At 46.8% G+C, this 67,551-nt stretch overlaps 1 protein-coding gene and 1 pseudogene across 1 annotated transcript; one reads left to right on the top strand and one right to left on the bottom strand.

Annotated features, from left to right (window-relative positions):
• The first annotated feature begins 9,950 nt into the window (after positions 1-9,950).
• LOC128755998 (uncharacterized) lies at positions 9,951-19,835 on the top strand. Its single transcript, XM_053860121.1, has 3 exons — positions 9,951-11,568; positions 12,565-12,642; positions 17,726-19,835. The coding sequence occupies exons 1-3, from the start codon at positions 9,956-9,958 to the stop codon at positions 19,356-19,358; spliced, it is 3,324 nt and encodes a 1,107-aa protein (XP_053716096.1). The 5' UTR covers positions 9,951-9,955; the 3' UTR covers positions 19,359-19,835.
• Positions 19,836-26,361: 6,526 nt separating this feature from the next.
• On the bottom strand, positions 26,362-27,991 carry LOC128756350 (tripartite motif-containing protein 16-like; annotated as a pseudogene).
• Positions 27,992-67,551: the final 39,560 nt, after the last annotated feature.

The following is a 67,551-nucleotide window of genomic DNA, read 5'->3' as shown; positions in this document are numbered from 1 at the left end:
CTGCAATCTCAACTTCGGCATCTCCTGGACAAAGCCTTAATTCATTGCATTGTAACTCTGGAATTTTTTTACATTTGTGATCACAAAAATAAACAACAAAATATATAAGTAATTTAAAAAATTAATTAAAAAAAAAAAAAAAAAAACAGACTCCAGCGCGACGTAGACCATGAAAACATGCTAACTGGTAACGTTTCAAGAGACTTGTGTTTTGTTTCTTTTGTTTTTCTCATTGCAAACACCGAACATAAAACAACACAAAACAGACATAAAAAAATGAGAAATTGTGATTCAGAATTGAAGCGATGTGAACAAAAATACAGGCGTAGATGTAAAGCAGAAGACTAAAATAATCAACACCAGACAGATGAGGAACAATAGCGATAAATATTTTTGACAGAAATGCGTGGTGCCGTGACGTTATCTGACACACTGAAGCACCAAACATCGCTCCGTTGTGCGAACAGTGGGTCACATGACGGCCCTCAAGCTCGCTCCCAGTCAAGACTCTCGCGTGCAATAGACCCGTCGCTGTGACACGGGAGGCGCTCCTCGCCTGCTTTCACAGCCGCCACGTCGTGCGTGCGCGGTGATTGATCGACCATCTGCCGGGGAAATATTTGTTTCCTCGCCTTGTTTCAGCCACCATATGCAAAGAAGCGGGTGGATGCTAAACATACACCCTTCAGCTGTTGGCATATTATGAGTCATGAAACATTTTGGCAGGTAATTCTAAAGAGACCTAAGGTCCATACATTTTTCATATGATTCATTTCTCGCTGTAGCCGAGCGCCGTCTCAACCAAACAAATGGCTCTCCTTCGACAGGAACTTTTTTCACACACCTGAAATCAAAGTCCCGGGTGACTTCCTGCCGCTCCTGACTGGGAAGGGAAAATAATTGCGTCGGCGGAGGCTGGTGTGGAGGGGCAAAGTTCCTGCGACTAATTAAGAACACATCCTTCACTGCCGTCGATTTCCGATGGATGAAGGAGGCCGAGCTTAATCGCGGGGTCTGTCGAGTTAGCCGACAGAAGGGGACGGCGGGTCCTTCTTTGTTTCAGGTGGTTAATCGTTTCTTTCTCAATTCTGCACCTCAGACGGCTGCTGCCTTTTTATTCATGATCCAGATATTTATGCAAAAGCTTCAGGCCGGATTTACCCAGTCAATCCTTCACGCAAATAGAGCCTCTCCGTGCGGCTTATGGATTCCATACGCTCCCCGTCGTCAATATGCAGTTTCAGATTCATCAGTCACTTTTGCTGGGAGTGGATAACTGACTGGTCAGGACCGGTGTCGGTCGTCGTTCCAAGCGTTTCACTGTCAGACCTTCAGCGGCTTTCAGGCGGGACGACATCAGAACAAAGAGGCCAGGTTAGAGTTTGTCAATCTTCAGGTCTGTGTCTGGTTCCCTGTCGAAAACGCAGGTTTGAAGTCATCGTCTGTCGACAGTCAGCCTTTCTCGGGTTCCAGTGAAAACCACAATGTGTGAGAGGTTTCAACTCTTCACCAGAGGATCTGATCAATTCCAATCGATAGAGACACCACGAAACATCACACTGATACAATCGGAAAAAGTGAATTCATTCAGATCATTGGCAGGAACTCTAATATTCGACAAACAGAAATTTGCACAAATAATCGCCACCTAAAGCCCTCAGAACGAACTGGGAGGTTACAAAATGTAACCATTGTTCTCTGAAGTGTGGTCAGCCCTCAAGTGAGGCTCTGCTACTGGCTTTTCCTCTCGCTTCTGTAACACAGATGTAAAACTTAAAATGTGAAAATTTCCACTTACACTACGTGACTACTATGTGACCGTGACCATCCAATCACGCCCTTTGTAATAACATGTTTGGAAACCTCCCGGCAGTTACGTGTGGGATGCGCCAAGAGACGAACCGCTGCAGATCTGCTTCTGTTTGACGTTGTTTTCATCTGCCCTTTAACCAAAGCATTTACAACTGGAGCCGACCACAGCAGCGGCTGAGGCGGAGAGAAATGTGTAAGCCAGTGGAATCCGTGGGCTAAATTGAGAATTCTGAATTGGGAACTGTGGAATTTTATTATATTTCATTTTATTTTATTCCAAAACACTTTCCTAGTTGGTGGAATCCCAACTGACCATGGCAATACGTTTGATTCTGATTCTGATTCTAAAAGTATTGCCCCCCCCTGAGCGACCGGACCGCTTCACTGACACTTCCCTTTCTCACCCTTGGACACTGCCACATTAGCATTTATTTAAATGCTATAAACTGTCAAGTAATTAAATAGTCTATTAATTTTTGTTGGGTATAAACAGAATAAAAATGAATCAATAAATAGAAAGTTGGTCAGGAAAAAAAAAAACAAGACAAATAAAATAAATAAAAATGAAAAAAATGACATTAAGGTAATAAAGTTTTTATTTTTTTTACCCTTTTTTTGAAGGTCCATTGAAGGCTCCAGTTACAGACATTAAATGAATGCCTCTGTAATTGAAGGGTTCGATGGGTGAAAAACAATCTGAGCGGCCCTGAAGCCTGACGGAGAAGGCAGCAGGGCAGATGCGTGTTATCTCACGGCGCCTCCTCAGAATCGCCTCCTGCTGGGTCACTTATTAACCGAGAGGGCAAGGTCACTGAGGGAGGTGAAGAAAAGAGGGGGGTGGGATTTACCTTCACATATGACCTTTGACCTGTGTCTGAAGAACTCTCATCCTGATGCAGGTCCGGCTCGGAGGTTTTATTGTCAGAGCGAGGCAGCGGATCACCGGCTCAGATCTGAGCGCAGCTCGGGCATGAGCCGAGCAGATAGCAGAAAAGAATAAATATGGAGCAGCGGGGGAGAGTCGGGGCTCACTCTGGGGTGCCGCAGACTACGCTGGCCGGAGTGCACCTAATAGAATTTGCAGCAGAGCTTAAGGACATTCCAGGCAATCCAAAGACGAATCCGAGAGGGATCATCCGAGCAGAAAAGGTCTTTGAAGATGGACCAGGAGAGCGAGTGTATTCCGGAGCTCGTGTCACAGACCTTCTGGAGAGTGGAGTAGAGCAGAGACACGGCAGCGCAGTGAAAGAGTTTGATGGTTGTGTGGTCAGAATTGGAGGTTAATATTGGGTTCTCACTTGATTCCTTTGGGTTGACCCATGAGTCACAAATCCACTGACTCACAGTGTTTGAGTCGCAGAAAAGATGAATTGGATCCGTCAACTCAGACAACTGGACGTACAGACGTCCAACAGATCTGAGTGAGTCACTCTCATGCAACCACAAGTGAACCTGAGCTGCTCCAACTCACGACCAGATTTACCCTCCTCCTCCTCATAAATACAGTCGGCACACTCTGAATCACGGAACAGGAAGTGACGTCATCAGATATAGTGGCTTCCTGCTTGTGTCAGGTTGAATTAGAATCGCCACACGTGGTACTCAGTTTCCGCCATTTAACGGGAGGAGAACATTCCTTCTGGCAAATCCCAAAAAGCGTGGCCCACTTTCATCAGTAAGCATTTGTCACACGGCGCCACCTCTTTAGAGGGACGGCATCTGGTCCAGGAAGCGGACGAGACATAAATCTAACAGCCTAAATCGCCCCCAGGGAGGCGTCCATGCCGGGAGTTTTCTTTTCTTGGCTGCACTTGCCGGGCCGGCGGTTCAGTGTGCAGATGGATGTTTGTTGGGAGCGGGTTCACACGGACCGGTCGGCCGCCGTGTGCGGGGAGCATCGGTGCCACCTGCTCGGTGAGCTCTTCCATGTTGGAATTCCCATCTGCGTCTGCCACCTGGACTCACATGTTTCATAAATGAGGACGCCCCTCCTCCTCCCCCTCGCCTCTCTGACTCACACATGGAGTGAAAGGTAAACGTGAGCTTTCTTACCATATCATTATTTTAGTGGGACCTTTAGCTTCCTCCTGACAACTCACTTGACCCGGCTTCAGTCACCGATCTGCTGCAGCGTGAAGTCACAGAGTTCAGTCCAGCGATACACATTTGGAGCTCCATTAAAATTAACATTCAGAAGGAGAACCATGAAGTCGCCGAACTGGGGGACCAACGCAACCAGACAGAACCGGGAAAAATAACACACTCAAGAAAATAAAACCAGATGAACATGTGATCAGCACAGGCACGGAAAATACAGTGTACCATAAAACTGGACCGGAGAACATGGAGGTCTAAACACTGGCACCTCCAAACCCTCCACTGAAAGCAGCCAACCAAGGCGCAAGGAGCTGAATGCACATGTATTTAGTTATGATCAGGATTTTGGCCAGGAGGGCGCCTGGGCATCTGCAAAACATGAAAAAATGGACGCCCGATTCTCGACCGTACCTTGGTCGCCAGATTATGCTGGTATATGGCGGCATCTGGGGGCCAACCTACATTGCAAAACCTATGTTTTGCAGACGCCCAGACGCCCTCTGAGCTAAATGGCTGGTTATTATCTTTCTTTCAGGATTATTCCGCCAAAAAAAACCCACCATAACATGTCCACCTCTGTAATACGTTGTGTATTTCTATGCTTCCACTTTGTTTTCATAAGTTTCTCACATGGATTTTCATCTCTCAAAAACAGATGGCTCTCATTTTAGCCGTGGTGATGCGCTACATTCGTTCACATGTAGCAGAAACCCTGGCCAAGGTGTGTGTCAAGCTCTGGGCGACACAGAGGCGCAGGGGCAGGAAAGGTACACACAAAATAAAATCAAAAGTGTGTCATTACGAATGTCTAACAAAAACATTTAGAACAATAATAATAATAATAATAATAATAATAATAATAATAATAATAATAATAATTATGAATTCCAGATGACCTCTGAACTGGGAAATTCCCAGATCCGCCCCAGGTGAGGTGTCAGAGTTCGGAATTGGGCGAATTCTCAACACTCCAACAATGAGTAGAGCTCCTGTAATATCACCTATTGTCAACTAATAATTTTCTTACTCTAAAGACATGGTAGTGTTCAACACATATATACATATTGAAATTGTTCGATAGTGGAATCTTAAATGTTCACGCCGTATTTGTGAACTACAATGCGAACCATGCTAACCGTAGCTACCGCTAGCCATGTTGTGCCTACGACACTCTTTATGCTTTGGTGACTGGAAGGCGAACTGGAAGAAGGACTCGCCTGTGACCTGATTCCCTATTTTATTTTAATGACTGCACGTTATTCCAAAGTACTTTCCCAGATGGTGGGATCCCCACTGACCATGGCAATAAAGCTGATTCTGATTCTCATTCATTGGTCATAATAATGACTGTGACTCCCCTTGAATCGAAATGACCTGCTCAACGTGACATATAAACAACGTACTCATAATAATTACAACTATTATGCTTGTGGCATCAGCTTCAATGGAAGCGATGCACTGCAACGCCGATCGTACACTGGACACATCAGTGGACTCAACGGTCACAGTACAACATGAAAATAAAACTTCAGCTCATTGGCCGCATCAAGGGGATCAAGAATAAACCCTTGGGAATCCACACTGTCGGAAGACAAATAAGAAAAATAGCTTGCAAAAACAAACTCTTCTGCGAGAGCTCTTTTACAGGAATGTAAACAAAAAACACTAAACAATAGTTCTGCCATGACTGCAACCACTTGAGTCATGAACTCATCTATTCATGACATAACATTTATGAATATATTAATTTCTGTTTGATTTATTTTAGATTTATGTACAATTAACTGTAAAACCATTTCTTACTTTGTGCTGCAGTCACAATAACAATAACCAAAAAAATGGGTTTAAAAAAATGTGGGTTAGATTTACAAGAAAATAAACATCTCCATACTAAAAGCACTTGCAGTGATGTGTCGAGACAGCAGGCGATAGTTTCTAGTGAGAGCTTGGAACCCAACACCAGCCCCACGACACTGTATTCCGGGCCTCGCCACTGACCCTGCTCGCTGGGTTTGTTGTGCCTCCTTCTCGCTGACAGCTGAGAACAAGAGCTCTTTACAGAGCTTCAATACTTGATGACCATCTTCAGCCATCATCAAACTTGCAAAAGAGGTGCTCAGGAAGCGTCGTTTTCTGGCGTACGAAGGTGTTGATCTAAATCTTGCATCACAGGACTCTTGTTAAATAAATACATGAGCTGAGGGGAACCAGCGTTCACGAAGGTAATAAGAAGCTTTTATCAAGTTGAACTCCTCAGCAGGTTTGGAAAGAAGCCTTTCCATCCCATGCTTGACTCTCTGCAGGAACTGTCCTTTTGTCGCAGTGAAACATGTCTCAGTGTGGTGACGTCTTGATTTACATGTGAAACTAGACCCGCGCCTGATGTTGCTGGGACAGACAGACAGACAGACAGCCAGCCTTGGAGCATTGAAGGGTAGATGAGGCTTCATGACACAGTATTGAAGGGTGGATGAGGCTTCATGACACAGTATTGAAGGGTAGATGAGGCTTCATGACACAGTGTTGAAGGGTAGATGAGGTTTCATGACACAGTATTGAAGAGTAGATGAGGTTTCATGACACAGGATTGAAGGGTAGATGAGGTTTCATGACACAGGATTGAAGGGTAGATGAGGCTTCATGATACAGTATTGAAGGGTAGATGAGGCATCGTGACACAGTATTGAAGAGTAGATGAGATTTCATGACACAGTGTTGAAGGGTAGATGAGGTTTCATGACACAGTATTGAAGGGTAGATGAGGTTTCATGACACATTACTGAAGGGTAGATGAGGCTTCATGGCACAGTATTGAAGGGTAGATGAGGCTTCATGACACAGTATTGAAGGGTAGATGAGGTTTCATGACTCAGTATTGAAGGGTAGATGAGGCTTCATGACACAGTATTGAAGGGTAGATGAGGCTTCATGACAGAGTATTGAAGGGTAGATGAGGCTTCATGACACAGTATTGAAGGGTAGATGAGGTTTCATGACTCAGTATTGAAGGGTAGATGAGGTTTCATGACACAGTATTGAAGGGTAGATGAGGCTTCATGACACAGTATTGAAGGGTAGATGAGGCTTGTGGATCAGAGTCGAGGAAGGATCCAGCAGAGGATCCAGGAGAGAGAGGAAGAGCTGAAGCTGCTTCAGCAGGAGCAGAAGACCATCAGAGACTCTGCTGATAAAGCAGTGAAGGACAGTCAGGAGATCCTCCAACAGATGATCCAGAACCTCCAGAGAAGAATGTCTGATGTGGAGCAGCAGATCAGATCCCGGCAGGAGACTGAAGCCGCTGGAGTCCGAGGACTCCAGGAGCAGCTGGAGCAGGAGATCGCTGAGCTGAAGAAGAAAGATGCTGAGCTGCAGCAGCTGTCACTCACCGACAGTCACTTGGTCTTTCTCCAGAACTGGTCCTCACCCTCAGAGGCATGACCCTCCTCCACAGAGTCCACACCACCTTCACTCAGCCTCTACACGCTGGAGTCTGGCTCGGGAAGAAATCGTCTTGAGAGTTCCTGAAGCTGAACTAGACAACAGTGTGAGCTTGTGGATTTGTTTATTTCAGTCCAGTGATGATCTGTTTGTCATTTAAAATATGCAAATACCTGGTGATCTACACATAAAATGTCCTTGTGCATGATTTTCATGTTGTAATCATTGTGAGTTTTCCCCCTATCATCTTTGGCTGCATGTCTCTCTGGACAGTTCCATGAAATGCATCTGACTGAGGTCATCTCTCTGTGTTATTGTGTGTTGCTGTGTCTTCTCTCTTGTGTAGATACTGTCAGTTTTAGCTTCAGAAAATCTAGTTTTGATGGAGCAATGTTTCCCCTGGATCTGAGCAGCAGCTTTCACGCGTGTGGAGAAGAGTTGGAGGTTTGGATGGAGCCATGTGAGGGGACATGAGTGGCACTGGAATGATGACTCAGATACACATGTGCATGAAGAATCTAGTGTGAAAATGGTGAATGGCAGCAGGATCAGAATGTACATCACAATAAAAAGGTTTTTGGTTCGACCCTGTGCTTGTTCCAGTTTCGTGTGTTTCCCATCCATCTTCTCCTGCCTCCCTGAGGTCGGGTCGTGGGGGCAGCAGCTGCAGCACAGGAGCCCAGTGTTTCCAGGACCAGTGACTTCAGAGTCATTCTCCTCTCTGTGACTCTCGGATCTAAACCTACATTGATGTATTTAGTTCCATCTGTGGACGTCATGACTTTATTCTCCTCATGGTTCACTGACGTCAGCGGCCTGTTGACCTGGTCACCATGGCAACCATCATTTCCAAGAATCCCTCAGCTGGTTGAAGGAAGTGAGAAAACAGGTGGAACCAACAGGTGGGACCAGATTCCAGCAGCATCAGTCATCAGAGTCACGCCACTGTTGACTTCCTTGTTCAACAATGCAGTCGTGTTCAAGTGTCCCAGAGTCAGTGGAGGGTCAGAGGTGAGGAGGCCAAATCAGGGCTGTTGTTTGGGAAAGACAGTTGTGTCTCACACAGTGGTCCTCACTGTTTCAGGAGCCACATCCTCACGCTGCACGACAGCAGCTGGGAGTCACATGGCAACATGGAGAGGTGGGAGGGTTGAACACTGAAGGAAACCAGCTCTGCTCTGACACACACAGCTCCACCACATGACTCGTCTGGACAGAGACGCAGCAGACAAAGAAGTCACCCTCAAATCCCACTGTGAAAGGAGGCGGGACTCCAGCCAGTCACCTTCTGATCCACGGTGCTGCCAGCTCACCGCAGCTGGACAGATGGTTTCACAACAGGAAACTAGTGCTAGAAGACTAGTCGACACAGTCGACCGTAATCTACCCTGAAATTAGTCGACGAGTCGTGATGTCATCGTTCTTCATGAGAGGAGAAATGCCTGAGGCTCCGGAACCACAGCGACCTAAAAACCTTTTGGGATGGATAGGACACATCAAAGGACACATCATAGGACAGATGCCTTCCACACCACATTTTCAGCAAATTTCAGCAAAAAAATATTTACATACATTTGTTATGAGATAAGATCAGATTTGATTCAATGTCTTTTTGTATTTATTTAAACTCTATTTACAACACTAGAGTCATGTCATGTTGCCGTACACGTCGTACGCTGACTCATCAAAATAAGCCTTGGTTGCAGCCTCACAGGAAGTAATGGGGGAGTGAAGTGAGAAGGTTCCCAGATGAAACAGAGGCCACCAACTCGGCTCTGAAGCTCATGTCCAACCAACCCTGAAGCTTGATCCGTCAGTTCTGTCAATAACGTCTCTGTCATCTATGATGTTCTTCCCACTTTGAAAGATTCCTCTTGAGAAAGAAGGCAGATCTACTGCCCTCTGCTGGTCTGTCACTGTGTCTGAACTAGCAACACCATGCTAGTTTATCTCCAGAGAGTTACCGACACTGAACAGCAGCGCTAACGTTCACTCACCAGGTGCAAACAAGGCTCGACTCATCTGTATGAGTTGGATGGTCGAGTCATTTCCCTCAGTTTCAGTCTGTGGATTTGATTTGCAAACATCAACAGGTTCAGCTCTGATTCATGTTTCCATGTACGACAGTAAAACAAGTGCTGACTCATTGTACACACTGATGCACTTGAGATTATTGAAGCTCTCTCTCTCATGAGGCAGCAAACTGAACCAACGTGAGGCCCGTGGGCCAGAAGAGGCCCTCAAGTGCAGGAGTCCGACCCTGGGGAGGAGTCAACAGCATCAATGTCCACATCAACTTTCCTTCAGAGAGACTCACTCAGTCATCAGCAGAAGACTGAAGCAGAGAAAATAAATGTGGCTGATGTTTGAGATCCAGAGACAAATCAGCGTCGAGGAGAAGTGAGTTGAAGGATCCGATCACCATGGCAACGATCAAAGCTCCGCCCCACCATCATTTACAGGAATCCCAAAGTTGTTTCAAGGAAGTGTGAAAATGGGTGGAACCAACGGGTCGGAGCAGATTCCTGCAGGATCATGTGACTCAGCACTTTGAGTGTGTTATTTTTGTTGGAAATTAAAAGTTCATCAGTTGTGAACCGTCAGTGAAATGGAGAGGACCAACGTTGATCTGCAGAGAAAATCTTTCTCCTGTTCCATCTGTCTGGATCTACTGAAGGATCCAGTCACTCTTCCCTGTGGACACAGCTTCTGTCGGAGCTGTGTTCAAGGTTACTGGGGCAGAGGATTGATTGGGAGCAACTGCCAGTGTCCTCAGTGCAGACGGACCTTCACCCCGAGGCCTCTCCTGCAGAAGAACGTCATGTTAGCAGAGTTAGTGGAGGAGCTGAAGAAGACTGGACTCCAAGCTGCTGACCTCTGCTATGCTGGACCTGAAGATGTGGCCTGTGACTCCTGCACTGGGAGGAAGCTGAAAGCCCTCAAGTCCTGTCTGGTGTGTCTGACCTCTTACTGTGAGCTACACCTCCAGCCTCATCTAGAAGCTCCGGCCTTCAGGAGACACAAGCTGGTCCAGCCGTCCAAGCAGCTCCAGGAGATCCTCTGCCCTCAACACGACGAGGAGAAGAAGATGTTCTGTCGTACTGATCAGAAGGTCATCTGTCACCTCTGTGCTGTGGACCAACACAAAGACCACCACATTGTCTCGGCCGCAGCAGAGAGAAGAGAGCGAGAGAAAGAGGTGGATCAGAGTCGAGGAAGGATCCAGCAGAGGATCCAGGAGAGAGAGGAAGAGCTGAAGCTGCTTCAGCAGGAGCAGAAGACCATCAGAGACTCTGCTGATAAAGCAGTGAAGGACAGTCAGGAGAGCCTCCAGCAGATGATCCAGAACCTCCAGAGAAGAATGTCTGATGTGGAGCAGCAGATCAGATCCCGGCAGGAGACTGAAGCCGCCCGAGTCCGAGGGCTTCAGGAGCCGCTGGAGCAGGAAATCGCTGAGCTGAAGAAGAAAGATGCTGAGCTGCAGCAGCTGTCACTCACCGACAGTCACTTGGTCTTTCTCCAGAACTGGTCCTCACCCTCAGAGGTCAGTGAAGACACGCTCTCCTCCAGGACCCATGTCCGTCCTCACTGCTGCTTTGAGGAAGTGACAGCAGCCGTGTCAGCCAGCAGAGAGCGACTCCAGGACCTTCTGAGAGACACCTGCACCAACATCTCACTCATGCTCGCGCCACAGACCAGAGCTGAGTTCCTCAGGTTCTCACGGGACATCACTCTGGATCCAAACACTGCAGGCTCATGGTTGTTGTTGTCTGAAGGAAACAGGAAAGTGACAGACATGGGAGTAGGTCAATCTCCTCCTCATCCAGACAGATTCATTAAATATTTTCAGGTCCTGAGTAAAGAGCCTCTGACGGGACGTTGTTACTGGGAGGTGGAGAGAACAAAAGTCATTCATGTAGCAGTCTCATACAAGAACATCAGCAGATCAGGAGAAGAAAGTGGATTTGGATTTAATGACAAATCTTGGTCTTTATATTTTGATGACACTGATTGTTCATTCATACACAACAGCATCGTAACTGAAGTCTCCACAGCTCCACCCTCCAGAGTGGGAGTGTACCTGGATCACTCTGCAGGTCTTCTGTCCTTCTACAGCGTCTCTGGAACCATGACCCTCCTCCACAGAGTCCACACCACCTTCACTCAGCCTCTACACGCTGGAGTCTGGCTCGGGAAGAAATCGTCTTGTGAGTTCCTGAAGCTGAACTAGACAACAGTGTGAGCTTGTGGATTTGTTTATTTCAATGCAGTGATGATCTGTTTGTCACTTAAAATGTACAAAAACCTGAAGGTCGATATATAAAATGTCCTTGTGCATGATTTTCATGTTGTGATTATTGTGAGTTTTCCCCCTATTATCTTTGGCTGAATGTCTCTCTGGACAGTTCCATGAAATGCATCTGACTGAGGTCATCTCTCTGTGTTATTGTGTGTTGCTGTGTCTTCTCTCTTGTGTAGATACTGTCAGTTTTAGCTTCAGAAAATCTAGTTTTGATGGAGCAATGTTTCCCCTGGATCTGAGCAGCAGCTTTCACGCGTGTGGAGAAGAGTTGGAGGTTTGGATGGAGCCATGTGAGGGGACATGAGTGGCACTGGAAGGATGACTCAGATACACATGTGCATGAAGAATCTAGTGTGAAAATGGTGAATGGCAGCAGGATCAGAATGTACATCACAATAAAAAGGTTTTTGGTTCGACCATGTGCTTGTTTGACTTTTGTGTGTTTCCCATCCATCTTCTCCTGCCTCCCTGAGGTCGGGTCGTGGGGGCAGCAGCTGCAGCACAGAAGCCCAGTGTTTCCAGGACCAGTGACTTCAGAGTCATTCTCCTCTCTGTGACTCTCAGATCTAAACCTACATTGATGTATTTAGTTCCATCTGTGGACGTCATGACTTTATTCTCCTCATGGTTCACTGACGTCAGCGGCCTGTTGACCTGGTCACCATGGCAACCATCATTTCCAAGAATCCCTCAGCTGGTTGAAGGAAGTGAGAAAACAGGTGGAACCAACAGGTGGGACCAGATTCCAGCAGCATCAGTCATCAGAGTCACGTCACTGTTGACTTCCTTGTTCAACAATGCAGTCGTGTTCAAGTGTCCCAGAGTCAGTGGAGGGTCACAGGTGAGGAGGCCAAATCAGGGCTGTTGTTTGGGAAAGACAGTTGTGTCTCACACAGTGGTCCTCACTGTTTCAGGAGCCACATCCTCACGCTGCTGTTTGTGGATGAGGCCGGCGGCGACAGCAGCTGGGAGTCACATGGCAACATGGAGAGGTGGGAGGGTTGAACACTGAAGGAAACTGGAACCCAATACGACCCTAACCCTGGCTAAAGGTACAGTATAACTGTACAACTTCACACACACACACAGGTATCTCTATCCTTATGAGGACCTTCCAGTGCCATCACCCTTTCCCCAGCCTCTGCCTCTAAACCCTACCATTCAAAACACATGGCTCACCTGAACCAGGACTCTGAACCAGGACAACCTGCAACCCAGTTAGAATCGCCCAGTTATTTTGACCTTCAAATCTCGATGTCGACACAAAGCAAAATGTCATCATCATATCAGTGTCACGTCAAAGATTGCACACACACACACACACCGCTCTCGTCACCTTGATGAAAGTAGGTCCTCACAGCCTTTATTTTATTTTATTTGATCTGTCAGCACTTTATTGGGAAACACTTTCCTAGTTGGTGGGACCCCCCACTGACCATGACAATAAATTGGATTCTGATTCTGATTCTGGTTTCTAGTGATGTGCTGAGGAGACTTGAGGAAGCAGCTCAGTCGCCAGCGTAAACAGCATGACGGGGTTTCACACAGAAACCTGAGCAAGAGTGGGCGGGACCTGGCGTTTGAGCCGATGGGTGAGGAACCACCCTCCAGCACTCCCACCCTCCCTCCGCCAACGAGGCCGAGCGTCTGCCAAAACGTCCTCGCAACATGAGACAAACAAGTTGAAACACGACTCCATGCCCTCGTTCCTGTGATGCGTTTGTTCTCCACGCAGTCTGAAGATTGTTGAAACAATGGTGTTTGGCTGAAATCTACATTAAAGTTTGGTGCCGATGTGTGCGGCTCTTCGACCTCCGTGCTCATTCCAGCCGTTATAAATCTGGCCAGGAGGAGCGCCACGCTCTGAATCCGCCGCTCGCCGTGCAAATCAATCATTCCTGCAGCAGATAGGGACCAACACATTATCAGCGCCGGAGCAGAGGCTCCTGCGCCGCAGCAGCGTCGCCGCTTTTGGTCTGAAAAAACCCTCTTCACCTTTCTCTTATCCTGAGTTGATATCCGTCCATGTTACAGTGTAAATGATGCAGAGCCCCGAAGGCAGCCAGTTTGTGACTCCCAGGTTTCCATCGCCATGATTTGACTTCAACCTTCGATGGTGACGGGGGCACGAGCAGATTTTAAATCGACTTGGCTCATTGGTTTGATGGCAAATTCACAAGGCATGTTCCAGATGCTGTTCGAATCCAATCGACGGATGTTTTCCATTTTGTTTGGACACCTCCAGTTTATGAAAATGAAATAAATAAATGAATTGAATAATTTCCAAAAATGATACTATTATTAAAAAATGTAAATGTGATGGCTCTCTGAATTGGCATGAAAATAAAAATTATAAAAATAAAAATGATTCAAATTAAATTACAAAATAAGTTAAAGATAACGTCATTGAATTAATGACTACAATATGAATTAATAATTACTATAAACAAACTATTTGCTGTGACAGTTATGAAGGGCCATTAAGTTCAAAGAAAAAAAAATGTTGAGGGATGATGTTGATGTGATAGTGAGTGTGGATGTAATGTGTCACGATGAAATCACATCACTAAAATAAACACAGGAAATGTTGTTTGGCTGAGTCTCATTACGTTTGAAACATAATTCATTTAAGGATACATGGAAGTGTCTCACACACTTATTTGAGAATCGATTTTATCGATTTTTTAAAATCAATTTTCATGTATTTTGAGCGTCAAGAAACACTCCTGAAAATAAGGAAGTTATATTTTGGTTGCAAAGCAACAGCGAAATTGTCCAAAACAATGTGACTTGAGTAGTGTTATAGTTCTAATCTGACTCCAGGAGGGAAGCTGATATGCAGTTTAAGGGCCACATTTGGCCCCCGGGTCGTTTAAAAAGGAAGCCTTATGATTCATCACAGATCTTCTGCATCAGAGATCTTCTACACCGCCAATCTGAGGAGAGGGAGGGAGGGCTTTTGGAGAGCGGAGGAAGGTGCTTGTGCAGTCGGTCGTGTGTACTTGTACTTTGTAAGAAACTGTCAGGATCGATTTGGTTTGAAGAAAAACTGTCCTTTGTTCCTCCCACTTTGGAGAAGAACTTACAGTACTGTTCTTGTCATTTGCTCAAAAACTACTTCCACCTTAAGTGCACTGCCACCTGCTGGAATCAAGTGCTGCTGATAAAACTAAAGGTCAGCAAATACGATGAAAGTGCAACTCCCCTGGTCGTGAAGGTCTCTGCAGAGGCCTGCTGTCCTGAGTGTCTTCTGTTCACCGCGGCTGGTTGGAGGATGGACTGAAATATCCGAGTGAGTGTGGTTCAACACTTGTGCTGTGACAGCTGATTCATGCCACCCCAGTATTCAGTTTGCCAGCTCATCATGTGCAGGGAGAGCTCTCGTGTCCTTGTTCAGGTGCGCAGAAATAGCTGGGGTCGACTCGGACTGGGCGGCAGAACACTGGTCTGTCGCGTCACCGGTTGTTACCTTTAACTTAAACATGCTGTGGTACTGTTGAGCTGACGTCAGGACATGAGGAGAAGAATAAAGAGAGAGTTGGAGAGGTGCTCCTGCTCACACAAGCTCTGCAACATTAGCGCAATATTATTCATCTCACTTTAGTCATATGACAATTAAATGACTTTTTTTTGTCCACGCTCAATTATTGTCAGAGCATTTCTTTTTCCCAGTTACCATCATTTATACATAATATACTATAATATAATATAGGTTTGCAGCCAAGTGTGAAACGGCCGGGATAAGGATCGGCACCTCCAAGTCTGAGGCCATGGTTCTCGACCGGAACAAGGTGGTTTGCTCTCCCCGGGTCGGTGGAGAGTTCTTGCCCCAAGTGGTGGAGTTTAAGTATCTCGGGTCTTGTTCTCCAGTGAGGGAAAAGGGGAGCGTGAGATTGATAGTCGGGTTGGTGCAGCGGCAGCAGTGATGCGGTCGCTGTATCGGACCGTCGTGGTGAAGAGGGAGCTGAGTCACAAGACGAAGCTCTGGATTTACCGATCCATCTACGTTCCCCCCCTCAACTATAGTCACCAGCTTTGGGTCATGACCGAAAGGATGGGATACAAGCGGCAGAGATGAGTTTCCTCCGCAGGGTGGCTGGGCGCACCCTTAGAGATAGGGTGAGGAGTTGGGTCATCTGGGAGGAGCCGCTGCTCCTCCACATGGAGAGGAACCAGCTGAGGTGGCTCGGGCCTCTGATCCGGATGCCCCCTGGACGCCTCCCTGGGGAGGTGTTCCGGGCATGTCCTAGCGGGAGGAGACCCCGGGGAAGACCCAGGACTCGCTGGAGAGATTATGTCTCCGGTCTGGCCTGGGAACACCTCGGGATCCCCCGGGAGGAGCTGGAGGAGGTTTGTGCGGACCGGGAAGCTTGGGCCTCCTTGCTCCGAATGCTGCCTCCGCGACCCAAAGAAGGTATATAATATAATATAATATAATATAATATAATATAATATAATATAATGATTTTAATGTATTTTACATTTATTAATCCCTGACCTCTTTTTCTAGTCTTGTTGTTGAAGTCTTGTCTCGTGTAGTTAGTTGTTTGTGGAGTTCAATACTCGCACATTTATTTGTTTTATTTAATTTCGAAAATTACATTATGTGTTATATGAATTGTCTATGGCCAATCTGTTCAGGGTTCTTTTAATTTATCGTGCATCCACACATATTCTTATGATTACAGACACACGTTCACACGCACCTTATGTGTTGTTTTCTGGGGACATTAACTTGAACCAGGAGTCTGGTAGCTCTGCTCTGACACACACACAGCTCCACCACATGACTCGTCTGGACAGAGACGCAGCAGGCAAAGAAGGAGGCGGGACTCCAGCCAGTCACCCTCTGATCCACGGTGCTGCCAGCTCACCGCAGCTGGTCACATGGTTTCACAATAGGAAACTAGTGCTAGAAGACTAGTCGACACAGTCGACCGTAATCGACCCTGAAATTAGTCGACGAGTCGTGAGGCCATTGTTCTTCATGAGAGGAGAAATGCCTGAGGCTCCGGGACCATGGCGACCTAAAACCTTTTGGGATGGATAGAACACATCAAAGGACACATCATAGGACAGATGCCTTCCACACCACATTTTCAGCAAATAAAATGAAATAAAACATTTACTCACAGTTTTTCATGAGATACGATTAGATTTGAGTCAATGACCTTTCGTATTTATTTAAACTCTATTTACAACACTAGAGTCATGTCATGTTGCCGTACACGTCGTACGCTGACTCATCAAAATAAGCCTTGGTTGCAGCCTCACAGGAAGTAATGGGGGAGTGAGAAGGTTCCCAGATGAAACAGAGGCCACCAACTCGGCTCTGAAGCTCATGTCCAACCAACCCTGAAGCTTGATCCGTCGGCTCTGTCAATAACGTCTCTGTCATCTATGATGTTCTTCCCACTTTGAAAGATACCTCTTGAGAAAGAAGATAGATCTACTGCCCTCTGCTGGTCTGTCACTGTGTCTGAACTAGCAACACCATGCTAGTTTATCTAGCATGGTGTTGCTAGTTTATCAGTTTCAGTCTGTGGATTTGATCTGCAAACATCAACAGGTTCAGCTCTGATTCAAGTTTCAATGTACGACAGTTAAACAAGTGCTGACTCATTGTACACACTCATGCACTTGAGATTATTGAAGATCTCTCTCACATGAGGCAGCAAACTGAACCAACGTGAGGCCCGTGGGCCAGAAGAGGCCCCTCAAGTGCAGGAGTCCGACCCTGGGCAGGAGTCAACAGCACCAATGTCCACATCAACTTTCCTTCAGAGAGAGCCACTCAGTCATCAGCAGAAGACTGAAGCAGAGAAAATCAATGTGGCTGATGTTTGAGCTCGAGAGACGAATCAGCGTCGAGGAGAAGTGAGTTGAACAATGCGATCACCATGGCAACGATCAAAGCTCCGCCCCGCCACCATTTACAGGAATCCCAAAGTTGTTTCAAGGAAGTGTGAAAATGGGTGGAACCAACGGGTCGGAGCAGATTCCTGCAGGATCATGTGACTCAGCACTTTGAGTGTGTTATTTTTGTTGGAAGGTTCATCAGTTGTGAACCGTCAGTGAAATGGAGAAGACCAACGTTGATCTGCAGAGAGAATCCTTCTCCTGTTCCATTTGTCTGGATCTACTGAAGGATCCAGTCACTCTCAACTGTGGACACAGCTTCTGTCAGGTCTGTGTTGAAGGTTACTGGGGCTCAGAAGGTGAGAGGAACATCTGCCAGTGTCCTCAGTGCAGACGGACCTTCACCCCGAGGCCTCTCCTGCAGAAGAACATCATGTTAGCAGAGTTAGTGGAGGAGCTGAAGAAGACTGGACTCCAAGCTGCTGACCTCTGCTATGCTGGACCTGAAGATGTGGCCTGTGACTCCTGCACTGGGAGGAAGCTGAAAGCCCTCAAGTCCTGTCTGGTGTGTCTGACCTCTTACTGTGAGCAACACCTCCAGCCTCATCTAGAAGCTCCGGCCTTCAGGAGACACAAGCTGGTCCAGCCGTCCAAGCAGCTCCAGGAGATCCTCTGCCCTCAACATGATAAGGTGAAGGAGATCTTCTGTCGTACTGATCAGCAGGTCATCTGTCACCTCTGTGCTGTGGACCAACACAAAGACCACCACATTGTCTCAGCCGCAGCAGAGAGAAGAGAGCGAGAGACTGAAGTGGATCAGAGTCGAGGAAGGATCCAGCAGAGCATCCAGGAGAGAGAGGAAGAGCTGAAGCTGCTTCAGCAGGAGCAGAAGACCATCAGAGACTCTGCTGATAAAGCAGTGAAGGACAGTCAGGAGATCCTCCAGCAGATGATCCAGGACCTCCAGAGAAGAATGTCTGATGTGGAGCAGCAGATCAGATCCCAGCAGGAGACTGAAGCCGCTGGAGTGCGAGAACTTCAAGAGCAGCTGGAGCAGGAGATCACTGAGCTGAAGAAGAAAGATGCTGAGCTGCAGCAGCTGTCACTCACCGACAGTCACTTGGTCTTTCTCCAGAACTGGTCCTCACCCTCAGAGATCAGTGAGGACACGCTCTCCTCCAGGACCCACGTCCGTCCTCACTGCTGCTTTGAGGAAGTGTCAGCAGCCGTGTCAGCCAGCAGAGAGCGACTCCAGGACCTTCTGAGAGACACCTGCACCAACATCTCACTCATGCTCGTGCCACAGCCCAAGACCAGAGCTGAGCTCCACAGGTTCTCACGGGACATCACTCTGGATCCAAACACTGCAGGCTCATGGTTGTTGTTGTCTGAAGGAAACAGGAACGTGAGGAACATGGGAGAAGATCAATCTCCTCATCATCCAGACAGATTCATTAAATATTTTCAGGTCCTGAGTAAAGAGCCTCTGACGGGACGTTGTTACTGGGAGGTGGTGAAGACAGGAATAGTTATAGTAGCAGTCTCATACAAGAACATCAGCAGATCAGGAGAAGAAAGTAGATTTGGATATAATGACAAATCTTGGTCTTTATGGTGTGACGACTCTGGTTGTTCATTCAGACACAACAGCATCTCAACTAAAGTCTCCACAGCTCGACCCTCCAGAGTGGGAGTGTACCTGGATCACTCTGCAGGTCTTCTGTCCTTCTACAGCGTCTCTGAAACCATGACCCTCCTCCACAGAGTCCACACCACCTTCACTCAGCCTCTACACGCTGGAGTCTGGCTCGGGAATAAATCGACTTGTGAGTTCCTGAAGCTGAACTAGACAACAGTGTGAGCTTGTGGATTTGTTTATTTCAATGCAGTGATGATCTGTTTGTCACTTAAAATATGCAAATACCTGGTGATCTACACATAAAATGTCCTTGTGCATGATTTTCATGTTGTAATTATTGTGAGTTTTCCTCCTATCATCTTTGGCTGCATGTCCCTCTGGACAGTTCCATGAAATGCATCTGACTGAGGTCATCTCTCTGTGTTATTGTGTGTTGCTGTGTCTTCTCTCTTGTGTAGATACTGTCAGTTTTAGCTTCAGAAAATCTAGTTTTGATGGAGCAATGTTTCCCCTGGATCTGAGCAGCAGCTTTCACGCGTGTGGAGAAGAGTTGGAGGTTTGGATGGAGCCATGTGAGGGGACATGAGTGGCACTGGAATGATGACTCAGATACACATGTGCATGAAGAATCTAGTGTAAAAATGGTGAATGGCAGCAGGATCAGAATGTACATCACAATAAAAAGGTTTTTGGTTCGACCCTGTGCTTGTTTCACTGTTGTGTGTTTCCCATCCATCTTCTCCTGCCTCCCTGAGGTCGGGTCGTGGGGGCAGCAGCTGCAGCACAGAAGCCCAGTGTTTCCAGGACCAGTGACTTCAGAGTCATTCTCCTCTCTGTGACTCTCAGATCTAAACCTACATTGATGGATTTAGTTCCATCTGTGGACGTCATGACTTTATTCTCCTCATGGTTCACTGACGTCAGCGGCCTGTTGACCTGGTCACCATGGCAACCATCATTTCCAAGAATCCCTCAGCTGGTTGAAGGAAGTGTGAAAACAGGTGGAACCAACAGGTGGGACCAGATTCCAGCAGCATCAGTCATCAGAGTCACGCCACTGTTGACTTCCTTGTTCAACAATGCAGACGTGTTCAAGTGTCCCAGAGTCAGTGGAGGGTCAGAGGTGAGGAGGCCAAATCAGGGCTGTTGTTTGGGAAAGACAGTTATGTCTCACACAGTGGAGCCACATCCTCACGCTGCTGTTTGTGGATGAGGCCGGCGACGACAGCAGCTGGGAGTCACATGGCAACATGGAGAGGTGGGAGGGTTGAACACTGAAGGAAACTGGAACCCAATACGACCCTAACCCTGGCAAAAGGTCCTGTATAACTGTACAACTTCACACACACACACACACACACACACACACTGGTATCTCTGTCCTTATGAGGACCTTTCAGTGCCATCACCCTTTCCCCAGCCTCTGCCCCTAAACCCTACCATCCAAAACACATGGCTCACCTGAACCAGGACTCTGAACCAGGACAACCTGCAACCCAGTTAGAATCGCCCAGTTATTTTGACCTTCAAATCTCGATGTCGACCCAAAGCAAAATGTCATCATAATATCAGTGTCACGTCAAAGATTGCACACACACACACCGCTCTCGTCACCTTGATGAAAGTAGGTCCTCACAGCCTTTATTTTATTTTATTTGATCTGTCAGCACTTTATTCGGAAACACTTTCCTAGTTGATGGGACCCCCACTGACCATGACAATAAATTGGATTCTGATTCTGATTCTGGTTTCTAGTGACGTGCTGAGGAGCCTTGAGGAAGCAGGTCAGTCGCCAGCGTAAACAGCATGACGGGGTTTCACACAGAAACCTGAGCAAGAGTGGGCGGGACCTGGCGTTTGAGCCGATGGGTGAGGAACCACCCTCCAGCACTCCCACCCTCCCTCCGCCAACGAGGCCGAGCGTCTGCCAAAACGTCCTCGCAACATGAGACAAACAAGTTGAAACACGACTCCATGCCCTCGTTCCTGTGATGCGTTTGTTCTCTTTCATCCATTGTTTTCTTTCCCGACACTTCCTTTTCACACGTATTGTTTCCTTTAATACAAATCTTGACAAATCTCTTCAAAGCGCTGCGGGAAAACGTTTGACCTAATTTGACTTGACTGATTCGACGTTGAGTCGCTTTGGCTGGAAATTGCTGTGAAACGGGACGATAAACAAACTGTGCTGGGAAACCAAGGCTGCTTTTCTTTTCCTTCCAACTGAGGAATTCAATAATCGTGAAGTTCAGGTGGGAATGTTGAAGACAGATTCCTAAACAATTCTCACCTGAACAAACAAGAACATGACAGACATTTCCTCATGACACTTTGTGCACCATCGTTTTGTCAAGTTAACCCTTGAGTCACCAGTCTGTGGCTCCACTGATTCACTGTGTCATGTAGTTTGTCTCGACGTGAGAGTGCAGTACTGCCTCCTGCAGAGTGTGACTGTGGGTGTGGACAGATGGACGCTGATTCGCTGGAGCCAGAGGGAGTGGAGAAACCTGCTGCAGCTGCCGACCCACTCTCTCTCTTCTCCAGCCACTCCCAAGTCTGCAGCAGGTGCTGTTCCTGTGAATATGCTTTTTTGTTGGTCCAGTTGTCCTACCTTTTGGCTTTGTCTCTTTCTGTTAAATCCCTCAGTTTAAGTTAAAACATTCAGAATTAAGTTGGATTTAAAAAACTTTTTTGTTTGCTCAGCGTCTGAAAATGTAAAACTGTCATCTTTGTCACCGTTAACTTTAGAGTTTTGTTTGAAAACAAGGAGCTGTTTGTTCCTCACAGAAGAGGATTAGGGCCAGTGAAGGGGAAAAAAAGTAGGATTGGAAGAATTCTGACTTTAAAGTGAGAATTCTGACTTGAATCTCCGAAGTCTTTAAAGTGATCATTCTGAGATTAAACTCAGAATTCTGACTTTTCTTTTCAGAATTATCACTTTAAACTCAGAATTCTGACTTTAATCTCAGAATTATTGCTTTAAAGACTTCTGGGATTAAAGTCAGAATTCTGCCATTTTTTCTTCTTCACTGGCCCTAATCCTCTTCCGTAGTTACTCCAGAGGGACTGGACAAATCTTTCATTTGTGGACTTTATTTATTCACTTCTTTTGTTCTTGTATTGTATTGAAGTGGTTGTGCTGCGTCAGCATGAAATAAATCTGTGTTAAATTCCCCTTCTATGCTGCTGGAGTCGTGAGAATGCTGGGTGAATTGAGACAGTCATGTTGTGTCCACCTTCCCCGAGACCGGGCTCATAAGAAAGACACACCTTCCATTCATAGTATTTATTTACAGGGCCAACTGACACCGACCAGACGTTGAGTTACGATCAGAGCCGGAGGTGGCGCCATCTCTGGAGTGAAACACTTTGAGGTGAACTTGTGATGTCTGTTTAATACAGATGGGTCGATGAGGTATAATAAGAAAGGACACACTCATTAATGCTGTGTTGTTGTGTCACTGACTTGTGACACGAGGAGAAAGTAAACAAACAAAAGAGTCATCCTGGTTCCTCAAGTGTCCCTGTTGGTTCCACACTCTAGTATCTGGGAATCCGTCCACACTTCTCTTCAAGTTCTCTCTCGGCTTGAGGGGATCACTTCAAGTGCCCTCGGTCTCAGGAGTCTTGGGACACATGACCCTTACAGGTGAACGTGAAAAACCGGGTGTTAGGGTGAGAATTGCGACAGGCCCTTCATCTGCCTGTTGCTAATAAGTCAGCGGGACCTGACGAACTCTGAAAGCTGATTTCCTCGTCTGAAAAGTGGCCTGCTGTGCTGAAGTGGAAGCAGCTTCCAGTCTTTTGTGTCAATGTCAGTCTGTTCTTGTCACGGTGTCATCACTGGCTGTCAATGCATGGAGAGAAGGTGCGAAAACATTCCCTAATGAGGTAAAACCGGCATCACATTGAATTAAAGAGTCAACTTTTAAATCACTATTTCAAAATGTTGACGTTTGAAAATGGAAAAGCAAGTGTAGTTTTTGTTTTTTTTTGTTGTTGACACTAGAAAAACTAGAAGCATAAATTGCCATATTCCTTCTTTTTAAGTTCCTTTTTAGTTTAGATTGTGCTTGGATTATTTCTGTCAAACCTTTTTTTCCCTCACAAACCGTTCAATGTTGTATATTGAACACTCTTGTCCTTAAATCGTCTATTTTACTGTCTTTACTGAAAGTGACACAGAGTAGTTGACGGATACTTGTTTTTGGCGGCGCCGCTGGTAAAAGAGTGTAATTGCAACGTGTCTTAAATCTGGGTCTGCGGCCCCCTGTGTTTATGTGCTTGTGAGGAAGGGCCACAGCAAAACAGTGAATAATCGGGTCCAAAGATGCACATTGCAGTCAAGCATATAGTTGCAAAAGGTTTTGTTTTGTTTTGTTTTTTTCAGAAATGTCCACCGAACTCTAATATTCCTGTGATGATGAAGGTTCTTTGATCTACATGAACCTTCAGGGAGAAGACAACAAAGACAATACAAGCCTTGTTGATGTTCCAGTTTGAGGTCAGCAGACTAATCAAAGTCATGGCCACTGTTAAAGGTCAGATCACCATCACGTGACCATGACACAGCACCGCAACTCTCTGATGAAGTCAAGACACTCCCAAGTTCTCTCCTGTTCCATCTGTCTGGATCTACTCTTGACTAACTCTTGCCTGTGGTCACAGCTTCTGTCAGATCTGTGTAGAAGGTTCCTGGGACTCAGGAGGTGAGAGGAGCATCTGCCAGTGTCCTCAGTGCAGACAGACCTTCACCCCGAGGCCTCTCCTGCAGAAGAACGTCATGTTAGCATGACGTTAGTGGAGGAGACAGTCACACAGTCTTTCTTGAGAAGATCGCGCTGAAGCTCAGGGCAGAGACCAAGAGCAGAACTGAGTTCCACAGACCCTCACGGGACATCACTCTGGATCACTGCACACCAAGTTGTTGTCTGAAGGAAACAGGAAAGTGACAAACATGGGGAAAGTCTCGTCCTCATCATCCTGACATATTTACTAAATATCATCTGGTCCTCTGACTGGATGTTGTTACTGGGAGGTGCCGAGGAAGAGTTGCAGTAGTTGTCTCACACTAGACCTTCAGCAGACCAGGGGGAGGAAGTCAATTTGGAGATGACAAGTCTTGGTCTTGATTGTGTCGAAACTCATTTCTTTGCACACCACATCACAACTGAAGTCTCCACAGCTCCACCCTCCAGAGTGGGAGTGCACCTGGATCACTCTGCAGGTCTTCTGTCCTTCTACCGACCCTCCTCCACAAAGCACAGTCCAACTTCACTCGGTCTCTTCATGATGGTCTCTGGACTGGTGAAACATGTGAGCTCCTGAAGCACAGAGCAGAGTTATCACCTCTTGTTGGTCAGGAAGAAGTGTCAGCTTGAGAAACTATATAGAAAGTGCTGAGTTGTTCAAGTGATGGGTCGATGAGGGCTCATGAAACAGTGTCGCCGGGTGGATGAAACAGCGCCCTTCACTTGCTCTGAAGATGCTGACAGAGAAGGTCAGAAGAAGCTGCACTGTGTCAGTGTGGATCTGGAGAAAGCCTCTGACAGAGTCCCAAGAGAGGAAGTGTGGTCCTGTACGAAGAAGTTGGGAGCATCTGAGAAGCATGTGAGGGTTGTGCAGCGCATGTATGAGGACAGCGAGGACGTGGTGAGGTGCCACCGTGAGAGCAGGAGTCCATCAGGGATCAGCTCTCAGATCAGTTCACTAATGTTGTGGACAAACTGACAGACATGGTCAGCGAGGAGCTTCTGTGGACTATGATGTTTGTTGATGGTTTAGGAATGAATTGACGTTTATTTCAATCCTCTGTTACGTCGCAAATGTGTTACAATTAAATGAGATTTGTGAAACCATTGTGCCACATGGCTTCTTAGTTGATACATGATATGAACCTCAGTCAATCTTTCTACTCACATGATGCAGAGAATGTATCAGAGGGAAGAACACTTAACACCACTTTCCACATTTTCGGCTTAGTTTCTGTGTGTAAAGACGTGTCTGCCTCTATTATGATGCATGATGTGTGTGATCACATTCTGTTTTGTGTTCGTGTGTGTGATGTGACAGCCACGATTTGCTCTCTCTTGTCAACTTTCTGTTCCAGGTTTTCCAAACAACAACGTCTGCATTGTTGAGTTTGCTCTTCACACCTGAACAAGGAAATCAACAGTGACGTGACTCTGATGACTGATGCTGCTGGAATCTGGTCCCACCTGTTGGTTCCACCTGTTTTCACACTTCCTTCAACCAGCTGAGGGATTCTTGGAAATGATGGTTGCCATGGTGACCAGGTCAACAGGCTGCTGACGTCACTGAGAGTTGACTTTGGACCATGAGGAGAATAAAGTCATGACGTCCACAGATGGAACTAAATACATCAATGTAGGTTTAGACCCGAGAGTCACAGAGAGGAGAATGACTCTGAAGTCACTGGTCCTGGAAACACTGGGCTTCTGTGCTGCAGCTGCTGCCCCCACGACCCGACCTCAGGAGGCAGGAGAAGATGGATGGGAAACACACAAAAGTCAAACAAGCACAGGGTCGAACCAAAAACCTTTTTATTGTGATGTACATTCTGATCCTGCTGCCATTCACCATTTGTACAGTAGATTCTTCATGCACATGTGTATCTGAGTCATCCTTCCAGTGCCACTCATGTCCCCTCACATGGCTCCATCCAAACCTCCAACTCTTCTCCACACGCGTGAAAGCTGCTGCTCAGATCCAGGGGAAACATTGCTCCATCAAAACTAGATTTTCTGAAGCTAAAACTGAAGCGCTTCATGTGAACGTCCCTCAAATCCAAAATACTGCGCACAGCACAACATGGCCGACTGTTGAACACAACACCCTCCTCACCATCACCTGAACACAAGTCCTCCACTTCTGTGAGACTCACACTGATGTGTTCACAGTCCAGCTTCCTCTCACTTCACATGACAGTGACACAACATCCACTGACAGTATCTACACAAGAGAGAAGACACAGCAACACACAATAACACAGAGAGATGACCTCAGTCAGATGCATTTCATGGAACTGTCCAGAGAGACATGCAGCCAAAGATAATAGGGGGAAAACTCACAATAATCACAACATGAAAATCATGCACAAGGACATTTTATGTGTAGATCACCAGGTATTTGCATATTTTAAATGACAAACAGATCATCACTGGACTGAAATAAACAAATCCACAAGCTCACACTGTTGTTTAGTTCAGCTTCAGGAACTCACATGTTCCATTGAGCCAGACTCCAGCGTGTAGAGGCTGAGTGAAGGTGGTGTGGACTCTGTGGAGGAGGGTCATGGTTCCAGAGACGCTGTAGAAGGACAGAAGACCTGCAGAGTGATCCAGGTACACTCCCACTCTGGAGGGTGGAGCTGTGGAGACTTGAGTTGAGATGCTGTTGTGTCTGAATGAACAATCAGTGTCGTCACAATATAAAGACCAAGATTTGTCATTAAATCCAAATCCACTTTCTTCTCCTGATCTGCTGATGTTCTTGTATGAGACTGAAACATGAATGACTTTTGTCCTCTCCACCTCCCAGTAACAACGTCCAGTAAGAGGCTCTTTACTCAGGACCTGAAAATATTCAGTGAATCTGTCTGGATGATGAGGAGGAGACTGATCTTCATCCACGTCTCTCACTTTCCTGTTTCCTTCAGACAACAACAACCATGAGTGAGCAGTGTTTGGATCCAGAGTGATGTCCTGTGAAAACCTGAGGAGCTCAGCTCTGGTCTTGGGCTCTGCTCCGAGCATGAGTGAGATGTTGGTGCAGGTGTCTCTCAGAAGGTCCTGGAGTCGCTCTCTGCTGGCTGACACGGCTGCTGACACTTCCTCAAAGCAGCAGTGAGGACGGACGTGGGTCCTGGAGGAGAGCGTGTCTTCACTGACCTCTGAGGGTGAGGACCAGTTCTAGAGAAAGACCAAGTGACTGTCGGTGAGTGACAGCTGCTGCAGCTCAGCATCTTTCTTCTTCAGCTCAGCGATCTCCTGCTCCAGCTGCTCCTGGAGTCCTCGCACTCCAGCAGCTTCAGTCTCCTGCTGGGATCTGATCTGCTGCTCCTCATCAGACATTCTTCTCTGGAGGTCCTGGATCATCTGCTGGAGGGTCTCCTGACTGTCCTTCACTGCTTTATCAGCAGAGTCTCTGATGGTCTTCTGCTCCTGCTGAAGCAGCTTCAGCTCTTCCTCTATCTCCTGGATCCTCTGTTGGATCCATCCTCGACTCTGATCCACCTCTTTCTCTCGCTCTCTTCTCTCTGCTGCGGCTGAGACAATGTGGTGGTCTTTGTGTTGGTCCTCAGCACAAAGGTGACAGATGACCTGCTGATCAGTACGACAGAACATCTTCTTCTCCTCGTCGTGTTGAGTGCAGAGGATCTCCTGGAGCTGCTTGGACGGCTGGACCAGCCTGTGTCTCCTGAAGGCCGGAGCTTCTAGATGAGGCTGGAGGTGTTGCTCACAGTAAGAGGTCAGACACACCAGACAGGACTTGAGGGCTTTCAGCTTCCTCCCAGTGCAGGAGTCACAGGCCACATCTTCAGGTCCAGCATAGCAGAGGTCAGCAGCTTGGAGGACACTCTTCTTCAGCTCCTCCACTAACTCTGCTAACATGACGTTCTTCTGAAGCAGTGGCCTCGGTGTGAAGGTCCGTCTGCACTGAGGACACTGGCAGATGTTCCTCTCACCTTCTGAGTCCCAGTAACCTTCAACACAGACCTGACAGAAGCTGTGTCCACAGGGAAGAGCGACTGGATCCTTCAGTAGATCCAGACAGATGGAACAGGAGAAGGAGTCTCTCTGCAGATCAACTCTGGTCTCCATTTCTCTGATGACTGAATCACTGGTGCTCTATTGACTCCTTTATTTACTTGAACTCATGGTCATGTGACCTGCTGGTTCCACCCAAAGTCCTTGAAACAACTTAATGATTCTCATAAATGACCATGTGTTGCACCTTTGATCGTTGCCATGGTGATCAGATCGTTCAACTCACTTCTCCTCGCCGCTGATTCGTCTCTCGATCTCAAACATCAGCCACATTTATTTTCTCTGCTTCAGTCTTCTGCTGATGACTGAGTGAGTCTCTCTGAAGGAAAGTTGATGTGGACATTGATGCTGTTGACTCCTCACCAGGGTTGGACTCCTGCACTTGAGGGGCCTCTTCTCTCTTCTGTTGACCCAAATTTTCTTCTTTCCAGTCTTGTCTTTTCCAGCCCAAGGTCATGGCCACAGCGATCAATCAACCACTTCATCCAGAGTATTGTTTGGCTCAGCTCTTTATTCACTACGACTGAAGATGCACTGATCTTCACCCTACATCCTTTCCTCATGTGAGGAAAAAGACTCTGAGATACTTCAACTTCCGCTAGTGATGTTCGATTCTACTGATTTCCTTTCTGATCCGACACCGAGTAATATTCAGGGTGGTATTGCTGATACCAACACTGATACGGTACTTATATGTATGTGACTACACCTAATCGTAGCTTATAGATCGCATATTTACCGTCTCCCCTTTGAGTCTGTTCTGCTTTTGCTCAGAACCTCTGCTGCCTTTGAAAAGACTCTCTCTGCCGATACAGAAGTGACAGTAATTCCCAGCTATCTCAATCTCTAATACAATATTTTGGTAGTTAAACTTATGTTTCATTCATCTTTTCTCATACAGTTTTTGTCATTGCACTGTGTCGTTTCAAAAGATCTACTTCAAATGGTGAACTGCCTCGGCATCCTTACATGAAATAATCTAGTCTCCTAGTGAGGTTATTTCAGCGATACACATACTATTACTTTATTATAATTATTATAATCATTATTATTATTATTTATTACTATACCTGGATATTGCCTGCCTGCTGCACTGATCACGATCCAGCGTTCACTGTGACTGGCGCGGAGCAGCGTGCTTAGTTACTTTTCTTCGTGTTATACATTACCTCGAATTACTTAAGTATGGAAAGTATCGGTATTTTGGTTTGAAAATCGATTTCAGAGAATCAAGATCCGTATCGGAGGTATCCATATTTCAGGATTGATCCGCACGTCACTAACTTCCGCACCTGGGGAAGGATTTTGTCTCCAACCTGGTCACGACATTTCACCGTTTTCCCACAGAGAACCAGGTCACGCACTTTAAATGTTAACTGTTTGCCAACTCAGCCGACTCACACTTGGCCAGCCACCAGGAAGTTGTTGCTTTCGAGCAACAGAGATCAATCACATTCAACCCTCTGTCATAAACTCATCCAGAGCAAGTAGATAAGACTGACGTCAAAGTGCACCAGGTCAAAACATGCTTTTACAATAAGTCACTGACAAGAACAGTTGAAGCCCAGAAAGACAAGAATTGAAACAAGAACAGAAGATGAACTCTAAAGTTCAGTTCATTTCTCAACTGCCCATTCAGTCACAGTCGTCTCCCGAAAATCCCCCGTCAGAAGGATCATGTCCAAGAATTCCACGGAGGAACTAAAGGATCATTCTGGTGAAAGCAAAACAAAGGAGAAAAACTGTGATGAGTGTGAAAGATTTGCCTGTGCCTCGCTGTTTGCAGAGAACAGTTGCTGCCGCTGGCGTTGAACTTTGCGGAGTAATGAAGGGGATATTGTGCCTGTAAAAAACTCGCTCACTCACTCCACCTTGCCTGAATCCATATATCGTGTTGCTCTTGCTGAGCACCTAATTCTCCTGAAAACCATTCGCTGGCCGTTGCAACGACTGCTGTGGTTTTGTTGTTGCTGTCATACATAACAAATCTATACAATGGCCTCCGTTTCCCTCCCAGCGCAGACGAACTCTCTTTCTGAGGCCACACATTGAGTGTTTTCAGAAGAGTTCCTGATCAATTGAACCAGCCGTTGAACACACTCCTCATGGTAAACCACTGCATCTTGTGGTCTCCAGTGAGATGAAGAAACAATGCATGATCATGTTGAACACTGGAAGTCAGTCAATAACCAGCCGGTCCCTCCTGAACCTGTTTTTAATGACTGCTATGGCTGATTTAAAAAAAAATACAATGAAAGTTGTGATCATTTGTGGTTCTGGAACAGCATGAAGGAGCTTTGCAATTGAGCTTGTAAAAAATGGAGTCAGGTTTTTTCTTATAAAACAAAAAAAAAGTTGGCTACAATGATTTGAACCAAATATGCTTTATTTGCTTCCTAAATAAATAATTGTACAAGCAAAAAAAGAAGACGATACAATGAGTTTTCATGGTGATGTTCTGTGAATAGTTTCCGTGTCAGCGCAGAGAGTCAGAGTCAGTCAGCCATGTTTGTTCACGTCCGACCCATATAGTGACGCTGCACTAGTCAGTTCTGCTTTTCACTTCCCTCTATTCTGCATTTCAGTCTTGGAAATTTGGACATTTAATAATGGATTCAGGATCTTTCCACGTCCGAATCGCGACCCTTGGTGCCAATATTTGAGGGCAAATGTGAGCGTCGGGGAGGGAATATGATGCCGCACATGCCGCGTAGAGGAAGGAGACTGAAGTCATTGGTGAATCTGGTGGGAAAGTTATGCCGATTCAACAACATTGCAGAGCCTCACAGGGATTGGTTGGAATTGTGTCAATAGTTGCAATCGCAACATTGCCATCTGCTGGAGGGACTGGAAAGTATATTGAATCTAAATTCCAACGCAACAATATAAACGTGTTGCTGCCATGAATGAAACAGTAAAATCTTGATGTATATTGCACCTTTCAGATGTGTTTTATAGGCCATGGTGGAGCTGATGTTGCAGGGTATGTTTGGATATTATCGCAGAAGTCAGCAGCAAAACAGCAGACAATATTAAATAAAAAGCAGTCTGTGAGTCACAGTATATCGTTTTAAAAGTGATGTTTTTGACCTCCTGACGCTGACCCACCCACAAAGGATGAGGATCTGAGGGTCCTGGCTGGATGGAAGTGGGTCACAAATGAAAGAATAACATCTAACAGTGGACAGGAGCCAGTGGAGCCAACACTGGGGTCTGCCGGAGCCGCTGTTCTGAACCAGCAGGGGGGGTGTGGGAGAGAGATTTATGCTGATGCAGTGAGGAGGAGTCCGGACGGAGAAATATGAATGTGTAGTATTTGAGGTGGACTTGATTTTAACTGGATCATGAGAGAATCATTTGGAAGGGGGAGTGAAATGGGACGACGACATACAGCTACAGGAGTTGCTTTTGGGCCAGAGACCAAATGGTGACGTCATCAAAACACGTTAGAACAACAGCAACACCATGAGAATCCTTCATGTTGTTGTTGCAGTGGAAGCCATGTAGTGACACTGAATGATTGGGGGACCAAGAGGTCACATGCTGCCGGAAAATAGAAAGGGACCTAGAACGGACTCTTGCGGAGCAGCACTGGTGAAATGAGCTGTGGAGCAATAGAGGTTCCATGTATTTGACTCCTGCCCAGAGGTGTTTAGAAGAGGTGTTCTCAGCTGAACTGTTTTCAAAAACAGAAAAACAACAGCGAGGGAGATTTGCTAAAGGCATTTTACGATCAGTCGGTTGTCGACATTTCACCTTCTCACCAGACAAGGCTCAGGTAAGCAGATAAAAGGTATCAGCTGAGTCATTCACTTGAATGTCAGTCCAACAGGTCACTGGTTTATTGGCTACTATTCTTTTACAGCATGCGGGAAGTGGACTGCTGCACTGCATGATAACCACGACCTGATTACACTGCAAAAACTCAAATATTACTTTAAGTCAAAGTGTCTCATTAACCGACCTGAGTCCAAATAAATGCACTTTACTAGCGACATTTCATCAGCTGGATGGACTCTTAAGATGATACATTTAGAATATCTTGTTCTATCACTGGGAGATTTTTTTCAATCATTTCAAGCTGAAGATATATATATATATATATATATATAGAGAGAGAGAGAGAGAGAGAGAGAGAGAGAGAGAGAGAGAGAGAGAGAGAGAGAGAGAGAGAGAGAGAGAGAGAGAGAGAGAGAGAGAGAGAGAGAGAGAGAGAGAGAGAGAGACTTTTTCACCACTGCACCATGCACCAAAAGCAACAACCCACTTATAGTTTGTGAGCCACCACTTGAAAACCACTGTTCATGTGTGATGGCAACTTCGTCACGTTGGACTCTGAAAACTGAAAACTTCATGCTCCTAAAAAGCATTACCGTTTCTGAGGATGGAATCCTGTAAACCAGCGTGTTGGAAGCAACCATCTCAGGTGTGGAACCTAACCCTCTGACTGGACAGATCAGGGACTCTGTGGACTGGTTTTTATACTGAAACGAGTGTTGGCCTGGTGTAGCCTGAAGAACCAGGAGGTCAAGCAAAAGTGGAGATGACTGTGGACTTCCTGAGAGCACCAGCCATTGTCCGAGCACTGAGCACCTTCTTGTGAGATGAGGGGGACGACAGCTTGGCTGAGGAGCTTCCACCTCCCTCAGCAGATGTTTGTACAGTCCTTAACCTTCTCACTTGCTCCATCACTGTGTGGTATTCTGTGACTGCAGCAGAGAAGGTGGCTCTCACAGCTTTGACTTGACGTCCATCCAGGGACTGGAACATAGCCGATTATTTGCCAGTGAAGGCCTCTTGGAGACTGATCCAGGGTTGCTGAAGGTCCCGCAGCTGATCCACATTGTTTTTGAACCCAGAAGATCAGACAAGCAGACAGAGGTTCAGGTGCAGCTACAGAGGAATGGTGACTCAAGTTTCTCGGTACATGAGCTGGTATCAACGTGGCCCTGTTGGCGGCGCCTTATCCATCCTGCCGCTGGATTAATGGGGCAATTGATCAAGTGGACTGACTGGTGCGTCCCAGAGAACAGCTGATCGCTCACCTACAGCGCCGCCGACACCGCAGCACAAAGATCAAGCTGATTACAGCCTCGGCCAAAAGCATCACCAGAAGACCGCCGACCTCGCTGCTGACAGTCTGGCAGCGAGGCGGCGGCTGGAGGGACTGGCTCCATCACTGAGCAGCTGGCGCTCACACTGCGATCGCAGTAATGACAGGGTTCAGGTGAACCTCAACACTGACTCCACAATGCTCTTTTCAGCGAAGCACCCATGTTGGTCGGTGCCTGCCAGTCAAGGAAACCTGCCACCAACCCTTGTCTATTTCACCTGCCTGCCTGCTGTAACAGCTTTCCATGTCCAGATTGTTGGAAGCATAGACGGGAGACCCACATGCAGCAGACAGAGACTGAAGGTTGAGTCCAGCAGCTTCATAGAACTCACTTCAGGTACTAAATCTCAGTCCAGAAGGAGTTAAACAGGACGAGAAACTAAGAACAAAAGGACCTAACAAAAAAAAAAATCTACTCTACTTCAAATCACGAAGGAAGATTGAAGTAATACAGAAACACTCTATTACAAAGTAACGCAGAAGGCCTGAAAAACAAAGACAATTCAAAAACAACATGCGAGATGGCAACAGAGTCCAAACAAACAAAGGTAGATACAAGTCCAGGAAGACAAAGTAGTGAGTGGGGAAGATTGCATGATCAGACTCAGGTGTGTGTGTGTGTGTCTGTGGCGGGAAAAAGCCCACCAATCCTGGAAGAGAGGCGGAGAGAGAGGCGGGAGCAGGAAGCAGTCCAAACCAAGTTGAGCAGACGGAGGGGGGTTCGTGACACAGATCTCTCAATGGAGCTGAATCACCGTCCCGCCACACTACTGCCTGTTGTCAGTCGACAAATACATACTGTGTCCAGCTTCTATTGGCTTTGAAATAAAAGATCAGCTTCAGCAGGCTCCTGGATCTCAGAAGAGTTGTAGACATGGTTTGCATTTCATTCAATAGATTTGAAATCGGCTCATTGTTAAAAAAAAAACAAAAAACCCAAAACTCATAAAATGAAGTAAACATAAATGCAGCATAAAACCCAGCAATATCTTTTCTTGAATCAAAAAAAAAAACAAAACAAAACAAAAAAAACACATTGTGCAATTGCATGGATAAAACAACAGCCTGCCAACTCTTCAGGACCTGTATGTCTCCAGGACCCAGAGACGTGCAGGTGGGATCAGAGCCGACCCTTCTCACCCTGAACATGGACTGTTTGTTCCTCTTCCCTCTGGCAGGAGGCTACGGTCCATCCAGACCAGAACCTCCCGTCACAGGAACAGCTTCTTCCCCTCGGCCCTCAGACTGTTGAATTCCTGATCAGCCCTTCATATGGTCTACCCTTCAATACTGTGTCGTGAAACCTCATCTACCCTTCAATACTGTGTCATGAAGACTCATCCACCCTTCAATACTGTGTCATGAAGACTCATCTACCCTTCAATACTGTGTCATGAAACCTCATCTACCCTTCAATACTGTGTCATGAAGCCTCATCTACCCTTCAATACTGTGTCATGAAGACTCATCTACCCTTCAGTACTGTGTCATGAAGACTCATCTACCCTTCAATACTGTGTCATGAAGCCTCATCTACCCTTCAATACTGTGTCATGAAGACTCATCTACCCTTCAATATTGTGTCATGAAACCTCATCTACCCTTCACTACTGTGTCATGAAGCCTCATCTACCCTTCAATACTGTGTCATGAAGCCTCACCTACCCTTCAATACTGTGTCATGAAGCCTCATCTACCCTTCAATACTGTGTCATGAAGCCTCATCTACCCTTCAATACTGTGTCATGAAGCCTCACCTACCCTTCAATACTGTGTCATGAAGCCTCACCTACCCTTCAATACTGTGTCATGAAGCCTCATCTACCCTTCAATACTGTGTCATGAAGCCTGATCAACCCATCAATACCATGAGCAGAAACAGGAGACGTTGTTCAAGTGACTGTGTGGTCTCTGGGTGGCTGTGTAAATTTAAAGAGGCCATCAAGAAGTGCTCTGTTTACGTTCACTGAAACATCAACTATGATGCAGAGAGTACATGGAAAGGACCCGGTTTTCCTTGCCAACGATGAAGCAGGCCTTTTGCTATGAGTGATATTAACCTGTATGCAGACCTGTAAATGAAGACTAGATCAGTGGCAGCAGATTCAATGGTTTCCATCTCCGTAAATGGCCCCCTGTCACTCTCACATGTGGTCATCCGCTGTCAAGTAACTACGATGTTGAATGAACAGTAATAACATGTCGTGTCACCCGAGTCACTTGACACTCGATTTAGTCCAGAGATTCCGTTGAGTCACAACTCCAGAACCCGACAGCATCACATCTCTCCTAGCCATTTTATGAAAATTGCTTTGTCTATCACGGAGTTGTTCTGTTTACAAACAGACTTTTGAACAAAGCCCAACGCGTAATCTTCCATCACTGTGTGGACAAATGTCCAGAGGGTGAGCGAAGTCTCTCTGTGACTGAGGGTCTGGAGCTTGGCCATGTGCAAACCAACACACTGAGAAAAGCCCGCTCAGTCAGCAGGTGGTCCCTGCCCTGTTGTGGACACCTTCCATGGCGGATGACACCGGCTTTGTGGGGAAGTCTGCAGAGTAAAAGACCTGGAAATTGACCTCGAATTGGCGACAGACTGGACTCAAGTCTGTTAACTACATTCCTTCACTTGTTGTTAATGTTAGGCCCGAGCTCGAAGGAGAAAGCACCGCTCTGTTAGTTTCTTTTGAGCCTCGTCGCTCACTAGAATTTATCCTGCAGTCGATGGGCTGAAAGCCTTTTCCAAAGACCCGTCAGCTCAATAAAAACACTTCTTAACATATCAGCTACCTGCTGCTGTCATATCTGCTTTGAAAAATCGAGTTTTTCCATTGACTGAAAATGAAAAATGAACCGCGTTCTCTCCGCAAACATCTGTGTGGCTCGGCAGTGAGAGCCCCACCCGTCCGCCCGCAGTCCAGTGTTGGATTACACTGCATTATCATGAAGCTTTCCCCATGTGAAAGTGGGAATATACAGTGGTCTGAAATCCAGCGGCTGGAGTGATGATTTCCTGCATTGATCGAATGCAGCACAGCGCCGAGTGTGTGTGTGCGACACAGAGAGTTAAAGCCTTCTGTCTTCCACGCCGGAGTAATATTCGGCTCCAAAAGCACAATATTTCACGGGTGATGGACAGGTGATTGCAGAGAAGAGCCGTGCAAGGACACGAGTGAGGATGAAGGCAGAATAGGAATGGAGACGGCGGAGGTCGCGCTGGTGCCTCTGGTGTCGTCTTTTGATTGTCTGTCATATCTGGCGAATATGAGTGACCTATATTGTCTTTCAGAAGAGGGCGTTTCGTGTGGAACCTGGCCAAGAACATGAGGGGAGCAAAGCACCGACGAGACCTACCTTATCTGCTGCTCCATCCCTGACACAGGGTGAAAGGTTTTCCCAGCTACACAGGGCGAGAGGTACAGGTACAGCGCTAATGGAACTGGCAAGCTAGGAGGAGCCACATGCAAAACACTAGTGGGTCCCAAGTTTTGGGAGCTTGGATTTTGTGGAGGTGATGCTTTCTTTCAGGTGGATATTGGGGTACTGGACTTCCTGGGCACGGAGAGAACCAAAGGAACTGGAGTGGGCGGAAGAACCACATGCAACAGACGCCCAGGTTGTAGCTTGGATCATTTTGGGAGCGAGGATTTTTTTGAGGGTGATGGTACCTGCCAGGTGGATCTGGAGGTGCAGGACTTCCTGGGCACGTAGAGAGTCAATGGAACTGGATTGCGAAGAAGAACCACATTAATTTTGGAACTAGGATTTCACAATGTATAGCCAGGCTCTGGCCTGGACAAGGATTTCTATAAAGTATTGGGGTCTTGTGGTGCAGGACTTTGATTCGTCAGAATGAAGGTTCACATGAAACAGCCTGCAGCAGGACTCATGAAGCAGTGAGGACCTCCTGGTGCCGGCCATAGCAAGTGACCTGGAAACGTGCCGGGATGGTCCAAAAGTCTGGTCCCAGGTGGAATAGCTCGGTTCATAGATATATGGTGATGTGAGTAGAATCAAGTCGGCAACAAACTTTGTCTGGAAAGTGCGGTGCGATCTGCAGAGAAGAACCTCGTGTGCACCCGATAGGATACGTAGGTACATTGTGTAGCTTGTGGAGCAGCACATAACTCTTCCCCACACGATCCCATCCCAGGCTTGACAGATACCTTCTGCTCTGTTGACGGCCCCCACCCATCTCTTCAGTGGACCGTGCCATTTGATCCATGCAGAAGATGATTCACGCTCTGCGATGTGGGGAATAAGAGCGGCAGAGGAATTCTCTCTTCCGCACTTCCACATCCATAATTCAGAGTTAAGGCCGTTCCTCCTCTTTCTGTTGTCTTGTCAGCTCGCTTCTGTTTCCCGTCTGCTGTTATTTTAGAGGTGCCTGTCTCTGCCACGTGCACTCGAGCAGAGCATTAGGACCTGAAGCCGCAGTTGTCTGTGAAACAACAACATTGAACTCCGCGTCGCTGCGCAGGTGACGTGAGAGCAAAGTTTGCCATGTCGCAATTCAGAGTTAGTGAGGTGTGAAGTGTTTGTCAGCATTGTAGCCCGTGTTTTTTTGCAATTCAAATTGTTTTCAGAGCAAAAAATGTAGTTGTTGCTATAGCAACGCGAGTATAGAAGAATCAAACCTGCACACGAGGATGGTAGACATAGAGAGCGCGCACCTCCATCAAGCCGCTCAGTTGCACTTCCAGTGTGACTTTTTTACCCGGTGGATTCACCCGTCATGTAGTTTATCGATGTTGACAGCAGTGAGATGAATTGGGCGGCAGGTGGGAGTAGTGATACAGTGCTCCGACACGAAAAAGCAGGATCCACAAGACACAAATGTCAGTTTCATAGTTTTGCTCTGGCTCCAGGAGGGCCACATTAACACAGTCAAAGGGCCGCATTTGGCCCTTGGGCCGCACTTTTTCCAGGTCTGAGTTAAGGTTAAATTTCCAAACACTGTATTCAACTCTTAAACCAGTCGTGGTCCCCATTAATATCTGTTGGGCAACTGAGGAGTGGCACAAATGGCAAAAAAAATTTCATCGGGGAAACGTGACATGCTTGTATATAATAGTTTACGCTCCACTTGTGACCTGTTTTCTGCACGAGCATTTGATCAATTCAAGGAAACAAGCCCCCAGCCTGCATCAGACCCCACATCTCATTTAGGACCACTGACAGCATTCATACAAAAAACACATGAATAGCAAAGTCTGACTAAAACATCTCAGCCGATAATGTTGATTTTTTCCTGGTACATTTGCGGCTGGTCGTGATGGTGGACAGCTGAAAGCCTGAACGTGTCAACTTGCCTGTTAACTAAAACATCACGGTCGTAGCATTGCAGTAATTAAGAGTACTGCACATGGAAGGCTGTGTACATGTGCTGGGTCAATTATCTGGAAGCGGCAACTGAATTGCAAGAGATACAAAGCGGCGAGCCGGGGACGAGCGCGGCGATGAAAGTGCCACTGAGAAGAGTCCACAGATGAGAAGAGATGAGGATAAATCGAAGCTCTGCCGTCTGTCGGCAAATGTATTTCCACCTCCTCCTGCAAAGATAATGCAGGAGTGTATTTCTGTTCTGCTCCGTGTTCGCACCGCTGCGTCTTAAATGACATAATTTCATTGTAAACCACTCGATTCCGCATCAGGCGCTGAGAGCTCGGCAGGAATTCGGCCGGCTCGCTCTCCTCTTAAGAACATTGATATGATGCCCGAGCGCCGTGTGGCCAGAGTTCCACGTGCGGTCCGGGGGAAATGAATTGATTTGGTCTACTCTGGAATACCTGCCAATTGATTTTCTTCAGCGGCCTTTGGAGGCAGAGAGCAGAGCTGGAACAGACAGCGAGTTTGATGTTTCATTCAGACTCCATGAGGAGGCTTCATTTCCAGCAGGATAGAGAGGCATCCTGCTGAGAATCAGAGGAGGGAGGTGGGAGCCTGACGCGAAACGTTGGCTTTGTGCAGAGACAGTGTGCAACGTGGAGGCGAGTGACGGCTTCAACAGATGCCGTGTCATCACACACTCCAGTGGTTCAGTCATGTGAGCCGTTCATGAGCAGGAAGAGTGTCAAGACTCCAGGTCTGATCAACTGAGGTTTGATAAGACACGTCAGCCAATTCAGGGATCATCACAGTGCAGGGAAGGTGCGGCAGCTGATGCTGAAAACAGCTTCAGCAAGTGGAGTCCAACCACTTTTTTCTGGGCTCTACGCAGAAGCCAGAACCTGCACTTTATTGATTTTTACTGACTTCATCACTGCTCACTCTCAGGCAACAACATGTCTGACAGCAGAATGCAATTCATTTATCGACATAAGGGGTTCCTCAGGAATATAGTACAGGGTTCTCCCTGGGATGGTGTCTCAGAGGGGGAAATCATGAGGGGGCACATTCCAACGACGGGAGTTCAGGAGGGAGGACAAATGCAGAGACATTCACAAGTGCACTGAATTACATTGGATGCCAGTTGATTGTGAAGAGTGAATGAGGCTTCATGACACAGTATTGAAGGGTAGATGAGGCTTCATGACACAGTATTGAAGGGTAGATGAGGCTTCATGACACAGTATTGAAGGGTAGATGAGGCTTCATGACACAGTATTGATCGGTAGATGAGGTTTCATGACACAGTATTGAAGGGTAGATGAGGCTTCATGACACAGTATTGAAGGGTAGATGAGGTTTCATGACACAGTACTGAAGGGTAGATGAGGCTTCATGACGGAGTATTGAAGGGTAGATGAGGTTTCATGACACAGTATTGAAGGGTAGATGAGGCTTCATGACGGAGTATTGAAGGGTAGATGAGGTTTCATGACACAGTATTGAAGGGTAGATGAGGTTTCATGACACAGTATTGAAGGGTAGATGAGGCTTCATGACACAGTATTGAAGGGTAGATGAGGTTTCATGACACAGTATTGAAGGGTAGATGAGGTTTCATGACACAGTATTGAAGGGTGAATGAGGTTTCATGACACAGTATTGAAGGGTAGATGAAATACTGAAATACTGTTTCATGATCCCTCTTCTTCCCATCATCACATATCACACACATATATACATACATCACATATAAAACCTCTATGTAGCGCTCAAAAACACACAGCTGTTTGAGGAGCTCTAAGTAGGAATTCAAACCTGCTCGTGTCCAAGGCAAGTCGCGCCATCGCATGGCTTCCGTCACCCCAACCTCCCTCTTTGTTTCACGTGATGCGCTGCCCATGTACCGCCGAGGGTGGAACAGTCAACGCTGTCGGGTTGACAGTGTTTGGCTTCTCTCATTGAAGAGAACCCACGCGAGCACGTGGGGAACATACAAAGTATTACCCTCACTCCAACCTGTGAATTGCCCCAAACTGGAAAGGAACCCCTGACCTTCTTATAACACCACCGTTCTACCATCCACAGTTTTCCTAGCATGCATTTTTAAAGGCTTTTAATGGAGACTGTGATATCCATGGCTCAATAAAGAAAAACAGAAGTCCAGCAGCAGCTTCTGCGTCTTGCTGCTGTTGAGAAGCAGCTGGAGTTTCTACACATCAGATGGTGAATCCCTCCACTGGAGACCTCCAGAACGACTTTTGCTCTCTTTTGAACAACTTTAACGTCGACTAGCTTGAGCAGCGCTGCATGACTTGACATGCAGATCATTTTCTTCCTCCAGGGTTGAAAAAGGTCCTGTTGTTGTCCAGCTTGGGATTGGATTTACATGGAAATATATGATTTCCCCAACAAGTGGTAAACACAGCATTCTCACTTCCGCCTCTTTGAAATTGGTTGGTGCATAAAATGGGGTTTTTGTTGACAATTCAATCTGATTACCGATGAACTACCACGTTCATAAACACAGCCTCAGTGTGTAACTGAAGGCAAAACCCAAACAGGAGCTCAAATACAAGGAAACAAAAGGTCTCATTTTGCCTTTTGCCGTAACAATATCCAGGTCAAGGCGAGTGATAAGATGAAGTTGAGTTAATAAAGCATCCACCCACCCATCCTCATCCGCTTATCCGTTGCCGTGTCATGGGGGCAGCAGCTTTAGAAGGCCACGCTAAACGCCCTCCTCCCGGGCAACATCCACCAGCTTCAGCTGGGGGATCCCAAGATGCTCCCAGCCCAGTGTAGAGATCTGATCCTCCACCTGGTCCTGGGTCAACCCCTCTGTGTTGTGACTGTACTTTATTCCTTTCTGGTTTATTGTTGTATTCCTTCCGCGTCCTTTCCTGTGCTTTTATTTTGTTAGTTCCTGTTCTTTCCATTTCCAGTCTCCTCTCCAACTTCACAGGCAAATGCAGCTGCCTCCTATCGTCTCATCAATCCTCCCATGGATATATTCCCTCTGACACCAGCTACGTTTGCCAGATGGTAGCTTCTCTTTCCATTCAAGGTAAAACTCTCTCCGTCACTTGAGTTCCTCGTTCTTCCTCTCTCCACTTTTGTTTCTCTCCCAACTTCCATTCAGTCCGCGCGTGAGCTGTTATTTAAAGTCTCACTTCTTAGCTATATCTCCGTCAACTTTATTCCTCATGCGTGTGTGTGTGTGTATCCACCACCACCGAGCGATTTCTGTTGATCGCCACCTCGCGAGCTTATCTTCGAGTGTGTTTTCTGTTCTCCCAGTTTAGGCTGTGATTCTAATTCGCCTCTTATATTTTTCAAATTTCTTCCCCAGTCCCTGTGTGTTTTTGGTCCCGGTGCCCTTAGTTATTTGTTATTTGTCTGTCTGTTTATTTTGTATCTTCCGTCGATTACATTTTGTAATTTAATCACGTATCCCATGTCAACTCTGTCAACCAACTCTGACTGCACTTGGGTCCATTCATCCGGCGTCATGACACTCTGTCTCCTCCCAACGGAGGCATCCAGGGGGCGTCCTCATGAGATACTCGAACCACCTCAACTGACTCCTCTCAACGAGGAGAAGCAGCAGCTCTACTGCGAGTCCCTATCTCAGCGAGACGCGCCCTCCCCCAACTGGAGAACAAGATCCCAAGATACCTGTCCAGTTGAGGCAGGGACTCGGAGAGAGCAATCCACCCTTTTCCTGGAGTTAGTAGAACAGTGGAATGTAGAAAAAATCTCAAGTAACACAATTGTGTTGATCACTTTTGGTCCACTTAAACCCAGTCATTAGCTCAGGATGTCTTCATCTCAGGCTGTCAGTGAGCAGTTGGCTTTACAGTTTCAGCGCAGGACACGGAGGTGTGACTCATTAGTGATGAATTTAACAGCGCTTTTATTTGAAGGAGGGACCATTAGGAACAGAGGGCTGGCATCTGGGGCTCCTGACTTAACTGGGTTTGCTTGTTGCTCTTTCATGTGGGCCGTTGATTAAATGTGCCTGCAGCAGTGATTAGCCAGCTGCTACCTAATATCTGAAAGTCATAAACATAATGGAAGCGGCGCTGTCGGGTCAGATCGCTGCGGTTTGTGCTGCTCTCTCAACATCACCAATGATCATCAGCGGCAACAAAAACAACAAAAACAGCACCGTTTCAAAGTGGAGGGAACGGCGTTGTCATCGCCATTAAAGTGGAAAAATGATGGGAGAGGACAAAATGGGATTTGCCTTTGAGGGAAAAGGCAGCCCTGCACACGCACACCATGTTGCTCGACACTGGCGTCCAACAAGGCAGTTTTCGGAGGAAAACGAGGCTGGTTAGACTTGGGACTAGGGATACTGTGAGCCAAGGAATAAACACTTACCTGACAAGTCACATGACAAGAGTTTGCAACGTTTTTCGCTCAGCAATCAGACTCAACTTCACCAAGCCACTCTGAGGCATTCAAACAGCCCATTCTCCCTCCATGCCATAACATATAAAAATCAGAAAATAAAAATCAGATTCCTAAAATGAACAAACGTTTAATGTCTTTGGCAGGTGTCACTGTCTTTGTTGTCATTGGCTGCACGTTGACTCTCCTCATTGCTGGACTAATAAAGGCCATCTAACCTAATCTAATCTAATCTAATCTGAAAGGCAATGGATTTCACTGGCACTTTTCCAAAGGCACGAATGACTGGCAGGCTGTATTCTTGTCACAGGAGTGCACAATTGGACAAATATCTGCAGGGACCAATATGATGGCCAATAGCGATATGGACCGATAACTGAAAAATGGACCAAAAACAGCCGATATATCGGTCTGGCTGCTGTATCGCCCGGCCTCTATACTGGAGTGAATCCATTCAAGCACTGGGGCAACAAAACATCTCCACACAGACAGAAGACCAAGTCAGACTCCTTCACGCTGGTCAGACATCAACTTCTCCCCAGTGGGATGGTCGGTGATGTTTGTCAGCTGTGAACCACGGCCTCGTGATTCTGTTTGAGAAGAAGTTTCTGATCGTACTTTTTTCACTTGTTAATATTCAGGGTGAACTGCTTAAGCCAGACTAGTCGACCTTTGGTATTTACAGACTCGGGCCGGTTTGGGCCCATTTCATTGATCTCCATCGATTCATCCTCGCGTGTGTTTGCTTTGATAAATGGCTCCGGTGGGTAAATACAAATGCCTGCCATCTTCCTCTCTCCGTCCACTGCTTCCTGCTGATCTGCTTTTAATGTTTCCACGGTGATAAGGTATTGGGAAAACACAATGCCCGTCGCTGCGACTTTGAACATCAAAGGTGCATGTCGTGTCTGTGGAAGATGGGCTGACGCGTTCGCTGGCTCACAGGTGACTAATAAACCTGGACATCAGACTGTCCTCCTCTTAAGCCACCTATTCTGATGGGTCTTTCTGAAGCTTGCATTTGCTGTTTCTTAAAAACCTATAAAACCATCCTTGTCATGATTCTGCTTTTATTTCGGTCACGTGAGTCCTGTTTTGCTTTCTCCCTCCTGTCTTCCTGTTCCTGTGGCCCACGGCTGGAGCCAATCTACCTCTAATCTCCCAAGCTTAAGAACACCTGGACTCCAGCAACATGTGCCAGATCCGTTGCTTCATTTGCTCCTACTGGGAAACTGCTCCGTTTGTTCCTCTCTACCCTCTTGGTTTTCCTTCTGTCATCTCTGACTCATGCGTTCGTGTTGACGACCTCGATAGTTGACTTTGTTTTATTGCTCATTGTGTGTTTGCTCTCCTGTTACAGACTCTTCTTGCATTCTTTATCCTGGTTCGGAGGCGCTTTTCGTCTGGACTCATTCCGTTGTGGACTCTTCCCAGTTTTGGTGACACTCTGGATTTGTTTTGTTTTCTACACCCGGTGACGCCTTTTGTTGTACATTTTTGTATCTCGTCATTAAATTATTGTATTGACTCGCTCCTGCCTCCTGTGACTCTTTCAACACTGCACTTGGGTCCCGCCCCGCGTCTAGAACCTTAACAATCTTCATGTTGCTGTCAGTGGGATGTGGGGGTAAGGAGGCTTTATCTATTCGACCAATTCAGAACTTTGATTTTTTTTTGGATGGATGAAACTTTCTCAAGGGCACTTCTTAAAAACCATGTTTTGTTATTCAGTTTTGGGTTTTTTCATGTGGACAAGGGCAGTGCTTGGTGTGACGTGTTGTCCAGGGAGAGGAAGCAGAAGTATTTGGCTTCAATCTGTTTGAACCCTGACACGTCCATCTCATCACCATCTGTGTAACCGTTTGCTTCAGGAGGGTGTCATCCAAAAAGGAAGTCTGTGGATGATCACCCTCTGCTCTTGCAAAGACCATCTTGTAAGGCACTGTACAAGGTGGAAGAGGGAGACACAAGGAAAGTTGAGAAGATGACATCAGCAAATGGACTCATTTGACACTCAGCGAGGCAATGATCTGTGGTGCCCCAAAAAAATCCTGGTGTTACGGGACAGAGAAAAGAGAAAAAAACTACATTAATATGAAGTCTATTTTTTTGTTTGTTTCCACTAGACTTTTTGGTATTTCATTGGAATGTCATTTCAGTCAGTGAACTGAAGGAAACAAGCGGAGTGGATTGAAATTTGTCGACTTCGGTGACAAAACCAGAGTCAGTATTGATACCCGTCAACGACGATTCAGTCGATGGATCACTTGTTAATCCTGGAAAACCCAGGTTCTAACAAACAGCTCCATCTACCAGCCTTCCCATCTTTTTTTCAGGGGTGGGGAAGGCTGGCGGTGGAAACGTGAAAGGAGTGAAAAGAATGAAGTGCAGGTGGAAGATAAAGAGCAAAGGAATGAGGACTGGGAGGAGGTGAGGCTCGTAGCAAGAGATGAGAAGGGAAGAGGCAGGTTGTGGTGAAGATAAGGAATGATCAAAGGACAAACACTATCATGAGGGATGGATAGACTGAGGGAGGGTGTGGGGTTCAAGGTCGGATGGACGGACTGAACCAACGAGGGTCCGGCAGAGGAAGGAAAAATGGATGGAATGTTGATGTAGTCGAGAAACAAAGGAGGAGGGAGAAGGAAATGGGTGAGGAAGGAGAGGAAGAGTGATGGTTTGGAGGCAAGGCAGGGATGTTGAGCCAATGTGAAAGAACAGTGAGGAAGGAAGACAACTGGAAGGATGGACAGAGAAAACCCCAGTTGTAGAAATCTGCTCAATGTTGTGGATGTCATGATCCTGCTTTTATTTTGTCTTTTGAGTCCTGGTTTTATTTACCTCCCGTTCTTCCTGTTTCTTTGGCACACGGATGGAGCCAATCCTCCTCTGATCACCCTGATTAGAAAAACACCTGGACTCCAGCAACGTGTGCCAGATCGTGTCTTCCAGTTCCTGCGTTTCTCCCATTGTTTCCCTGTGAGTTTTCTAGTTCCCTGTGATGTGTCCTCTAGTTCCTGAGTTTTGGACTCTTCTTGTTCCCCGTGGTAACTCCTGGTTCTCGTGGCTCTCCTTGTATCAGTCTCTCGTTCTGTTTGTTAGCTAGCTTACTTTCCTCGTTCTCGTGGCTCTCCTCGTTCTGTGAGCTAGCTTGTTTTTGATTACTGTGTTAAACCCCGGTGCCTGAGTTTAATGTTTTGTTTCTCCCAGTTTCCACGCGTTTCCGGTTCTCTTTTGTGGTTTATTCTCGGTTCATTTGTACATTCTGCTTTTGCTTAGTTTCTCCCGGTTCGGTCACACTTTCTGTTGTGTTTTTGTTGTTTGTTTAGCTATTAAATAAATATTTCTAACTCGCTCCTGCCTAACTGTAACCTTCACCACTCGCATTTGGGTCCAACTCCACGTCCTCGAGACGTGGCTTTCCCTCCTCGTTCCCTTGATTCGTGACAGTGGATCTGTTTTCAGCGGTGGGGAAGGCTGGACCGGGGCAGCAGGTGGGCAAACACTCTCTTTTCACATGGAGAGCGGTCAGTGACAGGATGAGTGGCTCTCGCGGGGGTCGGGGGAACTGAAGTGCTCAAGCGTTCTGGAGGACCAGGTGGCGCTGTGGAGATGGCAGGGCTTCACCATGCCTGGTCCCTTCAAGAGAATCTTTCACATCTGCTCAGTCACTATTGAATACATGTTTTCAACAACAAAAATGTCCATTCTGTAACCAAGTCTCTTTGTGTTGCGAGGGATTTAACGGAAGGCACTGAATGCAGCGTGGCTGCCTAATTGCTGTGCGCTGACCGGCATGTGGTGAGAGCTGTTTTCTTCACATGCTGCGAAGACTGATTCACCAACAGTTGTGGAGAGACAAGCAAACACTACCCCCACAAGGCTGTCGACTTGGTAGCAGGCGCGCATTGTTGTTTCATCTCAGCTTTAATGAATATTTCACCCAAAACACTGAGGCGCTGACAGATTGGGATCAGACGCACAACGCTGCTCTTGAGGGGTTTACACAAGCAACTGATTTATTTCCATTATCCAGTCGCTGTCGTGGGGCTCCAGGAAATACTAATTGTTTCAGCATGCTGCAAAAGACTTTGATGGGATGATTGTCCCAGGCGGAGCACTTGTTTACAGTGGTGAGACAGGCAAAAGTGTGCCTTTAAATTCAGAGGTATATCCTGCACGGGGGGAGGAGCTGAACACTGCCACGAGTGAGTGTTGTTGTATGGTCCATAATGCTTCAGAAACCTCATTGACAGTTATTGAGCTACTCTCATCATAGTCAGTCGCACCAGGAGATGCTAACTCCAACCAATCTCTGCGAATTGTTTTGTCCAGTCACTGTGAATTTCCCGCCAGTTCCACCGACCTCTTCAGTCTCCTTTCGCCCGCCCCTTTATGTGCAGCACCATATTCCCTCCCTCATTGTTGAGATGACGTCCCACATGTCATGTGTCGTGTTTCACGCTCATGCTTTTATTTTGTTAGTGTCCGTTTGTTTCCGTTTCCTTTGTTGTCACCAGCTTAATGGCCACACAGCTGGAGCTCATCTGCTCATCAAACTTCCAAGATGTCTACCGTATTTTCACAACTATAAGGCGCATATTAACGTCTTAGATTTTTTTACAAAATGTGTGGCGCGCCCTTTCGTCCAGTGCGCCCAATCTGTGTGCGGACGTGTTAGAGACCACCATGAGGCAGACGTGTTTGAGAACAGGGAGCGTTAAAGGGGGACTTGTGGGCGTGGACTGGGTGTGTATTGTGTATAAAACAACAGGTATGTGCTTAATGCAGAACATTGCTGTCTTAACAACCGTGAAAATGGCACAGAGACACGCATATGAAGCTCAGTTTAAGCTGAAGGCTATCAACTACGGCGAGGAACATGGGAATCGAGCCGCCGCAAGAGAATTTAAAATGAACGAGTCGATGGCTCGCAAGTGGAGGAAGCTGGAGAACGAGCTGCGACAGGTGAAGAAGACACAGCTGAGTTTCCGCGGACACAAGCCAAGGTGGTTGGTGCTTCCGGTTCATGAAACGGTGCCACTTTTCCATCCGGACGAGGACTACGGTAGCGCAGCAACGCCCGGCGGATTATTGTGAAAAGCTGGCAAACTTCCGATCCTTCTGCAGCCGACACATCGCAGACAAGGGTATCCAGCCGAGTAACATCACCAACATGGACGAGGTGCCGCTCACTTTTCGACATCCCATTGAGTCACACGGTGGAGAAGAAGGGAAGCAGCACGGTAGCGATACGCACAACGGGGTACGAAAAGGCTTCATTTACCATTGTGCTCGGCTGCCACGGTAACGGACAGAAACTGCCGCCTCGGTACATTCGAGTTCCAGCTTGTGGGACCAGACGGCCGATTTACGTTCCAAGGTAACCTCCTTCGATTACTCGCTCTCTAGTTGCCCTGTATCTAAAAGTTTACGTGCGTGCCTGACCCTAACCCTGTCAGCTGCGTCCTTAGTTCCTCTCGCTCCTTTGTTTCGGTTGTTATTCTCCACTGTTTTTGAGCGTGTGAGTACAACTGGCTTTGCTCACTTTTCTGTTTTCCCGCATTAGAGTTTGTTCCTCGCCTGAGTGTGATTGAGATCCACCACCGAGCGCTTTGCGTTTATTCCGCCTCGTCGAGCTCAACTCCGAGTGCGTCTTTTGTTGTCCTCCTTCATCACGTCGGTTATTAATCGCCTGTTTTCTGTTGCCAGGTTTTTCCCCGTCCGCATTCGTGTTCCCCCACGCCGTGTTTTGGGTGTGACGTCTTCCGTTATCGTTCCAGTCCATCTTTGTGTTATATTATGTAATTTCGTTTTTGGGTCAAACTCTCTAGACAAGCCATGACAAAACACTCGAAAGCCCACAAATATTGGAACCAAGGGTCGTGATTCAGACGTGAAGGATGCTGAACCCACTCCTTAATGTCCAAATTCTCATGACTGAAACGCAATGTAGAGGGAAGTAAAAAGCGGAACTGACTCGTGGAACGTCACCCGAACACTATACAGGGCGGACGTAAACAAACATGGCTGACCACCGGATCCATCTCTCTCCAGGCTGTTTCTGACTCTCTACAAGCCTACAACTCCGCTCACACACACCTTTACCTCTCAAACTCCGCCCATCCAAACCTCCTTCAGGCTCCGCCCTTGTGAGGAGCTCCGGAGCAAAACAACCAGCGCTCACTACACGCTGTCAGCCCAGAAACTACTCACAGAACATCATCATAAAAAAGATGGATTTATTTTGTCACTTTTTAAAATATATTTTTTTATTGATTATATACATTTATTTATTTTTTTACAACCTGAGATGCATCGCTCCTTATCTCCCGTCATGCTGTTGTAGAACCATATATGATTGCAACTTATATCTACCGCAAAATCCAATCCAAAATTAGGCATTTTTGAACATTACTGATTTATTATTATTTATAATTTGCTTAAAAAAATACTAGAGTTTCCATTTCAACGACTGAAGGTTAATTTTGACACCAGTCCAGAGTTAGCACTTGTAGCATTGAGCGTTTGCGCCACTGAACCAAGTTGTGGGTCGAACCATTCAACAGCTTGTTTTCAGTGATTGAGGGCAAAATTTGACGCGAGTCTTCGGCTAGCGTTAGCAGTGGTTGCAGTGAGCATTAGCGCCACTCTGAAAGTCACATCAAGGGCTGCGTGGAACCATCAACTGTGGCTCTAGCAACAGTCCTTTTCGAATCACCCCTGACTGATGGGATACAGACGGAAACATTTCCAAAGTTGCTTCTTTAAATGGCGATGTAATTTGAATGTAATAACGACCTCGCTCTTTCCTCCTCTGTAAATGAGAGATCATTATCCAGTTTACCGCCGAGACCCTGGAGACGGGGCAGACGACCTGAAAAACAGAGCCTTGTGTCCAAATGAGCCACTTAAAGCTATTTGGGGAAATGTAAATGTGTCTGGCAGCGAAGAAAGGCAAGAAAGGAGAAATGAAGGCAGAAAACACTTGTTTTGCTTCTTCAAAACAGACTATATTCCTTTTGCTTTTGTCATGCCTTGTTGGACTTGACACCTCCTGGATGAAGTCTGCCCTGGTGCCACGTGTCCTTGCACCACATTAACTGAGTGTAGAACTTGGTGAGGTGACAGTTCTACCCCGAGTCTCCGGTGGATGATTGAACAGTGACTGACGTCAGGTTCGGTGCCTTGTATTTTTGGTCCTGCCACTGGTGTCGAGACAGAAAACCACAATTGAGTTAGGAGCCTAAAAGTCGTATCAATGGCTCAGAGCTTCACCTATAAACATTGTAACACCACGTCTGAGTCTTTGCTTTCGGCTGGAAACTCATCACAAAGCGTTATCTGACGGCGGCGACGATAACGGGACGCGTCGGCAGCCGAGCGTTAAATTTGTCGTGAGATCGGCGACGTTTGACTGTTTGGTCTCGTCAGCCGTCACTCGCCTCTTTTTAAGATAAAAAGAAAAGGTCCCACGGCGACATTTTCAGATCTCGTTTTAGCTCATGAAAAGGGTGCGAGCGCACCAAACGGCGGCAGTTACGGGATGTGACCCACTTTCCAAATAGGCACCGCGGAACAAGTGCGTTTGTGTGCACAGGAAGTGAAATGCTGACACGCTGAAAGAGAAAAGTGCTCGTCTCAACTCGCGTCTCGTCCGATATTTAAAGAAATCAGATGAACAAAAGTCGCCATGGTGATATTCAGGCGGAAATGTGACTCAGATGGAGAAGACGGCAGGCGGTTTTTATTTTCTTATTTCCTTAATAGTGTAGAAATGATTCAGTGATTAATGCAGACTTGCATTACATTAGCAGACCAACATTTCCACTGAACCCAGGGCGAGTCACGGACAGAAATCACATTGAATCCTGAGGAAAACGCAGGTGTTGATGGCTGTCACCAGTTCGATGGTCAACTGATCCGTATTATTTCCCTCTTGTCTTTCTCTGTATTTCACTATTCCTCCCTCCTCAGCCTGACCCTGGTTCTGTCCCACACTTCCTCACCACTCTTCCTGTTAGTCCCTCAGCCTTACCTGAACCTCAAACTCCGCCCACATCTCTTCCCCCGACCCTTGTCCCCTCCTTGGTCTCTGACCACCTGAACTTTGTTCATCCATCCTTCCTCGTTCCGTCTCTCCAACCTGAACCTTCTACCATCAAGCATTTCTTGTTTTTTACCATAATTTCCTCCTGATCTTCCTTTCATTCTTTATTTTCTTTCCACCAGACCAATCTCCTCGCATCCCCCATGTTCTCAGTTTCTTCCTTCCTTCCCAACTTCATTCTTTCTGTCCATCCCTTTGTTGCCCATCAGCACATATTCACCAGCTATTCCTTCCCTCCCTCCTTCCTTCCTTCTTTCCGCTACCCTTGATCATTTTCTCCATCCCTACTTTCTTCCTTATTCCCTCATTATTTATTCTTTCCCTTATCATGCTCCCCATCTTCCTTTCTTCCATCCTTTTGTTTCTTTCAAGCCTATTACCCTCCCTTTCTTTCTTTTCTCAAAGCTCCTTCTCCCTTCCTTCCTTTGCCTTATTTTTTCTCCATACATCATTTCATTTCTTTCTTTTCTTCAGCTCAAATCCATTATCCCTTCAGTGTCTGAGCTTCCCTTTTTCCTCACTCCTTCCTTGCTTCCTCCCGTCCTTTCTCTCCTCACCTCCTTCCTCAGTCTTCCACACCTTACTAATCCCATCTTCTGCATTTTTGACTGGGCACGAGTCGATTGAAGTCATTGGTCTGAACTGCCAAACATCCGAGTGAATTTCCTAGACCAATGAAAACGGGCGTCGGACTCAGCCAAACACTGAACCCAGGGAAACAAATGTAATCACCGCTTGCTGTTGTACCAAAACAAACGGGTCGTTCTGCCTTCGCTGGTGTTGAGCTGGCTGAGTTTTTAAACTATTAAATGTTGTTTTCAGGTTGACTTTTAGACTCGATCCCACTGAACCTTTTTGTTTTGCTATTGAATGGGAGTTTAAACATCTGTGCCGTGCCGCCGTCGTGAATCCAAATCAGAGCGTGGATCACACCTGCGGACCCTTGACTCTCAACGCGGCCGAATGAATGGTTACTTCTTTATTTTTCGGGAGGGGTAATTTCACAGGACGGTTCCCGCGAATCAGATGGTACGGCCTTGAGCGTGCCGAGGGGGAATGCATATTCACCACCGCGGCCGAGCCGGGTCTTTCGCCGTGACCTCTTCTCTCTGGCCAATGGCGGCGAGCGGCGCTGCTCCATGATTAATGGTCGTGATTACCTCCTCACAAAATGTGGTTTTCTGGCCCAGCGGCTTCACGTTTATGACTAAAACCTGCGAGCGGGATGCTCCATCATACAGGCCGAGCAGCACACACTGCAGCCGGCGCACAGTCATGGTTGGCGACTTACCACGGTGTTTGTGCAGCATGTGACAGCAGAATTTGGGTTTGTGATCAGGTGACCCAGCAGGGACATTTGTTTCTCCAAGTTCTGGTTCAACATGAAACGCTGATGCTCCTGCAGCATTAACGTCATTGACTTGTGAATGAAGAACTGCCTCAGATTGACTTGGTTGGAGGGACACTTCCGTTCGAGTGGTTCAGAGGGAAGAGCTGACAGTGGAGCCCAACCCAGTTTCCTCTAACCTCCCTGTGGTGTCGCTGATGACGAAGACGGTGGATGGTTCTCAATCATGGACAGTCAGATAGTTGAAAGTGATATTGACGCTCAGTGGACTTGAGACACCCTCAGAGGAATCGATCGCACCATCTCACACTCACTGCATTTGAGTGCAACAACGCAGGATTTAAAAGTTGATGTTGGAAACAGTGAAGGGCTTCGAGGTCAACAAAAAGACAGAGTGATGTCGCTTCCATTTGGCAGCAAGAGGACTTGTGGACTCAGTGAAAGGGAAGTGGCAGAACCTGGTGATGGGTAGATGAGCTATCCTGAAACAGGATCCTAATTTTCAGAGGCCACCAGATGGCGCCCTTAGAAATGATGTGAGGTTTCATTGAATTCGTTGTTCAAATCCAAACATTTTACAGCAGACAGCACTATGGCCTCTGAAAATCAGGACATGAACCCTTCAGTAATGTTTTATGAAGCCTTGACAGCACTTTAATATTGTGTCACGAAACCTCATCTACCCTTCAATACTGTGTCATGAAGCCTCATCGACCCTTCAATACTGTGTCATGAAACCTCATCGACCCTTCAATACTGTGTCATGAAACCTCATCTACCCTTCAATACTGTGTCATGAAGCCTCATCTACCCTTCAATACTGTGTCGTGAAGCCTCATCTACCCTTCAATACTGTGTCGTGAAACCTCATCTACCCTTCAATACTGTGTCATGAAGCCTCATCTACCCTTCAATACTGTGTCATGAAACCTCATCTACCCTTCAATACTGTGTCGGGAAACCTCATCTACCCTTCAATACTGTGTCATGAAACCTAGTCACCCCAATTTTGGACGCTGGAAAGGAAGAAACGCACGTTTAGACAGCTCTAGTGAAAACGCCTGGATGTGAGAAAGTTACCCGTTCGATCCTGTATTCCCTCAGTCTGACTTGGAGAAAGTTTTATTCACAAAGCCCTGATTCTATAAACTATGGCTGACAGAGCAAACACGACTGGATTCTCTCCTGTTTCCTCTGTTATTACCGACACAGTCTCTCATTTGTAGATGTTCCTTTCAGATGTTCCCCGGCAATCGTCCCCCCAAATTTCCCCAGTGATCAATAGAGTTCCACAAAACCTTCCGTGGCTCGTCTCCTCCACCAAGCATTTATGTCCGTGTGCTGTAATTCATTGTGTTTGTTTGTCTGAGCCTGTGATTGCTGCGCGCATCATCATAATTAACTGGCTCAGCAGGAGTCCGACATGATCAAAAAGCGCCTCACCGCCGCGTAGCTTTGATGCTACCTCCGCTCTTTTGGCGTGTGGATTTTAATCTGCTCCAGTTGTTATCTGAACATTGGCTTAAACACAACTGTGGCGGGAATAAACAGGTGGCGCGGCGTGAACCTGGCAATTAACCGCGCCGCAATCCTGTTTATTAATGCTGAGCGGGGCTTGTTCCCGCTAACTGTCACGCTCCGCAGACGCCGCTCTCTTAACAGGGGACGCTTTTGTGTTTTGATCCCAGCACCTGACTGCAAAGAATAGTTTCACTGATCTGTTGAGTGATTTAGCGGCTGGAGGAGGGAGATAAAGGGAAGCTCGCAAGTTTGTTTCAGATCACTTTCCTCGACTTTACAGCTCAAATATCTCTATCTATTGACTAAACTTTCTATCTGTCTATATCTATCTATCTATCTGTCATGGTGGCTCAAGGACCCTGACCAGGTCGCTGTACCATTAGTGGCTCACAGAAGACTTGAACAAGGTTTGGAGCGTGGAGCGAAAAGAGACAAGCACGAAGGGAGAGGGTTAAAAACAGGCAAATTAAAACTCGAGCCTGACTAAGAGGGACAACAAAAACGCACTAGGAAATAAAGTCATAGGGCCCAAAAAACAAAATGCGCACAGTGGTTGAATTAAACACACACAGACGAGGAATGTTGTTTATTTTATTTTATTTTATTTGTCAGCACTTTATTCCAAAACACTTTACTAGTTGGTGGGATCCTCACTGACCATGACAGCCGTGTTTCTCGGAAGCGGGAGAAGAGACAGGAAATGGAAACACAAAAAAAACGGAAGTAAGATAAAAGCACAAGGAAACCGAACATAACACTCGCTATCTATCTCTCGACTTACTGTAAAGAAGTATTGATAATATATATACTGTACATATATCGAAAGATACTGTAGAATGTATCTATCAATCCATCCATCCATCCATCCATCCGTCCATCTCTCTATCGATATATCTATCTCTTTATCTATTTATCTATCTGTCTGTTGTGTGGTGGAGACAAACATGAGCTGGAGGGAACGTGGATGGGAGGATGACTCGGCAGAGTCTTGAGCAGGTGCTCACAACAACAACAACAGGATCCAGGCGACGTTGAGGAGCCTCAGCCAGTTCCGACACATTCATCATCTCCTGGCCGTTCGTCACCGGCTGATGATTAGGTTCCCTGTTCTCTCCCACCAAACCTGCAGCGTGGCTCGCTGACTTCTTGTTTACCTCTCCGAGCTTCAGCCACCGCTCTCATCACATCTTCCTCAAACTCCACCCTCATGTTGCCTCCTCCTGCCGACCCTCATCCTTCACTCCTTCACCCCTTCATCCCTTTCCTCAGCCTCAGTCCAGCAGCCGTCCCTCGTTCCCTCCACACTTCTCTTGTCTTCCACATGACCCTCTCTGTTCCCATCTGTCATTTCTTGTTTCCCTGCTCTCCTTCTTTCGTCCGTGCACCACCTGACCATCCTTCTTTTTTACTTCTTCATCTGACTCTCATTCATTCCATTGCTTTCTTTTCCTCCACTCGATGCTAATTGTTCTTCATTTCTTTCTCTCTCTGTCCATCTTCCTCTCCTTTGCTTTGTCGTACCTTCCTTTACCTTCTGCCCCTCATTCATCCATATTCTTCTCGATCTCTTTTCAAGGTCTGCATTCTCTCCCTCCATTTCGTATCCTCTCCATCTAACCCTGCTTATCTGCCTCCTTTATTTCTTGACTCATCAACATTCCATCCATCCTTCCTTCCGTTGTTTCAGTCCATCCGTCCGACCTTCAACCCCACACTCTTCCTCAGTCTATCCTTCCCTCATGATACTGTTTATCCCTCCATCATTCTTATCTTCACCACAAACGTCCTCCTCATCCCTTCCTCCGACCCTCACCTCCTCCCATTCCTCATTCCTTCGCTTCACTCCTTTCACATTTCCACCATCTGACCATTCATCCTTCATTCCTCATTCCGTTTGTCCGACCCAGATCTTCTCCTTCCTCCCCATCCCTACTTCCTCCTTACCTTCCCACCTTCCCTCTTTTCCGCTCTGACTCCATCTGACCCTAGCTATTACCCTCCTTTCATTCTCATTTCCTTCCTTCCTCTGCCAACCCCTCGTTCTGTCTATCCCCCCCTCCTCCCCCCGTCATTATATCTGCTGTCTTTCAAGTGTTCCTTCCTCCTCCGGCCTCAAACTTCCTTCATCAGTCTTTGTAATTCCCTCGTTTGAATTTTTGACGAGGGGCAAGTGGCTTCAAGTCGTCACTCAGAACTGCCAGAGCCAGTGACTTTCCACGAGGAGCTGCTGGGTGCCACGCTGGGATTATTCCACTAATTGTTATTCCAGAGACAAACACCAGCGAGTGGTACCTTCAAAACTTCATCATCATCCGTCACTTGTGATGCCGGACGCGTGAGCGCTCGCAGTCCTCCACAGAAGAATTCATTAGTGGCCATAAATGACTTCCAGGAACACCATTCGTCTCCTCCAAATGTAGATCTTTGCTTTAAACAGGAGGGTCAAAAAGTCATTACTATGGTAATGTGATGCAAAGGCCAGAGGCAAAGCGCCAACAATTGATCCTGGAATTGACATGCTGTCACCATGACCGGTCCCTTCTCCATTGAGATAAACAAACCCGCCGCCTAAAAAAAGAACAAATCGATGGCACATTCTGAAGTTGGGTTAGAGATGATTATTTTTCCGCCAAGCCCCGAGATTATTAATGTTGAGTTTGTGTGAGTACTGACAAGCAGGTGAAGTTCACCCAAAAGTATTTATTTCTGCGGCACAAAGGACTCCAAGGTGACTGGGGGGGAGTTGGGTTTAAAACGATCCATTCAGTGGGGACTTATTCACCTTGTCTCGCACTTCACCTCTGCCTCATAACAGCAGTGTTGCATCGGTTGGCACGGTTGAGAAAGTAATCCAACGACGGGTTACTGATGACTCCCTCAACAAGTAAATTAGTTGCTGGACCAATGACTTGAATTTAAAAGTAACAAAGTTACATTACAAGCGTCAGCTGACATTAGCTAAACAATATTTCTATGTCAAATTTGAGATTATATTTTTGAAATGAGCCTGAATTCTTGGGGGTCCCATTGGATTTGAACTCATCGGAGGATGAGAAACAAATGTATATATGTAATATATATATATATATACACGATCACAAATGTTGTTTAACTTGACCATTTGTGCGCATTGGTGCAGGGTGAATACCGTCATCTGCAGCAGGCCCTAAGTCAAAGTAGTGGCTGTATTTGAGCGAGAAATGTGCATCTCTCTCTTCACCCTGTTACTTACTGCCAAGAAGTCGGCAGCTTGACACATGAGCTGTTTGCGTGCTGAAAACGCGACTGGTGTGTCCTGCGCATGACGTCAGGCCCAAAGACGCCGATGAAGAAAGCGAAGTTAGTAATTCACTTTCCGACAATGGCAACAGCAGTAACCCGTGGTGACTTAAAAAAGTAACTGTAATCTGATAACCAGGTTTGAAATAGTAATGCGTTAGATTACTGGAAAAAAAGGAGTTATGTAAGTGTAACGTGTGACTAAGTAACGCATTACTGGCATCAGTGCATAACAGGCACCTCTTTCCTCAGGGCACCTTTGTTTTGACTCAACAGGGGGCGCCACTTCTTCTCATCGACAAGCCCGTCAATGTTCTAGCACTGTGGGGGGAAATTAGAGCGTTAGAAGGTTCAGCTCCCGTGTAGAAAAAAGCACACCTTCTGTGAGTAAAAGCCTCACAGAAAGTGAGTAAAAGTTTGTGTAACCACGTCGTTCCAAATATTTTTATGATTTTTTTTTTTACAAATTTTCAAGAAGCTGCATTGAGAAAGTCATACTGCGGTCAGTGTAGTCAGTCATGTACTGCAGGTCGGTCAGTAGACCCCTCTCTCATTCCCACCTAAACATGAAGGATGGAGTTAGCTTTGCTGCCAGACTCGCTTCCTGTCAAGCCTTTATTTTCAGATGCCACTAGAGGGCGCTGCCTGCTTGAGCAGCTATTTTACTGAATCGCTTTTAAGAGAGCGCCACCTACTTAGCTCTGAAAATAAGAACACTGTTTCACGACGAGAGTCCAGAGGCATCTCACGTTCGCTGACTCTGAATCGCCTGTAACTGCGGCCTCTGGTGGACAACAGTGTCAAACTTGAAAACAAGCAGGTTGATTTTCCAAACATTTGCTTGGATAAGAACGACGCCGAGCCAAAACCCGACTGGGTCAGTGGAGAGGCAGACTTGAGTACTGACTCCGTGAGTTGTGGGCGGATGTAGCCATCTGTCTCGGCGGCGTGGAAGCGCCCGAGCTCACCATCACGTACTCATCCCGCCAATTATTCACGCAGCACCAACGAGACCGCGTTTGCTTTCCAACTAATGAGGGCTGTTTTTGTGCGTCTTGCATCAAGCTGCTCCGAGGTCAAGACCAAAACGCAGGGATGATTTCCTCGCCGACGAATTAAAGCCACCTCCTCCAGTCATCCGATCACATTAGGATGAAAGATGAGTGTATTAAATATCAGGCTCAGATTAGAAACTGTTTACCGCTCAGAGGACCGTGGTGACGCCGGAGCACGAGCCAGACGCTTAATAAGACCGGAGGCGTCTGCAGACCAGACTCATCTTCCTGAGCACTTCCACCGTGAAATGTAAAGGCTTTCACATCGAAGGATGAATAGCCAGTGAGTCATAACCCGACCAGCTCTCTTGTTTCAGCGACATATTTAAAACACGGCCGATGAAAAGTGTTCTTATGGACCATCGTTCATTTCCTATATATCATTTAATATATTGGAATCATTTTGTTCACAGGACATTTGATGGTTTTTTTCAGTGGTCAATTGACAAAGAGGCATTTTATTTACAGATATTTCCATTTTTAATCTCAGTTGTATTCAGTTAAGGTGAGCCTCACTCGTCAAAATAGTTGTCTTCATTGGACAGTTGGACTTGACTAAACTATGGAGGAATTATGCAGCCACATCAGTGAAAAACAAAACTATTATTAGTAGTATTGTTGTTGGTCTTTCACTGCCCCGCCACTGCGACTGTTGCTGTTCAGATCTTCACTCAGCTTTGTGTATAAGGGAGTTCAATCTCAGTGAACAAAGTAGAAACTTCACTCGACATAGACTATTTTTTTCTGACTTTGGAGAGAATATTTTACATTTTTCTTTCATAGCTGCTGAAGAAGTCTTTTGCTGAAATTCTTCTCTTTCTTGTAGGTTAAGCTGAGAGGCCAAAAATGTAGGGTCAAGGGTCTCGAGAGCTTCATAAAGATAAAAACGTTTTACTTTCACTTTGTTTTCAGCATTTTTAACTTTAATGGGTCTTTCCAACACGAGGCTCCATGTGTCACATGGGAAATCTTCAATGAACAAAAACAGTGGTGGAAAGAGGAAAGAAAAAGTTTGTTTTTCTTCTTCATTGAAGTCTGGGACTTTGGTGACTTCCTCTCAGGAGGTGTCCTCAGCAACTCCTCCACCTTCACCACCTGGATCATCCTCCTTCATCCCGACCCTCACAGGTTATCGTCTTCATCAGCAACATTCCTGGTCCAACTCCGTCCCTCCTCTCTTGACTACCCTCCCTATATCTGTCTCCAAACTTCTCCCTCTGTGAGACTCATCCTGTCTGATCCTGTCTTTCCTCCCGGTGACCTCACTTTCTTCACGAACCTCTGAGCTGGAGTGAGTCTCTGTCACTCACATTTCAAGGTGATGGCTGCCTCCCTCGTCTGTTCAGAACCTGACAGCTGCTGAGTACTTCCAAGAGAAAACTCCCGACGTTTTTTTCCACCTGCGTAGCTCCGTACATCATCATCCTGACAGTACAATTCCACTTCTGCTCAGCTCTCTATTCGGCTGTAATGGATGAGGCGCGGCGAGGCGGGAGCGTGATGGAACCATGCAGATATGATGCAAAGCTGCGCGGCCAGGTTGCACCCCAACACGGGACTCGACTGGTGACCTCCGTGGTGGAGAGCAGAGGTGGCCTTCAAAAGTCCCAACCCTCTGCTGGCTGCTCTTGCTCCAGGGTTGCATCATCCATCGAAGCCTGGTCCGTCCAGGTCCAGTGTCATCTCCCTGTGCTTCTCCATGGATGGTGAAGGAAACAGATCGAGCAGATTGTTTTGGTGTAATGAGACTTTCACTGCAACGCATCCATCGATGAGACAATGGATCTTCAAATCAATGTATCCAGAAGAGGCACACACTCATCTGCTTCACGTCCGTGTCTAGAAACACGTCGTGTGGCGCGGGTTTTGTTTGTTTCAAACCCAGAAATAGTTGCACTCTGATTCATCACCCTGCTCAGAGTTGCCCTTGTTTTAAAGGCTTTTTGTGTCAGGAAAATCAGGAGCTGAGCCAACCAGATGGTCCGACTGATCCCAAACAGAAGAGAGTTTCGGCAACAAAGAACGTTTTACGATACGACCTGGGACACCAGCAGTACCTTCGGCTCACGATATATCATGCCATCATGTTATGTTGTGACATTCCACAGGGTAAGCAATATAAATGAATGAATAACTCCCCAAAATGTAAGTGTTAAAACTACCTCACTTCTCTGACATTATGAACCAACAGGAAGTTGACAGCTGGCAGCAGCTGCTGACCTCCATGGTTACTGAACGTCGCACATGGCTGAGGGGAATCGAGCCAAAACCTTCTATTCTCTCCCTGAATGGAAGGATTTTTTTTTTCAAAATAAAGGGCCATAAATCCTCCCCGGACTCTGGGTAAGGCCGTGGCGAATGCTTTCAATGGCGTCAGTCACGAAAACACCACTCCAAGATGGCGAGAATGTGGAGGAAGCCATTTTGATGACTTTAAAAATAAAACAGACCCTGAAGACAGTGAAAGACGTACAACTCTGCCATGCAGGAGCAAGAGAGAGGGGCTGGCTGCGGGTGTGGAGGCGCTGTGGAGGGAGGACACGGACACGCGTGAGTGCTCTGCTCTACAGTTGGACAGAGGTCGGAATTGATTTCCTTTGAGAACTCCGAGATGGAGCTGGTCACCTGATTTGTGCCTGATTGGTGTGTGTGTGTGTGTCAGTGTGTACCTTGTATGTATTGATATACCGGTGGGAACCATTTTTGAGACACACCTCCTTGTGAGGACCTCTTGCTTTGAGGATGAAAACTTCAAGATAACTGGTTGATTCTAACAGGGTTCCAGTCTGGTTCAGAGTCCTGGTTCAGGTGAGCCATGTGTTTGGGATGGTGAGGTTTAGGGGGACATGTCATGATTCCGCTTTTATTTTGCTCCCTTGAGTCCTGTTTTGCTTTCTCCCTCCGTTCTTCCTGTTCCTGTGGCACACGGCTGGAGCCAATCATCCTGCTGATCACCTGTGTATAAGAACACCTGGACTGCAGATGGTCTCCTCTTGTTCCAGTGGTAAACTGGCTCTCCTCGTTCGTTCTCTCTCTGTGCGCTTGTTATCTTATGACTCTGTCTGAACCCTGGTGCCTGAGTTAGTGTTCTGTTCCTTCCTCTGTTTCCACCTGTTTCCTGGTTTGTTTTGTGATCGACTATCTCTGTTCATTGTGTTTTTGTTTCTCTGTTTCCAGATTCAAGTTTGTTTGACTTGGTGACGCTTCAGTTGGACTCTTACTCTTGTCTATGGACTTCTGCTAGTTTGGTTACTCTGTTTGGACATTATGACTTTGTTTCTCCCGGTTCAGTGAGGCTTTCTGTTGTGGTTTTATTGTTGTTGTTAATGATTAAAATGTAGTATTGGACTCGCTCCTGCCTCCTGTGACTCTTTCATCATGGCACTTGGGTCCCGCTCCACGTCTTGACACATAACAGGGTCGGGGTTATGGTCATGATAGGTCCTCACAAGGAAAGAGATACAGGTGCGTGTGTGAGCGTGGGCTTCTTTATACTGCCTCGTGGAGACCAGTTCCTGACAACACACTATCCTCGTGGGGACCTTATGTCTTTGTCCAAACCGCAATTTGAGGATGAAGACTTCAAAATAACTGTTTGGTTCAGAGTCCTGGTTCAGGTCGGCCATGTGTTTTGGATGGTTGGGTTTAGGGGAGAGGCTGGGGAAAGGGTGATGACCATGAGAGGTCCTCACAGGAATAGTGGACCGAGCGTGTGTGTTTGCGACTCTGGACTGGTAGCTCCCTGGTTAGTGGCTGGCTACATGTTGAGTCGATCCTGTGTCAAAAAAGGTGGGAGCACATCATCTTGAGAAACAGTTTCAATGAAGCTTCACATACGTGTTTAATTGAGAGCGCCATCTACTTGGCAATAAAAGTGGGACAGTGTGTCATGAAGCCTCATCACGAGGGAATAATGTCACGTTCCGCACTCTGTGCTCTCTTATTTTCTGTTCCGTGTGCTTTTATTTTGTTAACCTTCTGTAGTTTCCTTGTCCTGTGTTTCATCTAGCTTAATGGCAGCGCAGCTGGAGCTCATCCCCTCATCAACTCTGCTGTGGACATATCGCCTGGTGAGCTCCAGGCTGCTGGCTGCTAGATGGTCACTTCGTGTCACTTGATAAACCTCCCAAGACTGACCTTCGTTGTTGTTCTGGGCTTTCCAGATTTTTGTACACGCTTCAATTTCTCTTCAGCCGCTTCCTGAGTTTAGCTTTCTCCCCCTTGCTCCGCTTCTGTTTTCATCTCCTCAATTCCTTAGCCAGACCGCATGTGAGTGTTCTTAAACTCACCTTTCAGTTATCGATTGTGTAGATTTTTCCCTTCTTTTGAGTCCTCTCCTCCACGTGGCGCTTTAGTTGATCTGGACCTTGTGAGTTTGTATCCGAGCGTGTTTGAGTTCTCCCTGTTTTTGAAGGTTGAATGTAACTCGCCTCTCTTTTGTTGCAGATTATTTCCTAGTACTTCTGTTTTTCCCGGTTCGTGTTTTGAGTCTGGCGCCTTCAGTTCCTGTCTTTGTCGTCTGTGTTTATTGTGATTTTGGTATTAAATTTATGAATTTCATCTTGTTGTCCGTGCCTTCTGTCAGCCTGCAGTCATCTGCACCTGGGTCACTTCCTAGGCAATTATGACAAATAATGTGCTGAATGTGGTGAATTTGACATTAAAAATATCCCGATTTTGGGAGGTGTTCCGGGCATGTCCTAGCGGGAGGAGACCCCGGGGAAGACCCAGGACTCCTGGAGAGATGATGTCTCCGGTCTGGCCTGGGAACGCCTCGGGATCCCCCAGGAAGAGCTGGAGGAGGTTTGTGTGGATCGGGAAGTTTGGGCTTCCCTGCTCCGAATGCTGCCTCCACGACCCGACCCCAGATAAGCGGCAGAAGACGGTGAAGGTGACTTGTCAGAAAGGTTGTGTCACTGTTTTCTTTTCCCAGAGAAGTTCTTGGAGGACAGAGATGGATGGTGTAGTGTGTCTGTAGTGACGACAGAGCTGAGCCAGAAGACTCTCTCTGCCCTGAGGTCAGCATTGAGGCAAGAACTGAAGTTGTCTCTGTCTTGTCTGAAGCTCAGTCATCCAGGAGAGACTCAGAGGAGAACCTCCAAGAGTAGACAGCCATGTCTGCTGGACGAGGAAAGATGCTACTGAGTCAGAGCGCTCCAGTCAGCCTATATGAGAGGGAGGTCTGTGCCCTTGAACCATGACCTTGGACAGCTCATGGACAATGTCAAGAGCTTCAAAAGAACAGTGTTGATCTCCGTCACACAATGAAACCGCGGTGACTACTGATGCAGTTCTCCAGCACACGTACCTTCTCCTTGACTTAAAACCTACACATATCATTCACCCTCCAAACCTGCTTCTGTCAAAGCTCATTTTGTCGACGGTCCGACCTTCGAAGGAGCGTTTGACGAAACCATCCCGCGCGGCACAGACGCTCCACTTTCTCATAAAAGGAGCGTGAAAGCGACGAGTCGTCTCTCGCTCCTGAAATATTGAAATATCTCTCGGACAAGTCTTTTTTTTTTTTTCCATTGGAAATCGCCGATCGGGCGTGAAGACCTTCCACGTGGAGTCCTCCCTGATATCTGGGGCGAGATGCGGGGGTGACTCATTTATGGCCAGTGGCGTGTCAAATGAAAGCACCTCGCAGCGAAGGCTCGTGAAAACGGGAGATTCATTAAAGTTCATTCTGCGGCCTGGAGGGAAATCAACAGCGCTGGAGCGGAGGAGCTTTGCTGTAATCCAGCGCCCGACTATGAGTAATACAATCATCGCTGCTTTATGGCCAATAAAGCAGGAAATATTTAGGAGGATTGAAGGCTGGAGGTGGCAACGGCTGGCCTGGGGAGAGATGGGAAAGGACCCAGACCTTCTGTGTGTGAGGGTCAGGCACCTCTCTGAAGTCCCTCTGGTCAGATCTGGTGTGAAAGGTTCAGAATCCAGGAGCAACATGCAAGTTACTGACGATTGATTTATTTCAAGGTTTGGCCCTCAGGGTCCTGATGGGAGTTCTGAGTCATGTTGGAGATCAGGTCTGGTCACTGTCTGCAACGCTGTTACGAACTCGTGAAGTATGACACAGTGGTGGCGGAGGCTTCAAGGTGAGTCCATCAAGGGCCCATTCTTGTTTGCTACTCTTATGGAGAGACCGACAGATGGAGTTAGGGAGGAGCCTCCATGGACTATGATGTTTGCTGATGAGTCAGGAAAGTGGATTTTTGCGTCCTATTATGATGAAAACAGCAGCCTTCAGCGTAGAATGTTACGCCTTGGTGCTTCAATGGACTGAAAGAATGGGTTCCTTCCATCACGGGCTGGATTTTTCCTCAGTGTAGGACACAAAAGGCAACTTTCCCAATGTCAATAGATATTTCCTCTAACTGATTTTTCTGATTGGTTGCTGTTGGTAGGTTGTTTGTAGTTTAGCCACTGTGCTAAGCTAGTTACGGTCAGGTATTGTGGACCTCACTGACTGTCTGGTGGCTTTGGTCATGAAGCCTCATCTACCCTTCAATGCTGTCTTGAAGCCTCATCTACCCTTCAGTACTGAGTCATGAAGCCTCATCTACCCTTCAATACTGTGTCATGAAGCCTCATCTACCCTTCAATACTGTCATGAAACCTCATCTACCCTTCAATACTGTGTCATGAAGCCTCATCTACCCTTCAATACTGTGTCTTGAAGCCTCATCTACCCTTCAATACTGTGTCATGAAGCCTCATCTACCCTTCAATACTGTGTCATGAAGCCTCATCTACCCTTCAATACTGTAGCCTCTTCTAGTCATCACCAGTATGTACACCCATTACCGCTTTGGGGAGGAACAGTGTGTGGCGGGTTTGTCACGGTGTGACTGTTCTCACACGTCTGGATTCTGAAATGTGGCAAATGCTGAACGGAAATGAGGTCAGTCGTAGACAAGCTGACTCCGATAAGCTTGGTTCCAGATTCCTTGGAGCCCTCACCTTCCGATCTTACCCTCAGGCTTCAGCGAAGGAGCAACATTCAGAGCTAGCACAACTTTGTAGCGCCAGCGAACTGCTGACTGGATAAACCGGCGCAGCCTTGCGGGTCTACTTGACAAAACCACGCGATTAATAATCCTCAATATCTCGCCGTGCCTGCTGACACGGTAAACTGTTCACGCCGGCTTCTCCGCGGCGCACACATGCTAAACAGCTCCCCGATGAGACGCCGCTGATCAGGAGCCCAAAGTTAATTTCTCCGTTCCAACATGCTCCGCCGCCGCCGCGGAAGCCGCTCTCCACCTCTCCTGCGAGCCTCAAAGGTCAGAGCTCGGGAGAAGGTCGCGGCTGCCGCTGACATTTGGCTTGATGGCTCTCTTCACTGTGTGTGTTTTTCTTCATAAATATCAGTTGAAGAAGCCTCAGGGGGGATTAAACCACCGTTGGGCCATAATGAGATCATCTGCACTGGATTAACGGCACACTTAACAAGGGAAAGCAGCCATGAGATTGGAATGAATGAATCCATCGCCAGGAGCCAACAATGATCGCGGATGACTTGCTCTTCTAAAGTACGGCTTCATCCGATGAATTATCAGATGACACCATTAAATTCACCTCTGACTTGTGACTACATTCACTCTCCAGTGCAGGCCGGCCAACCAGAGTAAGAGCCCCCCTGTTTGACTGTGGTGCTGAGCAGAGCCACATGCTCCAAACACGTCAGGCTGTGAGGCTTCACCTGAGCAGCTGGTCACCTGACTCAGTGTAGTGGTTAAAGCTCATCCCTGTGTGTCACCAGGTTGCTGGTTCACGTCCGTCTCTGGTGCATGTCTTTTTCAAACTCCTCCATTTGATCCTGATCCTCCTGGAAATATCAAGCGGTGTGGATAGGAATGTGTGCGCCATTGACTTGACTCCTCTATGTTTGAACGTGTCTCCTGCCACCATTAATGTGGCCCCGGTCTGTGTGTGTGTGTGAGCCACGCTGCAGACTGGAGCGTCTCATCTCGACTTCACCTCCATCAACAGTGAGTCACAGGTGAAACACAAGCCAGAGCTTTAGTTGAGGGAAGGACAGAGTCAAGCGTGGAACTGAGTCATGTCAGTGGTGTTGATGGTGGATCTGATGAGGCTCCAAGTCTGAGGACCTCTCATTGCCATTGAATGGGGGTGAGGCGCATTGTTTATGTTGCGAAGTGAAATGCGATTCAAAGTCTTCGACCAGTATCTTGAAATTTTTGAAATTTTGCTGCAATAGCTCTTACTTTTCTGACCAATTTCCGCGGCTCCTGTGGTGAAGAGCTGCATGAAACTGCTGCACGGGGCTCGGGAGCTGCGGGTTAGCCACGCCTGCTCTAGTGCCTGCTGATGTTTGACTGCAGTATTCCAGGGACCAGAGTTGTGTCTGCATAAAGCAGGAGTCTAAACACTTCCTTCTATAAAACATGAGAAAAAAAACACTGCAAGGTAAATCACCTACCTGAGTACATACATGTCAGTCATGAGTCGGAGCAGCCTGAGGCGCGTACCTCAACCGGCAGTGGAACATCGTTGGAAGGCCCCAAATAAAGTACGGGTTCGTCCCACAAATGTATTTGGGACTCAAGCTCAAGATTTGTTTTGCTGGAAGCTTCTTATTTCTCTGCCATTCAAGAGTCAGAAACACTTCGGGGCTCTTCCGGTGTAAAGACCGTATTCATATCCACGTTCCACAGCCGAGAGACGAAAGTTAGTGGAACAGTTCTGACAAGCGGGTCGCCGCCAACGTGTTTGTCTTTTAGTCTGAACTTCTGCAACGTGACTTCACAACGTGCAGCTTTGCAAGTCAGACCAACAAAATATGTATCGCCTTCTTCCTCGACTGTAGGGGATGTTTTTGCTTTAAAAAGGAGTAGCATCTGTCCAAACGGATCTAAAGAACAATTCACAAAAGGAGACGAGACGACTTGCTGCGGACTCGGTCTATACAGATGTTGTCTGTGTTCATATAGGACACATCAACCCATTCATAAGAAGCCTCCCAGTTTCATCACCGAGAAACAGAGATGGGGACTCAGGTCTGCTACTTGGATTCAAGTCTCTCTCAAGTCACTCATAGGCTTGACTTGGACGTGCAAAATTCTATAAGTCTCAAATTCAGTTGAAGTGAAGGCTGCAGTTTCAGCATTCTTCTTCATTTAGCTCATCATTTACCTTTGCAGTCTCACACCCTGGAAGTCATACGTTTGGGAAGAACAGCTCCAGGTCACATTGTGAACAGCCGCGAGACTGCGCTAACAAAAGATGGAGGTTGGAGCCGCGGGATGGTGCTGATTTTGTTGGACACCAAATAGATTTTATTTTCGTCATCAAGGACCCATACAAATATTAATGAGGTTATGAGGTTTCATGACACAGTATTGTGTTTCATGAATGTTTCAGGATTTTTCAGAGGCCACCAAATGTTTGGACTTGTACAACTCATTCAGTGACATC

The sequence above is a fragment of the Synchiropus splendidus genome, chromosome 3 (assembly GCF_027744825.2).
Source record: "Synchiropus splendidus isolate RoL2022-P1 chromosome 3, RoL_Sspl_1.0, whole genome shotgun sequence".
NCBI classification, from domain to species: Eukaryota; Metazoa; Chordata; class Actinopteri; order Syngnathiformes; family Callionymidae; genus Synchiropus; species Synchiropus splendidus.
The sequence above is the reverse complement of the archived record's forward strand: the minus strand, read 5'-3'. Positions and strand labels throughout refer to the sequence as shown.

Excerpts from the sequence above, each read along its gene's own strand:
- LOC128755998 (XM_053860121.1), top strand. The coding sequence starts at position 9,956 with ATGGAGAGGACCAACGTTGATCTGCAGAGAAAATCTTTCTCCTGTTCC. Across the intron at positions 11,569-12,564 it reads TCGTCTTGTGAGTTCCTGAA|GAGCCACATCCTCACGCTGC; the intron begins GCTGAACTAGAC and ends TCACTGTTTCAG. Across the intron at positions 12,643-17,725 it reads TCACATGGCAACATGGAGAG|TGAAATGGAGAAGACCAACG; the intron begins GTGGGAGGGTTG and ends GTGAACCGTCAG.